Here is a 72,089-nt window from a genome sequence, read left to right as displayed (position 1 = left end):
ATAATGTAATTCAGTTTATAATGTTTTATGCTTTGGCCACTCACAAGTTTCATATTTTAAAACAGACGCGATAACGCATTTTAAAGATCCTGTTACTCAATTATTTATGGTTTTATTTTATAAATATAATGCTCAAATGAAGTTTTATCAATATTGTAAGTTCCATAAAGATATTACCTAATTTACATTTCATGTTAATAAAGGGAGGTAATTAAAAATTTATTTTCTATAAAGTCTAAGTCAAATTCTTCAATAAGAAATGAATGCATATATTTTAATGATTACATTAATTATTCGTAGAACGTATTTCACATATTCTTCGATGTTTGAAAATTGTTTTAGAAGCATAATTATATACGTATATAAAATTTCACTTAAGTGTGGTAACAACCTTATTTACAACAAACAGGATTTTTAAGCAATGCTCTTGTAGTACATTTTAATCCCAGACTGTTTGCGTTACATTTTACTACATATAGTTACGTACGCCTGATAAATATCAAGAAAAATTGATCCCTCAGAAGCATTAAAACAGTAAAAATGTCATGAACATTACAGACTTGGTTTGATTGAGTCTGTATATGAAGCATTATGAAAAAGTGCAACATCCCTCACGCTTCCTAGCACGGGCTTGAGCGGTACTAAATGTACGGGGCATTTTTTACGGCTGCCATTTTCAACACTTAAAAGTCCAAACATCAAACGTCGAAAAATGCAAGGAAAATTAGACAATGTCGTTTAGGAAGCTGCAAAAAACATAATCATCATTTAAATGCAGTAACGGGTTAAATCCTTATAAAAAAAATAATACGAGTTAACCTGTTTCTGCACTGCACTATAATGACGTATATATATTTATATATATTTTTACTCTATCTTAAAGAAATCTTAATAACTTTCCCTTAATGCTATGCAGATGTTCACTTTGTCTCGCTCTTTGAATCGAAAGTGATTGACCTTTGCTACTAGAATTGAGCCAAACAAGCCGTACAGTATGACCAAGCTATATATTGTTTGCAGCTCAATATCTCTAGTTTGATTTTGAAATCCCTTAAACTTTGAATTGACTGTTCCTAATTCAAAGCTGTATTAATCTACTTTACAAGTTTGGCAGGTTAACCTTGCTTAAGCAATACCGCCAGATTATAGAAATTTAAGACATAGAAATAAATTCAAAACATCACCATAGTAATGCACAATTAAATTATAAAAACAACCGTTTCTGCCATATCCTTGAATGCGAATATGATATACACATTTTATCCTATATAACAAACTTTCTTTCCTTTACTTACTTTAATTATCCAATGAGCGGTCGGTGTCTGAAGATAAAAGATATTCCTTCGAATTCAGCGTCAAAATGTTGTTACAAGACCTGATAACAGCTATAAATACAACACTATGACGTTTATCACTAATAGTTCATTATACAGTTATTTCATTTTCCTCTTCTTCTTTTTAATCACATTTGAAGTTTAAATAAGTGTGAAAAGCTGTCTAGCTAAAATATATATTACAGGAACGGATGGCTTAAGAAATAATCCACACGTAAATAATACCTGACAGTATTTTTTCACCAATTTTTTTATTTAAAAGAAATAAATCTAATGACAAACTTCAGACTACATCAGTGTGTTCTTATTTAAACATATCTCTATTGGGATAAAGTAAAGTTTAAGAAATTGTCTCGCTGAGAAAATCTTGATTGGAAATCTTGATTGATTTATTGGAAGCAAGATCTATAGAGGGGTGTTCTTACTTGTCGCCTGCTTGTTTGTTTACCCAGCTTCGATATACTATATCCGGAGCTACGTCGATAAAACGTAATAACTTCCGAAGGTTGTTTAAATATAACCTTTACGAGATAAAAATATAACCAGTTATTTTCAGCAGTTTGTTTTTGTTTGTTTTTGTGTTTGTTTGTTTTTCGTTTGTTTTTGTTGTTGTTTTTTTTTTCCAAGAAAAAAAAACTCAGCGGATGATGGGTTTTTCCCCCAAATAGGTGATTAGTTACTGCAATTCCCCTTTCCAATCGCAACTTTTCGTCCCTTTCCGTCAGTCTTCGGATAAAGAATAATAGCCGAGTATGATCTGATTATTCCTTTTTTGATGTTACACTAAATTGACTACACACATGATGTTATAATGTTGTAACAAATCAAGAACATGATAATTATCTTTTTTCAATGATTACATTAATTGTCATGACATAAGCTCATTCGGGAAATCCGCGGAACGGTGTTCCGAATGTTCCCGGTTCAAGGGTCAGCAAAGCATGGACTAATTTTTATCCTGTGACACTATTCCTGTTATAGGTCTCATATTTTTAACATTACCTAATTGTTGTTTATTGTATATTGTAATGCAAAAGTTCGTTATCTTCCCGCCATTCTTATAGTTGAAATCATTATTCAAAAGTCCCTATAATAGATAAACCTCACGGGATAATTGGCAATCGCTGACAGGGAATAATTTATCTATTTATTTATTAGTTAGTTAGTTAGTTAGTTAGTTAGTTAGTTAGTTAGTTAGTTAGTTAGTTAGTTAGTTAGTTAGCTAGTTAGTTAGTTAGTTAGTTAGTTAGTTAGTTAGTTAGTTAGTTAGTTAGTTAGTTAGTTAGTTAGTTAGTTAGTTAGTTAGTTAGTTAGTTAGTTAGTTAGTTAGTTAGTTAGTTAGTTAGTTAGTTAGTTAGTTAGTTAGTTAGTTAGTTAGTTAGTTAGTTAGTTAGTTAGTTAGTTAGTTAGTTAGTTAGTTAGTTAGTTAGTTAGTTAGTTAGTTAGTTAGTTAGTTTAGTTAGTTAGTTAGTTAGTTAGTTAGTTAGTTAGTTAGTTAGTTAGTTAGTTAGTTAGCTAGTTAGTTATTTTATTTCATATTAATTTAATTTTACTCGACTCGACTCCACTCTACTTTATTATGTTTTCTATCTATATATTAATTTTAGTACATATATTTATTGTGAATCACAAGTCAGTTGTTATGTTATATGAGAAAGGCAATATTTTCCTTTATGATAATGAAATTCTTTAGTCATATCGAGTTAAAGCGCACATCTGGAGCACCGAAAATTCACATATATTTTTTACCGATGCTCAATTTTGAGATCCATATGATGTTCCACCTTGTGAAAATGACAATGTTCGTGGTTGATGTAGATGGCTGTATTGATAAGCGGTCCATCATTGTGCGAGTTGTTCCCAAAATGTTGACATTTCAATGTGTGAGTAATATGATCTGTAAGTCATGTTCTCTATGTGGTGATCCGTGGCACAGTCACTGTGTGTTCAGTGTGTGAGTAATACCGGAAAAAGCCCTGTTCCGTTAAATAGAACTTAAGTTCAAATATTTACAATCAATTCTTGTTGCTCATGATTGGTTGGAGACAAGTCATTTAAATCTAGTTTCACTAGTTATAAATAGTTCTGTTGGCGGAAATTAGGTGAAAAATGTTAAAGCAGCATACCTCCAGACTCATGCTAATTTTCATGATCATTTTGAAAATGATCTTTAAATTAAAGGTAAATTATTTTCAAGTGAAAAAAGAAAGTAATTAACTTTTGCAAACAACACGTAATTTACCAAATAAACGTCAAAATAGGCAATGCGTTTGTGACACAAAATAGTTTTATTTTTATCAAAATCTTAGTAAATTCTATCTAATTAAATTATAATACTTTAGAATCCTTTTTTTTTCATGAAGATTTAAAAAAGTTTTACTGCCTAGTTTAATCCTTAAAACGAGATAAAGCTTTTTTTTCATTAATGTGCCGACTCTGATTCCCAAACAAAATTTATCCCTTTTTCAGTCGCAAACCACACAGTAAAAAGCCCGATAGGGGGCATTTTGCAGGTGCGCGATGACGAAATATCTTACTATTGTAAAGTTTTGCATTAATTGGTCGTACCATCATGATATAATGGGCTGTGCAAGTTGTTCAGTTGTTATACAGTTAACATAAAATAAGAGACATATTACAACTTAATACTTACATAAAATGATCATTGTCTCCAGCTGAAAGTTTTCATCAAAGAGTGCACTGTGTAATCAGTAAGTTAGGATGTCCTCGAGCATGATAAAGTTTGGCATAACGTAAAGTTTTATAATAAAAAATAAAAAAATGAAACAAATAGTCGTAGGCTTTTCGCATGTTTAGAGTTAAAAGTCAATATTGGTAAAGTGTAAAAAGCTACTTGGTGGTAGTATGTTATTCCTTATTCCCAACTAATTAACAGGTGGTAATTGGTAATTTAATCGACTGTCACCAGCATGAAATGTTAGAGCACAGCACACATTTTTAAACACATTTGTCGTAGTATGAAGACGCACATAGTGCATCGGTGATATTTAAACTATAACGAGCACAATGTAATCACATTAATAAAAGTATTTAACTCTATCTATTACGTATTTAAACCAAATACTGTTAATGACATTCCATCCTGTAAGAAACGATAAATTTAAAAACATGTCTCATTTGATTTGATTTTCTTTTTGGGGGGTGGGGGACGGTTATGTCGCACAAAACGGTTACGTCGCACAAAAACAGTGTAGGTCATTATGGCGACTCTCCAGCTTTACTGGTGGAGAAACAACTCATGTGCCCCTTTTTGCAAATTTTTTTCTGGCACAAACGGGCATGTGAGTATAATGAGTGACGTTTCGTAGGCTGTCTTGATGGTATCGTACATACACGTTCCAAACACACTCATTTCTGACCATTACATCAAATTAAAGTGTAATTCTGTCATTCTATAAATGTTATATAGAGGATATTTGTTTGTTTGTGTGTAAGATGAAATTTTATTTCATCGAGTGGGCTTTAAAAACAGTATTCTCACGAGTGGCGTAGCCACGAGTGAGAATACTGTTTTTAAAGTTCACGAGATGAAATAAAATTACATCTTACACAACAAACAGACAAATTTTCTTTTTATTTTATGCTTTAAAACAAGTTAAAACGAAATTTCCATAATTTTAACGTTAATATTAAAATCTGTTTCCCCCATTGAGAGCCCCATTTAGAGGGAATTTCTCATTAAAAACAAGAAGTCTTGAGCTGAAAAATAAGTCCGCCAATAAAGGTTAAATGACGGTGATATTTATTCATTTTATTAAAAAAATATGAATGATCGCTTGTTTTAATAATAAAAACAAACACTTCTTGTAGGAGAAAAAGTCCAACCATCCATCCATATTTCTGTTACTTACTGCGAATTTATATTAGACCTGGCTTTGTAAAATGTGAGCGGCAGCCATTTTTTAAAGTTGTGTATTTCAGGAAGGAAAATAATTGTGTAAGGTTCAGAAGGATATAATTTGGATTTGTTAGACTTACACCTTTTTAAAAGAAAGAAAAATTATTTGAGGATTGTAATAGACAAAAAATAAGTGTTGACAGAAGTAAAAACATTCAGAAAAGGAGCTAGGAAAATGGAAAACTTGGAAGCTTGCTAAGGCATTGTAAGGAACGCTGGGTTGTTTTACTTATTTTACGAGTGATGGCTGTCAATGCTTTTCAATTTTTCATAAAGCATACGGCAGTTATTGCTCGTAGGATACTTTAATATGCCTAAATGTCATCAAGAGCAGTTTAGCATGGGGAAGGAATGAATTTTTCAGACTGTAAAAACGAAACAAAAAAAATTAGAGACGAAATTTTGTGATTGGAATTTGAAGGAATAGAAGTAAGTTTTCTCTCTTTATTTCTTTTGACATTTAAGTTATTTATCTATTTCAGCTTTGCTGTTTTTTTTAACAGCCTGATATTGTCAGAATTGTCAGTAAAAATAAAATTGAGGTACCACATGGGGAAAATCGTAAAAAAGTAGTTTCGTCATTGAAAAAATTGAAATTATATTTTGATAATTTTCACTGTGAAATTATCAAATATAATTTTCACGGATAAATCAGTAATCCACTGAAAAGCATAAAATAATAAATGTTTATGATTCTATAACAAACTTGTTAAGAATTAAATGAATGATATGGTTATCAAAGTGCTGAAGGCATTGGAAAAAAAACCCGTATAAACTAACGATTGTAAGTAACACATTTTCACTCCAACTTCACAGGTAAATGAATTCTATATGTCAGTTTTTACTACTTAATATCATTATGCCTTTGCTTTTTTGGGACTTCTGCTTTTGAAAATAATCTAAAAGAGTAAAATAAACCCCCGTTTATGGATAAATAATTCAATAAGTAGCATGGTGACCCCCGATTTCTCTTTCATAAATTTGCTTTATCAAATTCTGTTCTATACAAATATTAAGAACATTCTGTCTGCTATGGTGGCTGATTTGTGTCATTCATGTTTTCGCTCCGCAACCCCGCCGTTTTATTTCTTTGATCTCGCTCCGCGCCCCCGCGGGGCGAGGTTTTATCTATTAAACTTCGCCCCGCACCCTCGCTAATGAGCGTGAAAATCAAGACGCAACACCCACACGACCAAACAACACAGGGCCACAGCTAAGTTATCAATAAAACTTTTACTTTCAGACTTTCAAGTGGCAAATAACAAAACAAAACAGAAACAAAACAAAAACATAAAAAAGAGAGAAAGAAGAGAAAAAAGTATGGTTTTAAATGAAAAGTAAAGATTTAAGAGCTATCAAGCAGGAAAAGTAGGGTTCTCTTCCTAACTTATTTATGCAGTCAAATGCACCCGATCAGTATTTATCCATTGCATTTTTTAAACCAGTTACTCGTGTCTTAACATTTTGAAGTTTTTTATAAAATCAAAATATTTACAAAACTATTAACAATGAGGAAGCCATGATAAAACAGGCTCACCGTGTATATCCAGTAACGCCAGAATGCGAAATTAACGTACGATTCGTGAAATAAGTAGCGCAGAATTGTGCAATAAATGGCGGCTGTCTGACAGGATTTCCAACGCGGTTAGGAAACTGGCCAACATATTTTTTTTTTTAACCGAACTGAAAAAAATCAATAGCTGCATACGGCTGCATACGGCTGCAAAGACATTACTCTTTATCCCTCATCAAGATTATTTCCACAAAATTGTTTACTTTTCAAGATCATTCGTGAAAATGATGACTTGACTACCGTTTTGAGCGATATTTTGGCTTTTTTCGACTCTTATAAGTACAATAATGCATATTATACCTTATAACTTTACGATTTTAGGTAGGCAAGTGACATTAACTAAACTTCTGGTGATATAAAAATTTGAAATAAGCTGATATAATGGGATGCAAGTCGTTTTTATGAGGTAACGTCGATGTGCGTGAATAGTGCTTCGCGGTAACGCCGGAAAATGTGTTTTTTTTTTCATATATATTACTGAACGAACTGTTACACAGGTTTAACGCCATTAATCGGCACTTTTCAAATATTTTTTTGTGGGGGAAACTTAAATTCATTTTATATAGAATTTTTTTTAGTTTGATTGCTTAGAAAAAAAGACACAACCTCGAATCATTCCCTGAAACAACAGAGCTATAAGCTTTGTAATATAAGTCTTTGTTGAAGCGAGTACGAAGCAGTGCATGAACAAAGTTTTACTCAAAGAAACAACGGGGTAGAAACAGGGTAGCAATTTCTCAATATCTATTGAGATGGTAGTTATGAAAATGGGATTTGTTAAATTATAAAATTTGTCATTGTTCTTACTCTTTATTAATTATTTGACATTGAAGAAGTCCACTTTTAGACAGGCCTTCATGGCATGGATGGATAAAATCTTCCACACACACATCTCTAGTAGCTCTCTATATACATGTACATTGAGTTAAGAAACCAAAATATATTCAACCTAGTATCTTAAGTCTATCTGACCTTTTACCTGGTAAATTTATGAAATGGATTTGCTCAGCTGTGAACTTGGAACAGTTCATTCAAAGTCTGAGAGATTGATATTAGATATTTAATGTATTTGTACAAATGAAGTACCTGAGCGAGCAAATGGTCACTCTGTATGGATGTGACCTGGCTCTGTACTGGTGGCCTCTTTTAGGGTAATCTTCTTCTTCTCGTTCACCGCTACAATCTCGGACCGGCTACATCGATGAAGGTTGCAGTCTTCTGCAGTTTCTCCATTGCGCCGTGTAGTTTCGTTTGCATTCCGGTCTCCACTGGCCACACCGCTCTTCTCTGTTGTTCCAGGAGAGGACATCGTTGTAGGAGATGTTCAGCTGTTTGGTTGTCACGTCCACAGGATCACTTGGGAGAGGCAGCTAGTTTTATTTTGTACATATGTGCGTTCAGCCTGTTATGACCTGTGCGGAGCCTAAAAATAGTTACTTGCTCCTTCCTGTCCAGGTAGTGGTAGTCATCCTTGTTTGACTGGCACCTCATTGCTGTTTTGATTGTTTTGGTCTTCTTCTTGTAGCTGATGTGGTTCATGTGCTGATCACCTTCCGCTCCTAGCTTTGCCAGTTTATCAGCCTTTTCATTTCCAGGGATGCCGCAATGTGCGGGGATCCACTGACGTGCTATTTGTCTTGTTTGTGACATGCGAGATAGCACTTCTGATAGTTCAGGCAGCTGATGGTGTTCCAGGGCCTGTAGTACCGACAGAGCATCAGTTAATATGACGATCTGTTGGCAGTCCTCTTGAGACTCTTCAATCACTTTCAGAGCTGTCATGATGGCTTCATACTCTGCCTTATAGTTGGTACAGTATTTCCCCGTTGCTACACTAACTGTGTCACTTCTACCATCGGTATGTTGGACGTAGATGAAAGCTCCCCCATCTTTGATAGCTGCTGTAGCTGAGCCATCTGTATAGATATGGGCCCATGACTCTTTGGGGTACTCATCAGCTATCATTGCGAGATTGAATGCTTTTTTGGTGACATCATCTTTGGTACTTGAATGGAGTAGTGGCACAGTCATATTAATATGGGTGTTGGACAGTTCTTGAATCCATAGGGTTGGCAGGTCCGATTTATCAAGTGGTATAATAGATGGACCAAGTTTTTCAGCATAAGTTCTAGTCAGTTTCTTGGCCTCGTGTACAAAGCTATCTCTGCGCAGACGATTCTTTGTCAGCCCTTGTAACTTTTGTGTCATTCGGTGTTCTGGCAGGAACTCATATTTGCTGGCTTGTACAAGTGTTTTGGCATCTCTTCTATGACTGAGTGGTGGCATTGTGGTAAGGTTCTTCATAGCCTTGATTGGAGTGGATTCTATTGCTCCTGTTTTTACACGTAATAATTGGTTTTGGACCTTGTCGAGCACATTCTAGTCTGTCTTTGACGTAGTTATCCAAGCTGAGGATCCATATTCTAGATGGGGCCTAATTATGCCTTGGTATACTGTCTTAATTACGCCCTCATTTGCTCATTTACTATGCTAGATATCTTAAACATACGTTTCTTCAAGCTGGATAGGTGGTAGTATGTTATTCCTTATTCCCAACTAATTAACAGGTGGTAATTGGTAATTTAATCGACTGTCACCAGCATGAAATGTTAGAGCACAGCACACATTTTTAAACACATTTGTCGTAGTATGAAGACGCACATAGTGCATCGGTGATATTTAAACTATAACGAGCACAATGTAATCACATTAATAAAAGTATTTAACTCTATCTATTACGTATTTAAACCAAATACTGTTAATGACATTCCATCCTCTAAGAAACGATAAATTTAAAAACATGTCTCATTTGATTTGATTTTCTTTTTGGGGGGTATGGGACGGTTACGTCGTACAAAACGGTTACGTCGCACAAAAACAGTGTAGGTCATTATGGCGACTCTCCAGCTTTACTGGTGGAGAAACAACTCATGTGCCCCTCTTTGCAAATTTTTTTCTGGCACAAACGGGCATCTGAGTATAATGAGTGACGTTTCGTAGGCTGTCTTGATGGTATCGTACATACACGTTCCAAACACACTCATTTCTGAACATTACATCAAATTAAAGTGTAATTCTGTCATTCTATAAATGTTATTAAATGTTTATGATTCTATTACAAACTTGTTAAGAATTAAATGAATGATATGGTTATCAAAGTGCTGAAGGCATTGGAAAAAAACCCGTATAAACTAACGATTGTAAGTAACACATTTTCACTCCAACTTCACAGGTAAATGAATTCTATATGTCAGTTTTTACTACTTAATATCATTATGCCTTTGCTTTTTTGGGACTTCTGCTTTCGAAAATAATCTAAAAGAGTAAAAAAAAACCCGTTTATGGATAAATAATTCAATAAGTAGCATGGTGACCCCCGATTTCTCTTTCATAAATTTGCTTTATCAAATTCTGTTCTATACAAATATTAAGAACATTCTGTCTGCTATGGTGGCTGATTTGTGTCATTCATGTTTTCGCTCCGCAACCCCGCCGTTTTATTTCTTTGATCTCGCTCCGCGCCCCCGCGGGGCGAGGTTTTATCTATTAAACTTCGCCCCGCACCCTCGCTAATGAGCGTGAAAAACAAGACGCAACACCCACACGACCAAACAACACAGGGCCACAGCTAAGTTATCAATAAAACTTTTACTTTCAGACTTTCAAGTGGCAAATAACAAAACAAAACAGAAACAAAACAAAAACATAAAAAAGAGAGAAAGAAGAGAAAAAAAGTATGGTTTTAAATGAAAAGTAAAGATTTAAGAGCTATCAAGCAGGAAAAGTAGGGTTCTCTTCCTTACTTATTTATGCAGTCAAATGCACCCGATCAGTATTTATCCATTGCCTTTTTTAAACCAGTTACTCGTGTCTTAACATTTTGAAGTTTTTTATAAAATCAAAATATTTACAAAACTATTAACAATGAGGAAGCCATGATAAAACAGGCTCACCGTGTATATCCAGTAACGCCAGAATGCGAAATTAACGTACGATTCGTGAAATAAGTAGCGCAGAATTGTGCAATAAATGGCGGCTATCTGACAGGATTTCCAACGCGGTTAGGAAACTGGCCAACATATTTTTTATTTAACCGAACTGAAAAAAATCAATAGCTGCATACGGCTGCATACGGCTGCAAAGACATTACTCTTTATCCCTCATCAAGATTATTTCCACAAAATTGTTTACTTTTCAAGATCATTCGTGAAAATGATGACTTGACTACCGTTTTGAGCGATATTTTGGCTTTTTTCGACTCTTATAAGTACAATAATGCATATTATACCTTATAATTTTACGATTTTAGGTAGGCAAGTGACATTAACTAAACTTCTGGTGATATAAAAATTTGAAATAAGCTGATATAATGGGATGCAAGTCGTTTTTATGAGGTAACGTCGATGTGCGTGAATAGTGCTTCGCGGTAACGCCGGAAAATGTGTTTTTTTTTTCATATATATTACTGAACTGTTACACAGGTTTAACGCCATTAATCGGCACTTTTCAAATATATTTTTGTGGGGGAAACTTAAATTCATTTTATATAGAATTTATTTTAGTTTGATTGCTTAGAAAAAAAGACACAACCTCGAATCATTCCCTGAAACAACAGAGCTATAAGCTTTGTAATATAAGTCTTTGTTGAAGCGAGTACGAAGCAGTGCATGAACAAAGTTTTACTCAAAGAAACAACGGGGTAGAAACAGGGTAGCAATTTCTCAATATCTATTGAGATGGTAGTTATGAAAATGGGATTTGTTAAATTATAAAATTTGTCATTGTTCTTACTCTTTATTAATTATTTGACATTGAAGAAGTCCACTTTTAGACAGGCCTTCATGGCATGGATAGATAAAATCTTCCACACACACATCTCTAGTAGCTCTCTATATACATGTACATTGAGTTAAGAAACCAAAATATATTCAACCTATCTTAAGTCTATCTGACCTTTTACCTGGTAAATTTATGAAATGGATTTGCTCAGCTGTGAACTTGGAACAGTTCATTCAAAGTCTGAGAGATTGATATTAGATATTTAATGTATTTGTACATCCACCAGTAAAGCTGTAATGTGGGACGTAAAAAGTTAAAACCTACCATAAAAAGGTTTTTAGTATATTTATAGATAAGATTAAAATGTTACGCTGGCGAAGTTAATTGATAATTAATTTATAATTTCAGTGCCTTGTATAATCATCACTAAAATATTTTTGCCTTTTATTGCTGTACTTTTGTATGTTTTTACATATATTTGTTAACCTTTAAATATATTTATACTGTTTGAAAATAAAGGTACTACATTTTTTAATAGAATATTTAGTTTTATATTTTTACTTATGTTATAACAAATAAATAAAATACCAGCAAAACATATGTTTAATAGACAGAAAAATGACAATTGTACATGTTATTACCATCATCTTTCATAACAAAAACAACAACAACATCAACAACAACAATTTATTTAATGATTCGACCAGTTGCAGATCACCCTCACACATTAGTAACTGACATACATGTATAAATGAAAGAAGAAGTATGGAAATATAAACAAGAGAGCCATGATGGCCATAAAATCGCTCATCTGAACTCTCCATGACAAAGTACAAGTAATATTGTAAACTATAAAAAACAACATATATATATAATTTAAATGTTAAACTGATATCACAATGTTCATATTTGTATCTGAAAAAGTGCATGTGTAAACAAATTTGACTGGTTGCTACTGCTAAGAGAAAACAAAAGTTCCAAAATATGTGAACATATCAGGAACGGGCGGGCCAATTTTTATCCCAGGGTTTTATTTAATATGTAAGCTCTAGCTTTTTTGTAAAAGAAGATTTTTTAAGTTTTTACAATATACATATAAGGAAAATCAATAACCCCATTGTGCAGGGCCAATTATGATCCAAGGGCTTTTATTTGAATAAACGGATTGTGATCACAAACGCATACCTTGTCACTTTGTGACATGCGAGCTGAAAAGGAAATAAAGAAAACACACACACACTCACACGTACGCACGCGCAATAAAACTTCATCATACTCCCGTTTTAAGCCATTTGTAAAGAAACGTCTATAAAAGTTGAAAACTCCCTACTCCCCTATGTACTTGCTATATAGAGACCTATCACAAATTGATGGGCTTCTAAACTCCATTCAATTATTGATCATTTAGGTCTTACAAGTATTCGCTATGACTGTAATTCAAATTATTTAAGTTTGTTTAAAAATAGGATCCGGGGCCAGTTTTTTTTTTAATTTGATGATTATTTTATTTAAATAAGCAATGAGGCTACAAGAAAATCTTTTACTAGACTTTATTCGCATAATTTGGAAATTGAAAAAGGAAGATTTAATGGGATGGATAGACAGAAAAGATTATGTAAATTATGTCTTCAAATGTTATTGAATCTGAGTACCATTTTTTCTATGTTGTAATAAATATGATGATTTAAGAAAACAATACTTAGGAAATATCATATGGCCAAATGTTCATAAGCTTAAGTAGCTTATGTCAACAAAAAGTAAATTTACACTTTTTAAAATAGCGAAATATATAGATGAGTCAATGAAATGTCGAAACAATTATTTGGAACTTCTCACAGGCTCTTAACGAGTAATTAAATCCTTATCTCTGAAGTATAAAATTGTTGCTTATTAACTTGTTATTATCTATACATTTGTTTGATTGTATCAGTTTAAAAATGTAAACATGTTTATAGTTATATTGATGTTAAATGTCATTGCCATATAGTGAATGTCGGCCAAAGACAATGCTCATTGTCGATTTGTCAATAAACTTGAAATTTGGAAAAAAAATCAATTGTTTCTCCTTATCTTCATTACAGATTTCTTGAGCGAGTAATGACCCCAGCAATTTGTCCAAGTTATGCCCTTATTTGTCTCTAAACCATTGGTGTGTGGGTACAATCCATTTAGATTACTATGATAACAATCTGTGTACCACCAAGCTCCGCTAAACTGCACTGCACAATTCCTCGCCGCGTTGGTCATTATCACTGTCTTTTGTTGTGAATTGACTATTGTTATGAAACGACATGGAATCGCCACACGAACCGCCATATCCTCCAACCGACAATCTGTATTTATCACTCTCATGATTAATTCTGAAGGTGGAATACTCAGCATAAGCAGAAACTGGATCAACATTGTCAATTTCAAACGTTTCCAAGCATACCTGGAGTGAACTGTTGTTTATCGTCAAATAGTATATATGTTCAAGTCCGAGCCAATACTCGCTACTCCTGTTCCCAAATCCATTCTTGTAGTCTTCCCAGTTTCTGTAGAAATCTTCTGATCCGTCTTGTCGGCGTTGTATAACCGTCCATCCACCATTGGTCATATCACACCACACATCAGTAGCAGTACTTCCAGTTGGTTTTATCACGTACACACCGTCCTCGGTATAGCCTTGTCGATAAAACGCAAGACAGTCAACTGGCTCGGGTTGCTTGTGAATTCTTTCTACTTTTTGACTGCCTTCCTGTAAAACATGATAATAAACGCTTCCTTCAAAATTAAACATTTTGCTGATTTTTTATCTCTATAAATCACGATTTGTGTCAAACACATGTCAATTGATCATTATCAAAATAAAAATGTATATTATATATATTATGAGATTATAAGAAACCATTAGATATCTTAAACGTAAAATACAAATATATGTAATATCTTAAGCTATGAAAGATGAGCTACTCCGAATTGGCCGAGTCTTTGATATAGATGACATTAGGCGATTTAGTTTATAATACATTTTGTATATACATTTGTATTTTTATAATTAATGATTAATAAGAATTGTTTATAAACATTCTTTTTCAAAAAGTAATAAAATTGACAGGCACAAACCTTTAAGACAAGTTTAGAAAAACAAATACTAGATAATTAACACAAAAATATAAAAGAAATAATTACTTTTATTATGCTTACTTTAATACACGTTTTTGACACCTTCTCCTTTCTTATTCCCCGGATAATAGTTGCGTCAGCATCATCATGTTTGTCCATGTTGTAAGAATCATCAGAACTACAATAACATGTAGAATTATTTTCAACGAAGTACGACGATGGCATTTCAAGACTTTGACATTGATAAATGCATGACACCAATGATTTACCATGAAGTACAATTAATGTCGCATCTGTTTGTGGGATATAAGACAGTCTATCTAATTTAGATTCAAATTTAGTACATTCCTTTTCCAAAATTTGTGCGTTTGAAAAACAAAAATAAATCGCAAGAAAAATAAAAATGAAATATCTGTTAAGAAATGCAGCAACCATTTTTTCGCACGAAATTAATTACTTTTCAATTTTATCCTACCCAATTGACAGCAAATTGCAAACTGAACCCGCTTAAACAATTTCGAAACAACAAAACATGCATGCAAAGAAGAATTATGAATAATTTGCAGCGCTATTGAAATGGAAAGAACATAAAAGAATAATATTATGTCGGCTATGTTGATAATCTATCAAAAGATCAATTTACCTGTATTTAATAGGATTAGTTCTACAAAACCACATTTACAACAAAATATATGTAGAAAAAGCTGTCTTGGTTATCAACAGATGTAAGACAAATTTTTGCATGTAAGTGAGATTAGATTAGGAATCAATTTTTCTATTTTTTCTCCTAAATATTATCTTTTTTATCATCAATATACCAAATATAAAATAAGGAAACAGAACGAACCTTTATCCGAGAGTGATAGTTAGAACATATATAACAAGTTAAATGTTGATGCTGCACATCAAAGACGCCGCTAAATGATGTGAACAGTCACAGGTAATGTACAAAATCAAGCACTAACCAATTTTTTCTCCATGTTCTTGGTATGTGTCTGCAATTCTGAAATGTTTGTCTGTTGCGCTGGTCGAAGCAAACTAAAGTGGATAATAACAAAAGAAATTGAAATGATTGGTATACTTAAAATTTATTCAAGACACTATGTACCGAGAATATGTCCATTTAGATATCCGTGCGAATTGCATAATGTTCAAATGATTTTGAGAATTTTACAAATAGCGAAAATATATATAATCAATTCTTTGTTACGTATTGCTTACTTATTTATAAAAGATTAAACTGCTTGAATTAACAAAAGATTGCATATTCGCCGAGAATCTAGGCATAGGACCACTAAATGTAATAAAAAATCTAGGCAAAAGAGAAGAATCGTCGGGCACAGAATCCATCAAAATAACATATTGTAAAAATCTGTGATACGTTTTTAAATGAACGTACTTTTTTCACTCACGTTTTTAAATGAACGTACTTTTTTCACTCAGTTAATCTAATTAACTTAAATGTTAATTATTTTCATGAATAACATGTAGCGCACGTTTTGCCTGTTTTGCAAAAAAAAATATTTCCGGTGCGTCCGTAGCGCCAAAATAATCTCCGTTGCGTATTTTAGTGATACCTTTTGTTCCCTGCCCGAATTTGGTTCCCGTCATTAGACTATAGTGTGGAGCTAAGGGTTGAGGTAGAACTGCCTCTCTGATAGTGGGCAAGGTTTAGGCTTTGTAACTTGTAATTTAATAATTCGTCAAGTTATATTGATCATAGTTGTCCTGGTTCCCTCCCCCCATCCCCGTCAACGAAGACTAAATGCTAGCATATTGAATTTGTCGACAATTTAATGCGGAGACGAACTTCAACAGAGACGAAGCAAATGAAGTGACTGACACTGCTTCAGTCGTCACCACTCTCAACGGTTAAGTTTAAGAACGATCGACTATAGACTGGCTCATTGGCACGTTATTTATTACTTAGATAAAATTAGATAATTATAAAAAGAATATGATATTCCAACTTAACACTATCACTTCAGTTAAACGTTTATTTTAATCCCTTAAAGCTCCGTTACATGTTGTACATCAGAAAAGCTATTTGTATCAAAGGTGCTAGTGTCATTGATTTGACCTAAAATGTGTTTAACCTTGTTATTTATGCAATAAAATATCAATATACTAAAAAAAAAAATTTTATAATAATATAACAGTGAAATTTTTTTTTACATTTTACATTTTTTTTTTTTTTTTAGCATTTTGATATTTTATTGCATTAATAACAAGGTTAAACACATTTTAGGTCAAATCAATGACACTAACACCTTTGATTTGTATTAGAAAATTTGAAATCAATGTGATTTTGTTAAAACAAAAAAAAATGCACAAAATCAAGTCTTAAATTTGCCCCATTGCTTTACGGACAAATGCATATCTACATGTACAAGACGGCGCGTTCACGCGCCGTCTAATGAGTCACACATAATATATTGTTCTGGAGAGTATACATACTATAGATGTACAAGTAAAATGGTTTCCTGCGGGGAACATTTTTAATGATATAAAGATATTTCATTTAACTATTTTCAACATTGTTTGGGGTGGGGGGTAAATAAACGTTTGTATCAGGAATATAGTTGACAATAATCGATCAATATAGAAGAATGTCTTATGAAACTGGTAACCGTTAAAGACCTGAGACCGGAGAAGGTCGAACATAAAACAATTATTTCTTTTTAAGAAAATGATTAAATACCATTTTCTGAATAATTCCGAGCAAAAAAAATAATAAAATAACACACAAGTTTACGCAGAAAATATCTCTATTTAGTATGGCAGATGCCACTACGAATATTTTAATTTTGTAGATTTTCAGTATAAACAATTTATTGTTTGTAAAATTTGAGATAGATGTTAAAGAAACATTGATAATTTTCAAACACATTATTCAAGTTTTTTTCCACCTTAAACGGTAAAATAATTATAGAAAATTAAAAATATCACGGAATAGTTTTTTGTTGATAATTAGGTGTAATTCGGACTCATTCCCTAGAGGTAAATCCGTAACGTACCGGCAAACGGTATTTAGCTAGTTTTTCGAAAAGGTCAATTAACCAATCATGTACGGTTTACAGATCACATGCTCCTCCATGTACCGAAAACAGGTCACGTGCTCCTCCATGTCTCAAAAGTTAAACGCGGAACAATCGAAGTAGCCATGGTTAAAGACGTTTTTTAGTGGTGTTAGACCTATGTATGCTTTCCGGTGAGAAAAACGTGGTTGTAAAAGATAAATTAGGAAACTCGAGCAACTCTTTTGACACTAATATAGATCCTCACGTCCATATCTTGTTTTTATAAGAAAGGCTCATATATTATAAGAGTTTATGTCATTGGCTGACAAAAAAAAAATTATATTTAGTAAATGATACTTAGGATGGGAACTAGTTATGCATATACCTTACAATCTTTATCATAATGGGAAAGTGATATGAATTAGGTGATAAATCTTAAATAATATTATTTTCTGAATTTTTACATTTGATGTAGCAAACAAAACAACTTTTAATGCTCGGTTAAGGTAGTACACCTCTTATGAGCACTATAAGGAACTGTAAAAAATAAACAAAATTTACCGTGTGGTTTATGAGTTATTGACATTTTTCTGAACTAAAACTGTGCCATTAAAAGAGAATTTTTTCAGAAATGAGGAAACTCTAAAGAATCTATTATATCATCATTATGAAATATGATTTTATATTGCTCATTGTTAAGAAACAGATAATGAATGACATTCAGGTAACAAAATTAAACAAGCAAAACGATTGTTTCTTAACGAAATGTTTTTTAATATGTATAAAAATGTTACCCTACCCCACCCACTTTAAACACTTATTTGACCATTTCCCTATGTAAAAAGCTTTATTTAAAATATCCTTAAAAATTTCCTCAATGATCGAGGGGCTGTTTTCAAAGTTTGCCTAAATTTTCTTAAATGTATATTGGTTGGTCTTGCAAAATATAATATACTTTTACCGTGTAATTTTTATTTTATTAGTCTTTGAAAATATCTGGTATCATAAAATTATTTGCAATTAAATTTGGCATTATTTAGCAAATTAATACCTACAATAATTATATAATTAAGATTGAAAACCTTTTTCTTCCATTAGGGATCTTAGTGATTCATAAAAAATGTTAAAAAGAAAAAAAAAGTTGCCCCTTCTTGGTTTGAACCCAAGCCCCTCAGTTTCAATACAATTGACAGTGATTCTAGCCTATTTGAATACTCTTCAAAGTGGAGATAGTGCATTGGAGGTGTAGTACCTTAAGTATCATATTGACTTCATGAAAAACACCTTTTCTACGCTAGATTGTTTACAATTGTTTTGTTTGTTTCTAGGACAATCTGTCACCTTAGTGCAGTAACGGGTTAAGTTCTTGCACTAAGATGACGAATCAATCTAAAATTAATATGCATCATTGAAACAATTAATTTTTACAATGCTGTCAAAATGGAAATTTTGAGCGTGTTCCTGTCATAAATATTTATTATTTGAATAGCTTATAAATAATGGAGCGCTTTGATTGTTTTAACAATTTTGTGAAAATAGGAATCAATTGATTGAAATGATCCTAAATACAATAAACAATGAGGCATATGATTTGTTAACATGTTGTTTATTCTTATTTATCATGCCATTAACACGGTTACAGTGCACTTCACTTATAATCCTTTATTTGAATTCTTTATGTTGATGAGTTTATAATAAGCCTAACAGGGAGATCTTGACAAAAAATAATCGGCCGAAGTAAAACTTGCATATGTTACTTCTAAGATTTCGATACTAATGGAAATGTAAGCACAGCAATGACATAATAAGTTCTTGGAGCTTAGAAAAAAAAAACGTTTTGTAAACATAGATTTTTATATTATATTACTGAAATTGATGTTTCTTCAAGTAAGACAACCTCCATTTTACAGTATTGCAGTGTTCCTATTACTTGTTTTTACGTTTGACTATGCATATGCAATATTAACAGTATAATTAAAATAATCACGTATGACATATTTGAATAGAAATAAAAGGATAATGGATAGTATGAAATCAACAAATGTTTTATCGTTAATTTAATGCAAAAAGCTAAAATTAAAAATAACATTAAGAAGAGCTATGTTATTTGAGATAAGTTGTTGTTAGAGCCATTTTACAGCTATTTTACAAACAGCTTTCAAATTTTAGGAGAGCCGAAATACCGTTTTGCTAAATCTTGGATAATCTGGTATATTATCCTATTTTGTTATTACATCAAGATAATCTTTATTGGTATCAAAACAATTTTATATCAGTAAATGCCAAATCCCAAATGATCAACTATAGAGTTCATTCTTTTTGCTTAATATACACCGGTTATACTGTCACATTGATATTTGTACCTTGTGATATAGATCTATAGGTATATCATAATATTCATTGTTTTTATCATTTTAAGCAAAAATATAACGGATCGTTCTTAACTAGCATAATTTAGTATCTGTTTCTATTATTTTGTCATTTTTATTTTTTTCATTGAATTATGCTTGTATTTCGCTTCCTGTCTTTGAAATCATACAAATATGATATTTGAAAGTGAAAAGTAGAAAGAAGTATTAAATTAAATGAATTCAGTATGCTTGCTTTACATTCTCATCTTAATAGTATTCTGCTTTGATAACACACGTGTACATCAGCTTAAAAGAATTAAAAATACAAAAATAAAATACAAACATGTACATTATATAGAACTTACTTCACTAGCAAAATATATGTTTCAATTACATACATAAAATGTCATACTATTTTGACACTTATTTCGGAAATAAAGGCAGTTTCTTTTGTGTTTGTGTGTGTGTTTTTTTATTTATTTCAGACGCAGAAAAAGGTGTTCTTTTAAATGTAAAGCATGTTAACGTATATCTATGGAATATATACATGTATTGTATATTTTAGATTTTAATATTGTGCTTATATTATCGTTAAATACTTTATCACACCATATTAAGTAATTCAATATATTTACAGGAATCGGAAATTCTGTTGCGTTTATTTGCCGGCGTTATGGCAAATCGTATAGAAGACGATCAGCTACATGTCGTCACGAGCAGGTACACAAGGGGAAGGTACACCATAGATGCTGTGGGACATGGTTCTTAAGTTTCGGCAAAGTGCAAAGACATTGGTTTTAAAATTGCATATTATACATGAAGTACATAGCTGTCTGATATTTCTACATACGGCTTGAGGCTTGATCGAGTGTCTAAGATGGAAAGAACACAAAGAAATGGTTACATGTAAATAAAGAAAAACAATTAGATAATCCTGGAGCAATATATTGCCCTATTATTTGCTATTAGCAGCGATATACAATGTACTCTTTGTGTTGAGAAATGAACGCATTATATATGTTCCTATAAATAGGTACAATTAAAGTACAAAATTTCTTATGAGAAACCCGGTTATAATAGCTCCAACACCGTTAAATGCAACATGGAAGCTATATTTACATCAATAAAGTGATAGTATTTCTAAATTCTAATTTGTTTCAGTTGTTTCAGAGCAAATAACATTTGATTTCTCTGTGGCCTGAAGTGAATAAGATCATTATTCGCTGAAGAGCGAAGATCATATCTATCATTTAATAGAAAAAAACTAGTAGTTCAGATATATATTTTGGTGCCAGATTATGTTCGCTTTTAAAAACCAATAAGCCATGTGGTATTTCAAAAGTAAGCAGATTAATTTTGGGGGTTTTTATGTATCCGATTTGCAGTTTTGTCCCTTTATAGTATTGCAGTAGTATTGACCAAGCTAGATACAAGTTGATATTCTCGTTATTGAGGAAAAAAAAACACCAAAAAGGTCTTAAGTCTCCCCGTACATTTAATCAATGATGTTATATTTTCGATCCTTGAAGATCGTTCAGCACGACATTATTGTTGTGTATACATGTTATGTGGTACTTTTAGTTTCTCTTATTTTGGCCATTTTCAAGTTGGGTGGTTCCAGTATTCCTACTTGAATACTGTATAATCACCCTTAGGATATGTTGCCTGCTTTTTAAATTTGTCTTTTGACGTCTTATCTGTGATATGCAGGTTTCATAACCTCAGATCCCCTTTCAAAATTCCATTTTATTTAGTTCCGCCCATTGTTTTGTCGTTAAGGGCAAAAATGTTCTTTTACTTGGCGACCATACGCCGCTTTACATGGAATGGCACAACTTTGTCACATTGAATGTTCCATGATAACTGCCGTGTGAACACATCTGCGGATGTTTCTAAATTCAAAATTTCACCATTTTCGTGTTAAATGTTGAATTCTGCTCAAGCCGGTGCTAGGGGGCGTGGACGGTAGTTTGCACTTTCCAGTACCGTCCATGAACAGGCTCAATCAAACCGAGCCTGCAACATTTTCAATTTTGTTGTGTTGGACTTTCTTTAGGGATTCTGTTTTTATCTATTTTTTAAGACTTTTTTTGGTGTTTTTTTCTCAATAACGAGAATATCAACTAGTATCTTGAGTCTTCTAGCTGCGTACATGTCAATGTTAATAGAATCTTATTAGAATAATAACAATGATTTCGTTACATTTTCGTTTTAAATCTTGACGATAGTATAATTTAACTTGTTTCATCGGCATTGTCACAGTATACATGTGTGCATACATAAATGTGATTATATGACATATTTATATAGTCTAAATTAGAACATTAATACATAATACCAAAATTAAATAATAATCTTTCTTTTGCCCATTCTTAATATAACTATATATTTTTGTGAAAAAATATTGCGGTGATGCATTACCTTTCTATCTACAAAAGAAGTAAAAACTTTTAAAGAAGTTTGCAGGCAACGAACGTACACACATGTAATTAAAACTAAAAATATGGACATAAAGATAAGCAATTACAAGTCAAGTCAAGTCAAGTCAAAAAACATTTTATTCTCTCATTCCATGTACAAACATGACATAATGGAGTAATAAACATGAATAAAGTATAATGAGGCTCAAATAACAGTTAATTAACATACTAGCGAAAAATATAATATAATTGTGCTTCCAGTTTTTAGGTACGTGGAGAGCCAAAATTGTTGTGTATATATATTACTAAAACATATTAAATAATAAAGAAAGCTAGTATTACATTCAAAGGTATTTTTTCATTTTTTCTCGTCACACGCGCACGCACACACACACACACGCACGCGCGCGCGCGCGCACACACACACACACACACACATCACATATATATGTATACTTTCTATTTCAACAATGTGTAGTTTCAAGTCATGCTGTGTATTGGTATTTTCTGAGAGGGACTGTTTTCATTATACCACTCTCCTGCTGATAAGAGGGCCTCATGGTAAATAACAAAGAACAGTCAATTTTGCAGATTATAAGTATGCATTGAAATTCCCTGGTTTTCTCAAAATGCATGTTAGACATAAGGCGTTGGCACTCAGGCTAGTTAGTTACATAGATAGATGGCCATAATTTTTGTAAAATAAAGAAAAAATATACAAAAAATACAACAAAAAAACATAATGGCATAAATGCATATAAGATATTATTGTCTCTAAAGCAGAATTTTCTATATTTATCCATTTATCCACATTTCTTGCCATTCTGCATAAAAATATATAACTTAAGAGGCAATTCCTCATGTTCAAGATTGAAAGAGAATATTAATTCATTGATTTTAAAACAATCCATATACTGTGGTGTTATGTTTTTCAACCATGAAATGCTTGCATACTTTTAAAGATATAAATAATTAAAAATTTTCCATGAAATATATAAAATTGATAACTTTATTCAAGATTTCTATATTAAAAATTTAATGTATAAAGGGAATGCTTTCATACAAGAGGAAAATCTCAAGTCATGCTGTGTATTGGTATTTTTCTGAGAGCGACTGTTTTCATTATACTGGTCTCCTGCTGCTAAGAGGGCCTCAAGGTAAATAACAAAAATGCATATGTATGCAATATTATTTAAAAATTTGTGTTTTTTCTTCCAAAATACATGTAAGACATAGATAAATGACTATAATTTTTGTATAATCAAATGTAAAAAATAATCATAAACGCATGTTAGATATTATTGTCATTATTGTCTTTGAAGTGGAATTTTCTAATCTTATCATAAAAACTGGTTTAAAATCAATATCAGTGTTAACTATTCTAGAAAGACCTCATATCAATATTTATCCACATTTCTTGCAATTCTGCATTAAAATTTGCAGCATCTTTTAGTTTCTGAACTGGGAAATGTTGTTTTTTTTATTTATTTTATTTAATTTTTTTCTATTATAGATTTGACAAATTTGCCATGTCAGTTTTAACGCATTAAGAAGATACTATATTTTAAAGAAAATGTTTAAATACATGATTATAAAAACTTTTGCAACTTACTTTTCACTTTAACGCAGATCTTTTTTTCTTTTTTTTTTAATAAAACAGTTACAGAAGATTAAAGTGTCAAAAGTCATGCTGTGTATTGGTGTTTTAATATGGTACCCTGCTGATAAGAGAGTCCCTCAGGGTAAGTAACAAAAGGCAGATGATAAATATGAATATAAATATAAAAGGCAATGTAAATTCTGTATTCTCTGGATGTTGGTGAAAATAAATTTCAATACAAGTAGTACAAAAAAAAAAAGTAAACTGAAATATTTTTGCGTTTTATATTAATAAACTTATAAAAATAATCATATTGCATAATTATGTGAAAAAAGAAAATTGGTTGGTGTCATCTCAAAAATGGAATTGAAAGATTTTCTAATATCCATGTCAGTTAAAGTATACTAGTGTCCCACAGGTACATATCAATACTTAATTCACACATATCAATACTTAATCAACATTTCATACATACCACCATTATATATAAATATTTATTTTCAGAATAATATATATCTTTTTATATTAATCTTAGGTAATTCTCAGTTTGAGAAAGTATAAGAGAGATTATAAATTAGATAAAAATTGACAAAATTTAGGCCAGTTATAAACATATTAATTCTTTAATGTATTAAAGGCTGTTAATGCTTTAAATCATTACCTAAAAAAAAAAAAATAAAAAATAAAAAAAAATGACTGAATTTTGTTTAATTAGCATTTCAATGTTTCATATTTAATTACCATATTATAATAGAATAGAATCATATCAAATATCAATTAATTTTGTTTATTTATGCACTTATCAACATTTAAGTTATAATTATTTATATTTACTTATTCTAACAATTGAGTATTAAAGTACAAAATCAGTAAAATTAATGACTTTGAAAAATTATTGTTCTAATATTTTACGCCATATTTTACAAAATCCAATATTCACAACTTCAAATTTATTATGAAAAACTATTATACAGATGTCTGTATTTATCAATCTTTTTGTAAAAGTCAAATTGCTATTCATTGAAATATTCATTGAAATAAAAGGTAACTGCTTAATATACAGTATATAATAGGACTTGTGCACTTTTGTGGACTGTACTTTTTATTAACTCTGTCAGATACTTATATACAAATAAATATAACTCTGTGACCCTGCACACAATACTAATTATAATGTTTTGTTTGTTGTTGTTGTTGTTGTTTTTTTGTTTTTTTTTTAAATAAAAGCCCCTCAGTCACGCTAGGGGAGGTAACCACAACTTCTTTTTCGACCACAGCGTTGATGTCAGCAGAGTGCATATATTATACCGATCCGCTATAAACATGTTCGGCTTCCGGTAATCAATATCATCGCATTTTCATGAAAACTGACAAGTGTATACAGACATTTACACTTTTTGAAATGATTTATAACGTGTGAAGTTATTTTTATGTATACAAATTACTTTTGACTTCCTAGGGCAGCAGAAATAATGCGACTAATCTCTTAAAAATCTACGATCGTACCCCACCCACCAGATTTTGCATGGTATCGAATGTAAACAAATATTTTCAAAGACGAAAATTGGATTTAAATTGTGTTATATAGTTAGAATTGTGTGAATAGTTAATAGAATACTTTTTTGACATTTTATCATGTTAGAATATAGAATTTATCTTATTATTTGATCCAAAGTTGATCTACATGAAATCTCAAAATTAGCATACCAAACAAGGATCTCTACAAACTGTCAAGAATGGAGAAATCACGAGGAAAGCGTGCCTTGAGGATTAAGATAATAAGTATGGGTAATGCTGAAGTTGGAAAGGTATGAATTAATGTAAATTCTCACACTAAAATACCATCAAGCTTAATCATAATTAATAATGTCAAATTTAATGAATGTTACTTTAATGCAAAGCAAATTTACATGTACAGGCCGGAAAGTCAGATAAAAACAATTTTTTCATTTTTTTACATTTTTCGTTTTAAATGTGTCATTCAGTATCACTTATTTGATATGAAAACTAATCGTAAAGATTGATCATTCATGAGGGCATTCCTTGCATAAAATTAGGGTATTACTATTTTAAGTATTCATATAAATAGCGACCAATCAGGCTAGGGGTATTCCTTACGTCACGCTCTTATTGCATGCGCATGGCAATTAACTAATTATAGAACGGCATAGAAACTGGATTAAAAGTAATGTTAGTTCAACTAATGAATATTAATTAAGCAGTAACATGGTCAGCTGTTTTCTATGTGATAATTTTAATTTGCTTTTGGGGTACATGTTTGTTTTGGTTTCTGACACAGATTAATTAAATTCTTAGCTCTTGCAATAAATAATTTACAATAGAAGCTGGGACTCTGTTATAAATTAACCGACAAATAAATATTTGTCATCGGCTAAGGTGCATTTGACCTATTATTTAAATTTATCAATAAGCAAGAAAAACATTTTATTTTTCCATTTTAGCTATGCAATTTATATAACAGTTGTTAAATATTGAAAGAGACCAATATGAAATAATAAAAAAACAACAAGAACTGATCCATGACCCAATTAATTTATGATTGTCAACATGCGAAAGTACCTGATTGAAAAAAAGTTAAATGATGCTTTGATTAATCTGTATTTTATTGATCTGCTTAAATTTAATATTTGAAATTCTATACCAGCCTACCTTGATACTTATTTTAGAGATAAAAATTAACTTAACTTAAATTAATTATAGCGTACAATGAAAATCCGTGGTATACCGTGGTTTTTAGGAAAAAACCGTGGTATACCATGGTATTTTCTTTCTGGCGGTACCCAACTCTGTATAACCCACTATTTATCATTGAGTGTGCATTAAAACTTATGTCACCCACCAAGAATTGATACTGAAAACTTCACTGGTATAAAATTATATATTTTTTTTTGCATTTAATTTGAATTTCTTTTAAACATACATGTGTAGACTATTTCCAGTGCCTCTCCACTGTCTCTAAAACAAACATGCATGCAAAAACTTTATTACCTTGACCCCAAAAAATATTGTAAATACCCTCAAATGGATGATATATCTGTCAGCAAAAATGGGGTGCTGAAACTTCTTGCCAACCTAAAGATAGATAAAGCTGCAGGCCCAGACCTTGTTCGGCCGGTTGTCCTCAAAGAACTGAGGAATGAAATCACAGATATCATCACAATCCTATTCCAAAATTCTTTATCTTCTGGTACAATTCCCTCTGACTGGACCAAAGCCTATGTTTGCCCTATTTACAAAAAAGGTGACAGCACAGATCCAGCCAACTATCGACCGATTTCATTAACATGTATCCTTTGCAAAACGCTCGAACACATTGTCGCCTCACATCTCTCTTCACACTTCAGTAATCACAACATTCTCTTTGACCTTCAACATGGCTTTAGGGAGAAACGCTCATGTGAAACACAGCTTATTGAACTAACAGACTCCCTTGTCAACAACATCTCAGCAGGGAAACAAACAGATCTTATTCTCCTTGACTTTAGCAAAGCCTTTGATAAAGTAAATCATCGTAAACTTCTCCTTACCCTTCAAGAAAACGGTGTCTCCACACAAATTCTCAATTGGACACGTTCCTTCCTGATAGGTCAGAGCCAAACTATTGTACTGGAAGATGAACACTCTACAGAAGTCCCTGTAAACTCTGGTGTCCCCCAAGGCTCCGTCCTCGGCCCACTCTGCTTCCTGATCTACATTAATAAACTTCCATCTTCTGTCTCCAAGTCCCAAATTCGCCTCTTTGCTGATGACACTGTGGTTTACATTACTATAAACTCATCTTCAGACTCACAATCCCTCCAGGAGGATCTTGATAAGATGCAAATATGGGAAAGGGAGTGGGACATGGAATTCAACCCCTCAAAATGCCAAGTCCTTCACATCACTAAAAACAAAAAAGTCATCAACAACAAGTACTTCCTTCATGGCCAAGCTTTAACATCAGTTCCTAGCTCAAAATACCTTGGCCTTGACTTGTCCACAGACCTGAACTACAACACACATATCTCAAGAATTACATCAAATGCAAACAAAACCCTAGGATTCATAAAACGAAATATCAATACAAAAAATGAAAAAGTAAAACAACTAGCTTATAAATCCCTAGTAAGACCCCAGTTAGAATACGCATCAACTGTTTGGAGCCCCTACACACAATCAAACATCCAAAAAATAGAAATAGTCCAAAGACGAGCGATACGCTGGGTAAAACAGGATTACTCCCCTCTGTCGTCAGTTACAGCCATGCAGAAAGATCTTGGCTGGCGTTCTCTCGAGCATCGCAGACTAGACTTTAGACTTATTATGTTTTTTAAAATTTACCATAACCTAGTAGCCATTAGCCTTCCCACCTACATTAAAACTCCATCTAGGCTTACTAGACATATGCATCCCCTCTCTCTTAGGAAAATACAGGTTACATCAGACTACCATAAGTTCTCCTTCTTCCCCCACTGTATCACACTTTGGAACCAGCTCCCAAGGAACATTGTCACCCTGCCTGATCTAGATCAATACAAACAGGCAGTGGTTAAGATACAGTATTAGTTGACTTGTTGTGTTTTTACTTTTAAATCTTTCTTTCACCCTTACTAACAAAAATATTTTAACAATGACTAGAAGTTTTCAATGTCTCTCACTGTCCTGATCATGTTCATTTTCAGGTTTTTACTTTCTCTCACACCTTTTACTAACACACCGACGCGCACAATTTCCTGCCTATAACACTCGCGAGAGGGGTTGGCAGTACTCAGAGATAGATAGATAGTCTGGAAGCCAAAGCATTTAAAATCCCTGTAATACTTGTGTTTTAAACAACTAGTATACTCATAAAATTTAAGTAAACATGTATTTCATCAAGTCTTGCAACAAATCCTGTATATGGTAATATGAAATTAGGCAAAGCCTATGAACAGAGAAGTCTTTAAAAAAATCGTTCATTACTCGGAATACTCGACAATCCGAAAAGTTGCAATTCGTTGCTATAGGAATACCCCGCCTACTGCCCATTATCATTGAGTTTCATTTAAAATGGCGGCTCCCGACTAGAACTGACACGGAAAATTTCATTGATAGGTATAGAATTCTGTAATATTCTTTAATTGGTGTTTTATTTGATTTTCTTTTACATATACACGTGTAGTCTATAATCCGGCAAGCCTAAGACTGGGCTCGCTTTGCGGTCCCGCCTTTGCCTTCCCCGCATAACCAATGGGCATACCTCATTATTTTCTTGTTATAATTATTGTATAAAATATAAAACTAATAATGTGTTGGTGTATTTATTTTACAGAGTTGTATTATTAAGCGTTATTGTGAGAAGAGATTTGTACACAAGTACCTGGCCACCATAGGAATAGATTATGGTGTTTCTAAGTAAGTAAAAATTATTTCGGCTTTTTTAAAACATCATATCATGACTTCTGATAGTCTGATTTGAAAAAGCGAATTACCTTTCCTGTCCTTTTGTGTTAATCCAGTCAAAGATTTATTTCAATGCCATTAATTCTAACTTTACTTTTAAGCAAGCATAATTATATTATTTCAGGGTGACAATCAAGGATAGAGAAGTGAAAGTAAACATATTTGATATGGCAGGTCATCCTATATTTTATGAGGTATGTTTATCTGTAATAGAGGTATATTTTTCTGGGTGAAATTTTAGGTCTTAATTATCATGATTTAATTAAAACATGCAGTCTATAAAATATATATGTAACACCCTGTTGTTTGGATACTATCTGTATCTTATTGGTTGCATTTAATTACTGTATATTTGATACCATATGTGTATTACATTACAATTAGTTTGTGATAATTTTATTATGACCAACTTACTAAGCAATTTGTATCCAAAACTTCTCTGTTTCATGAGATGTTTCGTTTTGCTTAAGTACAATTGTTGTGGTCCTAATATTTGTTTTACATGTCTATTTGTAACACTTTACTACAGGTAAACGTAATACTGTAGTTCCTATCACTAATCAGTGATTTTTCTAACTTAATTAGGAAGAGGCCTAATCTTCTTGATTTTGAGAAGAAAATAAGGCTAAAGAAGCTTGTTTGGGAAGTAAAATAGCTGGTGTAAGTCAAACTGCATGCTTTTAAAGATTTTGATTGGAAAGAGGCCTTTTATATGTCTCTGTGATATAACGAGAAAAATCGCTGACCTATAATAAATTATACAATTATAACTTATATTATTCTGATTTAATTTTGATACTAGGTACGTAATGAGTTTTATAAAGATACCCAAGGTGCTATAGTTGTGTTTGATGTGAGTGACAGAAGCAGTTTTGAGTCGTTAGATCATTGGTTATTAGAGATGCAGACGGAGATGGGAAATCAGACCGAACATGATAATGTTGTTATATGTGTATGTGCTAACAAGGTAAATAATCATTCTGTTACATTTCAAGCTGCATGCCTTCAAATGAACCAAAATAGTTCAAGAAAATCAAACTTGCAAAAAACATACTAAGATTTTAAGAAAAGTAAAAACATTCAAGATTCAAGTAATAATTTACATATTATGTGTGATTAATGACTGATTTTGCAGTATTCTACTGTGCATGTTTCTACTGTGTGACTAATGCAGTACAATGTAAGTCCTATTTTTGCATATTTGACATCTTTAAAGTTATTTTTCGGGATTTTACACATGTAAATGTCATTTGCAATACTGTGTTATTTATCTTCTTTGTTCACTCTACAATATTTTACTTTTACATTTTCAAAATTTTCATGAAATTAGCCTGGAGGCATGCTGCTTTAAGGTGTATATAGGTATATATCTAAATTATTGTTTGAATTTTAAATTAGAATACTTACAATGCCTGTATAAAAGAAATATGATACTAAATTGTTTGAAAATCACATGCAAGAAATCATTGCTAAATTGATAATATCCTGCTAAAAGTTTCAGATAAATATTTTGTTCCGAAACTTTTTATGTACAATATTCATGTGTTTTAAATAACTGAGACATTCTATGTTACAACATTTTTGAGAATTGATCATTATATTATGGAAACGATATACTTTTTAAATTTGATTAATTTAAAAAAAATTATTTCATAGGATATAGATCTGTACCCATTATTTGTTTGTTTGTTTGATTAGGTTTTACCTCACATTGACACAGTTAAGGTCATATGGCGACATTCCAGCTTTACTGGTGGAGGAAGACCTCAGGTGCCCTTCTGTGCATTTATTTCAGGCACGAACGGGCACCTGAGTAGAACCAACAACGTTCTGTAAGCTAGCTGGATAGCTTCTCTACATGAAAGAATCCAAAGTCCCTGTCGGGATTGGAACCCACAGCAGTTAGGGGCAAGTGGTTTGAAGTCAATGATCATAACCACTTGACCATGGATGCCCCTGTTTACCATTTAAGTTGAAACTTATTGTCAGTGGACCTTAAATAATATGAGAAATAAAGTACACATCTTCTGAACTCCTAGCATTATAGGGACCTCCCAATCAGCCCTTGTCTTTTGAATATTTGTTTATGGGATGACTAATATAATACCTAAAATGCTCTGAAGCTCTCAGAAGTGTGAACTACTTTAAATAGTAAATACATGTAGCTGTGTTAAATGACTGTTGTCATATAACATTTAAGGTAGTCTTACTGTAATGCTTTCCCGTAAAAACATTTCAAACACCGGCCAATATGGTAATTAATCGTTCTTTTCCAAAACATTATTGTTTACAATTTTCAGTATTCAGTAATTCTCAACAATTTATAACCTTAAAGGGGCAACATTCGCTGCCGCGGCAGCGAGTATTTGTGGGTGTGACTAATCAGTGATGTAAAACTGTCTGTTATAAATCCTGAACTATAAATAGCATGCAGTGTTAACCTGCAGAGAGAATGTAAACAAATACAGCTGATTTTACACAGGAGAGGTTTAATGGATCAACATTATCAAGTCATCTTGTCCAGATATTATTTTTGAAGTCAGTTGTTTTTCTTTTTTTCACTGGAATGCTGTATATGTCCTTTATCAAGTAAGACAATTATATCAAAATCCAAAAGATGTGCCTTATACATGGGGCATTTCTTTTAGGAACAACCTGCTAAAAATGTTCTAGACAGGAATTTAAAATATTTTTAAACTGTTTAATATGTAAAATTTTTATGCATATGCAACATTTAGTTTGATTAACATTTGTGAAATGTAATTTTTGACTACAAGATATTTACAACAAAATATAGTGTAAATGAAATATACTTGGAAGTTACTTTAACTGTTTTCATGAAGTTTAAACCATTCAAATACAAGTTAAATCAGTACTTTGAAAATTAAAAAAAAAATCATAGATTAATGGATTATTGTAAATTTGTTGGATTTGATAAAGCAAGTCAGTAAAAGTTATTGTTATATTCAGCATTCCAATGTGTCGTCTGCTGAAAATCTCCCTCCCTGAAATATACATCGTCTGCTACAAATCTCTCTCCCTGAAATAAACACTGCCACATGCTTTTGTTTACTACTGAAGGTTCATGACCTGTAATGATCACATGGCTCCTCCCAGGGAAATTCAAATTTCAAATTTGACAGCCAGTATTTTTTTCCAGAAACACACTTAACAAAGGTATATTTTGAATAATTTTGGTCAATCTTTATCAAAAATATCTATGCCTACAAACATGCCAAGTGTTGTTTTAATGCATTTGGTAATTAATCTTTAATCTTTGAAAAAGGGTCCCTGAAGTGAAGCATGCATAAAATTAATAGGAAACCTGCCCTAGCGCCATCTGCTGGCTTTTATAGTCCAGTTGGGCCTTTAACTTTAGTACATAGCAATAAGGGATGAGTGATTGTAAATAATCTAATACCCAAAATTTTTAAAAGAAAATAACCTTATGGAAATAACCGATTTGCTACAAAATTGGCCGATGTTAGAGAAATTTTTGGCGGGAAATCATTACAGTAAGACTACTGTTAAAATGTAATGTCTAATATTAACAGTGTGACCGGAAGAGACAGGTAGATGAACATGAGGCTAGAATCTGGGCTGATAGTAAAGGTTTTCTTTATTTTGAAACCTCGGCGCAAACAGGAGAAGGTGTGAATGAAATGTTCCAGGTAACGATTTGTATACATAAATATATCAATATATGGGATGGCTCATCCTGTATGTTCTTGTTAACTAAAGAGAAGTTTAAGAATTTACACACAAAAAACATACTTTAAGTGATTCAGAAAGTTAAAATAAATAGATTTTTTCTATGAATTGATTTTTTTTCAACATTTTACTTTGTACAATTGTTAGCTTTTGTTTTACAAAAGTAATGGCACTTAATTGATGGTGCCTTTTTAGCTCGACTATTCAATAAGAATAAGTAGGGTTATTGTAGTCACCTGAGAGCGTTGATGTCGGCGTCAGCATAACCACTTTAGTTTAAGTTTTTGTAATACCTCATATATTTTCAAAGTCCATTGACAAATGGCTTTGAAACTTTGCACACTTGTTCACCATCATGACCCCATCCTGTAAATTTTTCATCTTAGAACATTTAAGTTTGCATACCACCTGACACCTCAGATATTTTCATATTATATTGACATCTGGCTTTGAAACAACTCTCTCCAAGGCCTATAACTGTTACATGGATTTAAAGAAAAATTTTGCCCTTTTGTTAACTTAGAAAATTTAACATTATCAACGCTCTTTTACTATCAAGCACTAAGAATAATCGAGCGTTGCTATTCTACAGACAGCTCTTGTATTAAGAGCAATTGTAAATTTACAAAACTGAAACTAAAAACATATTATATTTTGTTTTGATGCAACAGGCTTTTTACAGGCCTGTCAGTAACTTATCGTTTCTTTCAAAATTGATAGAAAAGGCTGCGCTCTTCAGACTAAATAACCATGTCTATACCCATAATTTGTTACCCAAAAATCAATCAGCATACAGGCGTCATCATTCATGTGAGACTGCTTTACTCAGACTTGTCAATGATCTTCTAGATGGTATGGAGAAGCAAGAGGCCACAGCTCTAATTGCAATAGATCTAAGTGCAGCTTTCGACACCGTTGACCACAACATTCTACTCGACGTGTTGCACAGTCAGTACGGTGTCAATGGTACCGTGTTAGCTTGGGTGGACTCGTACCTGAGACCTCGTAGTTGTCGCGTCAGTGTTAATTCTACTGATTCGACTCCACGATTGCTGGAATGCAGTGTACCTCAGGGGAGCTGTCTTGGTCCGTGGCTCTATCTCACATATGCGGGAACCCTATTTGATGTGATACCACCATCCATATCTGTGTACGGCTTTGCTGATGACCACATTGCTAGTCAACGCTTTCGACCAACTTCAGTGACCAATGAACTTAACGCTATAAAGCAACTTGAAGACAGTGCTGTAATCATCAATGACTGGATGAATGCCAATAAACTCAAAATGAACACCACTAAGACAAAATTCATTATGTTTGGTAGTAAAGCCCAAGTTGGTAAATGTTCAATTAAAGAAATTGATATCGCCGGTGATAAAATTCAAAATGTCAGTGTCATTAGATACTTAGGTGCCTACTTAGACGAGGGCCTAAAATTCTCAACACATGTTAAGACCAAGTGTAGAACTTCTATGTTAAATTACTTGAGAATAAAGAGCATTCGCAAATATCTGACTCAGGACGCCACGAAAATACTAGTATTGTCGCTTGTAATCTCACATTTGGATTATTGCAACGCTATATTGTTTGGCATTTCAGAAAGAGAGTTACAGAAATTACAGCGTATCCAGAATATGTGCGCTAAACTTGTTTTGCAACGCGGAAAATATGATAGTTCCAAAGACTCTTTGTTGGAACTGCATTGGTTACCAATTAAAGCTAGGATCAATTTTAAAATACTATGTACAATGTATAACTGTTTTATGGTCAATGCTCCAGTTTATCTAACAGAACTGTTACACAAGCCTGTCATAAAAAGACCAAATCTCAGATCTGTTGATAATATGGATTATTGTTTTGCTGTCCCCTTTAACAAAAGGAAAACATTTAACGACAGAAGTTTTAGTACCGTTGGTCCAACTCTCTGGAATAAATTGCCTCTGTATATAAGACAGTCTTCGACTTTGGACATGTTCAAGAAAAATGTCAAAGCCTACTATTTTAGAGATTTTTAAGCATTGTTTTAAGATTGTGATTGGGCTGTAAACTGATAGAGATGTGGAAATGTGTTTGAAATTTTACTGAAATAACCATTAATTTTTATTTTCTTTTAAATTATTTTTTATTGTTATTTTTTATAACTATTCTTTCTTTTTTTAAAGTTTTTAATACTTTATATTTTACACGGCTGATATCTTTAACATATTTTTTTTGTAGTTCATTTGCCATGCATATGTGTTGTTTTTTTATCTATATGTACATACTTTTATTATCCTTTTGTACAACGCCATTGAATATGTATATAGAAATAGGCGTTTAATTAAATAGAACAGTTTCAGTTTCAACATCAGTAACCTAAACATTAAAGGAGTATTAAGTGCAACAAATAAAGTTGACTGTAACAGTTGCTGTTAAACCTAAGTTATATAAGCACAAGCTCTAGAAACGCAGGCCATTGATATGATAATTTTAGTAACCTGTCATCAAGACACAGTGACTGCCCTCTTTCCAATTTCCAGTCTGTATTTATTTTAAGAAATAGATAACACCCAATACACTAAGCATATATTGAAATACAACAAAAACTCAGGTTTACATTTACTGAATTTATTCCAATAGTTTGGTAATAGGATGGAATGATTTTGGCCGCAACATGTAAAAATTTCAGTCAGTGGAAGTGAAGCCTATCAGTAATTTTCCATTAATTACTAGCGACATATAGAGACGATTTTTGAAAACATTGATTTATTTGATTTTCTTGCCTACCTGATGGCTCCTGATGGTCACCATCTCCACCAAGTAATACTGGTTCCACTGGAATCTCTCTTTCCTGTTCTTGAGGATTCTCATTTAAATCTACAGCTTGTATTTTCCTTTTTCTCCCTTTACCTCTTCCAGGCATTATTAGTACAAAGATGAATTAAGATTCTTTTTATTATGATTACAATGTGTTGCTGTTCTCTTGAGAGTTTGCAGGAAAAGGAAGCTGATAGGGAATTGCATCTTGGGTAATAATGCCAGACAGATACAAGGTCGAAGTTCAAAATTACCTCCCTTGATATTTGAATTATGCCAGTACAAGTAACTTCCCTTGAATATTCTTGTAGACAGTTCAAGTTACTTCCCTTGAGTGTATTTATATACAATAACAAAATATAGGCATTCTAAAATAAACAGCAAATATTGTTTAATGCAATATTTGGATTTATTATCCATTGAGTGTTATATTGACACTTCATTACTTTATTTATCAGCGACTTTATTAAAGCCGCCTTCAGGTTTTCTAAAGGTTAAATATGATATTTATATAAATCATTTCATATAATTGTCAAGTCAAAAGAATTAAGGTGGAAAATGAAAATTGCCGACAATGAAATACGTAAATAATAAGGATACCCCTTGATACCTCAAATCTACTGGTCCGCTCTCTATACATGTATCTAAATTAGTAAAACTAAGGATTCATCTCCTGATTTTCTATTTTTGGACACGAACGTCACTGATATACTATAAATAGCTTGCGGGAAGCTGTTTATAAGAAGGTTAAACAGTGATATGATGCACTTTTGCTAGATAAAACACTGAAATACTAAGTTTGAAATAAACATAATTATTTTTCCAACAGAAAATAAAAGCTGAATGCTGCTTTTACTGTAATGTTGACTATGATTGAAATAGTTCTCCATATTTTTATTAATATTTATTTTCTTTTAAACATTCATGTTCCAATAAAAATAGGACAAACTTACTCTATATGATTTGTTTATATTGTAGGCATTATTTGAGGGTGTAGTGACGGCTGTAGAGAATGGCGGGAAGAAAGCACCATTCCAGACACAGCTTGGTTATACAAAAGATCAGATTGAGGCCATACAGAGGTTAAAAAATGCCAAGGGAGATTATGAAAGACTTGGCTTAACCAGTGGTGCATCAAAGTAAGTAGTAACAATTGCCTCCTTGCCTCCGATGTGAAAAATAAATTGAACATCTGTCTGATATGATCATATATTAATGGTTGTTTAATAAATCATCGTGACCGCCTCCATGGTCGAGGGGTTAGAGTCGATGACTTCTAACCCAGTTACCTCTCCTGCTTGAGTTTGATCCCCGGATGATGCTTTGGTAGTTTAGCACGGAGGAAGGTAGTCTAGTACTGGTTTAACTCTCCAGGAGCGATGGTTAGGAAACTACCCGCCTATATGACTGAAATACTGTTGGGAAAAGGAGTAAAATGAAACAAACAAACAAAACTAAATCATCGTAGAACATGGTGTTCAATTTTTTTTTGCGTTTTAAAAGCTTGACTTTTCAAAGAATATCGGGTTATCTCATACTCGTGTTTGAGTTGACAAAATGCTTGGTTATGGCTTTGACAACTGGAGCATTTTTATTGACATATTAGAGTGTATCATATGCCCATGCCGTTTTTTGCAACTCCGTAAAAATGGCATTGTACAGCTGTGCATATATTTTGATATTACATCATTTGCATTATACAAACATAGCGTTAAGAGGTGCTAAATGTTAGTGTTATACTATAGACGCGTCAATGAAAAAAGTTACTTTTTCACTTTAAACAGTTTTTATTTTGGGTAATTGATAAATATAATATTATATTCATGCATAAAAGTATACATCTAGATTGGTTTTTCCATGTTCGTATTAAGAAATCATTTTACTGCTAACATTGCAAGCTTTCATATAATGCAAATGGGATCACATTAAGTTCTTATTACACTAGTGTAATACAGATTTTATTATTTAATGGCTTTGTTACACTCCTGGGCTGTGGTTTATTTAATTAATTACATTTACATAAACTATATATGATGTTTTAAGTACAGTGTCATATATGTAATTAAATTGATACAATGTTTTATGTACAATGTCATTTATGTAATTGTAGAGATGAGGTCAATAAAGCCTACAGAAGACTTGCCGTATTATTACACCCGGACAAAAACGTTGCTCCTGGTAGTGAAGAAGCTTTTAAAATCCTGGTAGCTGCACGGACAGCCTTGTTGAAGAGATGTTCATGATGATCGTACTCAATAGATTACACACAATTATAGATTATAAGAATCTTACACCGTCTGCTGGTATACTGGAATATCTAGCTCGGGGGTAACTGTTTAGGGCGGTTACAAGGCTCTGCCGAGTTTCCGCTAAACAGTTACCTTAGAGCTAGATGTTCCTGTCTATACTGATGGCCAGTGTTTGATTCTTTTTCTTGCATGTCACATATCAATTATTTTCAGAAAGACAGGATTTTCTAGCACAGGTGTAAACGGTAGATAATCCTGTCTGATATACAAGAATACACTAAATTTCTATCTATGGGCATGCTTTAGATGTTTAATCTATCCTATTTTAACTCAAGCATTCACTAGAAATGTTACTGATTATTGGGGGTTGGCTGTTCATTACTTAAGCAGTTGTATCTGCAAATATAATGTATAAGTTTACAATGTCATCAGTCCATCAAATTATACAGTGCTAGGCCTAACTGTGTTTAATTTCAGTCGTTATTTATTAGGTTGTAAATACTGTATTTATCTTCAAATGGCAAAGTTAAAGTCACTATTTTTGTACATAAATAACAAGGAGATAAATCAGTATGTCAGTTTTAAGTGATTGCATAGACAAGCAATGTAGAAACCAAGATATCAGTGATTTTGTATATCAAGGATATGGTTTAAAACAAAATTATATAGTATAAAATTAAGAGATTAATTTTATTTTACCAGTAACTCCTTTATCAAGGATGTAAATATTGCCATTTTTGTTGTTTGTTTTTTTGTTAAGTAACTGCTATATGTTTAATGATAGATAAATTCAAAAGCGAAATGCTGTTTTTCAGGTGTATTTTGTAGCTTTTTGTCTACCTCATTTTTGCATTGTAATAGGTGGATGAGTCTGCCAATAGGAGGTGACAGCCTGTTCCAAGCCTTCACTGTATGCTTTTGCTTTTACAGTGATATCTTTGTGAAAGAAGTGCCACCTTCTTGGCTGTGATCTAGTACTGCTATAAATAAAGCTTTTGCTGTAATTGTGCCTTTGAGAAAATAATTCAAGCTCTTGTATCAAGCTATGTAACCTTGAATTTATCGTATGTGATTAATCCTATGTGGTTACCACTTTCCCAACTAGCCAGTACTGATGTTTGCATACTAGTTAGGCAATATAAAATAAATTCCCAGATTCTCATCCCCACCCGCCCGGCAAAAATTGCTCCGCCAGAACTATTTTTATTTAAAAAAGAAAGTCTTAAGTTTTATCGTGAGGATCGGTCAATATTAACATTCCTATAATCATCTTTAATCTCCACAATTGACTGGCTACTAAGCCCTTATGATTTCTATATAGCAAGTTACACACAAATGACCTTAAGACTTGATGTTTAAGATCAGTTGTCATATAGAATCTTTGCCTCGGCTGAAGGTCGAATGGCGTCCACGGGATTATAAATCCAATGTCTATGTTGAGCTATGTCAAGAGTTTGTTTTATATCCACTGACAGAGTTATATTAAGACTTCCTCTAATGCTTATCTGTAATGGACGGTTTTTATGTATGGCTAAAAATAGCTTTTACGGGAAATCTGAATCGTAACGAAGGTGAAACAAATACAGTAGCAAGCAAGAAATAACAAAAGTAGATCTGAACTTTAGTCAGATTGAGAGTGGTTTGAAAAACTTACGGTAACTGTATTATGACATTTTACTAACAGCAAATTACTTCAAAGTAATAAACTTTTCTGCATAAAACACTTGCGACAATAGTGGATTAAAAATTCCAGTACACATATCATCTAAGACTGTCACGGAAACTGTGTATTAGGCTTGGAATTCAAACACATAAATTTGAAGTTTGTTGGCCCAACTCTTGTCCTATTGAAAGTGAATTTCATATTTGAAAACGATAGCCGTTTTTCTGAAACTTTTAGATTTTTAGCTCATCTGTCACAAAGTGACAGGGTGAGCTTTTGTGATCGCTTTTCGTCCGTCCGTCCGTAAACTTTTACTTTAAATGACATCTCCTCATAAACCACTAAGCCAATTTCATCCAAACTTCACAGGAATGTTCCTTTGGTGGTCACCTTTAAAAATTGTTCAAAGAATTTAATTCCATGCAGAACTCTGGTTGCCATGGCAACCGAAAGAAAAAACTTTAAATATCTTCTTTTAAAAAACCCAAAGAGCTAGAGCTTAGATATATGGCATGAAGCATCTTTTAGTGAGTGTCTACCAAGTTTGTTCAAATAAAAGCCCTGGGGTCAAAATTGGCCCCGCCCCAGGGGGTCATTGATTTACCCTATATGCATATATTAAAAACTTAAAAAATCTTCTTTTAAAGAACCCAATGAGCTAGAGCTAAGATATTTCGTATGAAACATCTTCTAATGAGTGTCTACCAAGTTTGTTCAAATAAAAGCCCTGGGGTCAAAATTACCCCGCCCCGGGGGTCATTGATTTTCCCTATATGCATATAGTAAGAACTTAAAAAAAATTTCTTTTAAAGAACTCAAAGAGCTAGAGCTAAGATATTTAGCATGAAACATGTTCTAATGGGTGTCTACAAAGTTTGTTCAAATAAATGCCCTTGGGTCAAAATTGGCCCCGCCCTGGGGGTCATTGATTTTCCTTATATGTGTATAGCAAAAACTTCAAAAATCTTCTATGAAAAAACCCAAATAGCTAGAGTTTAGATATAAAGCATGAAACATCTTCTAGTGAGTGTCTACAAAGTTCAGATAAAGCCCTCAGGTCAAAATTGGCCCCGCCCCGGTGTCATTGATTTTCCTTATATGTGTATAGTAAGAACATAAAAATCTTCTTTTAAAAAACCCAATGAGCTAGAGCTTAAATATTTAGCATGAAACATCTTCTTATGGGTGTCTACCAAGTTTGTTCAAATAAAAGCCCTTGGGTTAAAATTGGCCCTGCCGGGGGGGGGGGGGGGGGCAGGTCATTGTTTTTCATTATATGTGTGTAGTAAGAACTAAACATCATGAAACATCTTCTAATGGGTGTCTTCCAAGTTTGTTCAAATAAAAGCCCTGGGGTTTAAACTGGCCCTGCTCCGGGGGCCTCCATTCAGGTGAGCGACCTCAGGGCCATCATGGCCCTCTTGTTTCTTTAAATTACGTAACATGATTATGAGTGTTACAGAAATATTATTTTTAGATATACAAAATGTATGCAATGTGTGTGTGTATGCGTAATTGGTGTATTGGGGAGTGATTATTATTTCATTTAGTTGGGAGTAATTATTATTTTATTTATTTGGGAGTAATTATTATTTTATTTAGTTGGGAGTAATTATTATTTTATTTAGTTGGGAGTAATTATTATTTTATTTTAGTAGAAATTTGTTGTGTTGCAAATTGATTGTGTTCAATTACTATAGACAATGATTCATTGTCTTACATTTGTATTTATTAGAAATATAATTAATTACATTTTTTGTTAAAGCTGCACGCCTCCAGATGAGCCAAAATATTTCAAGAAATTCAATCTTTAGACAAATGTATTAATATCTTAAGAAAAGTAAAAAGATTCAATATCTAATTAATTATTTACATGTTATGTGCGATTAATGACTGATTTTGCAGTATCAATCACTATAATTTTACTGCGTTACTAACGCAGTAAGAGGTATTTTTGTATATTTTGGCCTCTTTTTGGCAATTTGAGTGGATTGTAAGTGCCATGTGCAACGTGTAAAATACTTTATTTGTTCACTTCACAATATTTTACTTTAAAATTAATTTTCAAAATTTTCATGAAAATTAGCATGAATCTTGAGGCATGCTGCTTTAACAGTATACATGTACTGTTTGCCTTCATAACTCTTGTATCTCAATATCAGTATTCTTTGCTAGAGAAATTTAAAAAAATGATGCACACATATTATTTTCAAATTCATCTGATTTCTTTGTCTCGGCTATGGAAATAAGCTTTGTATTATTTTTGTATTGATCTTTAACCTTTTAGCTTATGGGTTATCCACAGATTTTACCCATGTATCCAGTGCAGACCAAGATCAGCCAGCTTATCTGTGCCATCCAAACGTGGTCCCTACCATTCGCTATTAAGTTAGTATTCATTTAAAAATTTTCCCCCCAAAAAATGAAAAAAAAAATAAATAAAATTTTTTTAATGATAAATGGGTTTGTCCAGATCAAAAGTCTATCTAAGAAACTTAAGGTGTAATGGATTAGTAAGAGCATGAATTATTTCAATTGCATTGTTTGAAGTTGCTGCTTTAAAGGCCCATTATGGTCTAGAAATTATTAGCTGCTTTAAAGGCCCATTATGCTCCAGGAATGCTTATTTTTATTTCTCAAAGCTTTTAATTTTTTAATGTCCTGTTATGGTTTCAAAATATTCTCACTGGCCGATTACCTGAACCTTCTTTTGTCTTTTTAGCAATTTGTACACTTAAAGCAAGTGATTTAGTATTTTGTATTGATGTCAAAATACTACTTTGTTTAAATTTTTGCTGCTTTTATGACAAATAATTCAACATTTGTTACTACTTTCTTCAGGTGAAAAGCATCTAACATGCATTCAAATAATTATTTAAACGTTATAAAACTGATGTATGCCCTTCCTAAAGAAGGAAAAAATTATTCTTGTCTGAGGGAAAATGTGCCTTGAAGTGTTTAAATTGATTGCATTAATCAATGTATAGGTGTTTTGATAAAGGTGAATTTGTAGTGCTTTCATCGGCAGCTAAACTCTTACATTGCTAAATATTTTAAATTAACTTATACATCATTCAATCTAGACAAAAATATTTATCATTTTGATTAAATTTCAAAATAAATACCGACTGATTAACAATGCAGAACAACACAGAAGAAAAGTCAGCTTTTCTTGGTCTTCACTCATCACATGGGTACAATTATTTATCGCAAGTAATTGGTTAATAAAGTCTTACGTCATATTATAAACAGTTTAAGCTGTAATAAATAAAGCTTTTGTTTGGAAGGTAAATTACAAATCTTAAAATATTCTTTATCTACATTAGTAAGGTATAGGCATTGCTTTTTTCTTTTTTGGAATTTTGTATTCTTTTTTTTTCAAATCAATATAATATATATTTAATGTTTGTAAATTTTATTATTTTTAAGATGTGTATTTAATGTTTAATTCTATTTATTTTAATGTTTTTAGCAGATTGTACCATTTTGAATCCGTCCAATTGAATCTCCATATGTGATACATTTGTATATTGCTATATTTTTATTTTGTGATTAGAATATTTTTAAATAAACATATCGCATAACATCGCTTGTTTTCCGTGTACATGTAATAAAGCTATTAGTTATTTTTTTAGATTACACAGGTATTATATAATATCTGTATGTAAAAGCACCTGTCAAAACAAGTTAATGTCATAGTGTGATAAAAAGAATTTTATGTTTGGTTTCATTTCATGTAATTGTGTTGCAAAATTTTATAAAATTCGTCCCAGAATAGCTTGTCAGAGGCTTGCTTTGTAACAATTTTTTTGAACTTGTTTGATACTGTTTAATATGGCAACTCTATGAGATCCTACATATCAAATTGATCAGTTATTACATAGTTATTGCAAGTTTGCTGTTTATGGCACAATATATTCTTGGGTATAACAAACAACATTTCAGTGACCAATAAAAGATTTAAACGTTTACTTGAACTGATAAAATTCTACATTAGGGTAAACGTTTACCCTTATGTAGAAATTTATTGTTTCAAGTAAATGTTTACCCTAATGTAGAATTTTACCAGTTCAAGTAAATGTTTACCCTAATGTTGAATTTTATGGGTTCATGTGAATGTTTACCCTTATATAGAATTTTATTAGTTCAAGTAAACGTTTACCCTAATGTACAGTTTTATCAGTTCAACCCTTACATAGAATTTTATTGGTTCAAGTAAATGTTTACCCTTATGTAGAATTTTATTGTTTCAAGTAAATGTTTACCCTAATGTAGAATTTTATTAGTTCAAATAAATGTTAACCCTAATGTAGAATTTTATCAGTTCAAGTAAACATTTACCCTAACATAGAATTTTATCAGTTCAAGTAAATGTTTACCCTAATGTAGAATTTTATCGGTTGAAGTAAACATTTACCCTAATGTAGAATTTTATTGGTTCAAGTAAATGTTGACCCTAATGTAGAATTTTATCAATTCCAGTAAACGTGTACCCTTAAGATGCTTGTTTAAGGTTTTTAGATACAGAAACTATTATTCAGTCCTAAGAAATTATGAAGTAATATTAAAAAATTGGACCTAGAGAGAAACTGATACACACATATAATTTTTAATTTCAATGATATTCAGATATTTTTTTTAATTGTTTTTTATTTATTTTGAAATGTTCATGCTTTTAGAGAAACAATAAATGATATTTTTGAAATTGATTTCGTGTTTGTTTTGAACGTAGTTATTTATAAAATAATATGTAATATAATATAAATTAGATGATGTTAATTGACCTCTTTGTATTGGTAGATATATTGTATGTGTATATTGTATGTGTATAAAAATGAACGCACTATGCAGGTCACATGTCAGTTTTAAAGATATACATGTACTGTGCTCATCCTTGAGTAAAATATATTAATCATACAAATGTATTGAAATCTATGAATTTCTAAGTGAATATGTCTAATTTGAATAAAAGAATGAATAAACTATGTTTGGGAAGCTGTGTTCCCTATTACAGGTAAAGTCAAGTTGGTCTTAACTTAAAGGTCAGTGGGCACCATATGCACATGCAATTTTTAGCTCGACTATACAAAGTATATGGAGAGCTGTCCAACTCGCTCGGGCGTCCATGTCCAGATTTCAGATTAATGTTTTGGTGCAGTAGAAAAAAAATATTTTCACAATAATTCGTCATTTCTTAAGGTATCAACTTTTAAACATGTGTTCCTTATCATCAACGACATCTTACGTGACAAGGTTCATAACTCTGGCACCAATATTTTCAGATTTATCTCCCTGGAACTTAGAATTTTCCTTAAAAATATTATTTTTTACTGTTATTTATTTCCTAAGTAATGAACTTCATACTTCAAATATATTTACCTTTTTATCAACCACATCTTTTGTGACAAGGTTAACTCTAGCACCAATATTTTCAGATTTATCTCCTCTTGAAATTAGAAATATTATTTCTGTTACTTACTTATTTCTTAAGGGATCAACTTCATACTTCAAATATATGTACCTTATCATTAACCACATGTTATGTGACAAGGTTCATAACTCTAGCACCAATATTGCAAGAATTATCTCCCCATTATCTTCGATTTATTTTACTTGAAAATGTTATATTTTATTACAACTTTTTAAGTTTTAAAGGTATCTACCTCAAACTTCAAATACTTATTCCTTATCACCAATTACATCTTATGTGACAGGGTTCATAACTCTTGAAGCAATATTATCAGATTTATCTCTCTTTGAACTTCTTAAAGAAAAGTTATAACTTCTTTACTTTTTAAGGTATCTACTTCAAACTTCAAATAAATATTTTTTATCATTACACACATGTTGTGTGACAAGGTTCATAACTCTAGCGTGACTATTTCCAGAATTATCCCCCTTGAACTTGGAATTTATGTTAACAAATGTTATTTTTTTTACTATAACTTGATACATAATTATACATAATTGATTTTTCTTTTATAGTTTTGTCTTCCTTACTGCGTCCAGTATTTTATTAGTTGAGCTTCGCAATCTCCTGTTACAGCTCTTGTTAATGTTTGATTTTGAAGGAAAGCACCACTGGATAGTTATCCAGCTAGCTTACGGAAGTATGTGGTTCTACTCAGGTGCCCGTTTTTGTCTGAAATTAAGTACAGAAGGGCACGCGAGGTCTTCGCTGGAAAGTCGCCATATGACCTATACTGTTTTGTGCGACGTAACCTCCACTCACTGCACAAAAAGAAATCTTTCTATCCATAACAAATGACTTGATTTGCATAGAATGTATTTGAAACACTCCAAAACTGCCGCTTAAATTGCAGCTAAAGCCGTGCTGGACCTAATCCGATCTTGTGCTACATTAGAAATATGTATGTGGCTCCGTTGGGCTCAAACCCACAGTAAGAGACTGAACTCTTAACCACTAAAATCATTAAGCAGTTATTCTCATCGAAGTAAATAACTTTAAGAGAAAATGATATATTGATTCCTTAGCTTTGAATTTGCTTAGACTGCCACCAATGTTGCGATCAAGAATTAAAAGAAGACTGTTAGTTTTACCAAGTTCAGGTTTGCAAAATGGTTCTAATTCAAAACAGGAAACCTGTTAGTCATGCAAGAAAAAAAAAGAAGCCTGGTTTGACTTTAAGGCTCGATTCGGGCTTCGAAATCTTAACTGTCTTGCACAACTAGTAAGTTCATAAGGAAGATAGCTAGCTTAGGAATATAGCTATACATTTAATTAAACGCAAAGAATTGATTGCATTTATACTGTATTCTCGTACAGTGGCACTGCTGTTCATTTTCATTAAGTCGAAAATTTTAATGACTAGTAGAAATTATTAATAATAATAAGGTTTAAATATTTAATTTTACATGATTATCATGAAAGCTTGAATCATAATTTAACTACTCCCGAATGTGCCCTTTCTGGAAACAGACTGTCATTGCATTAAAAGAGCTTAGCTAGAACTAACCACAATTGGTGTTACTCGAGGAAATATGAGTGTCTTCAGTGAGGCTCAAACGCGTAACATCTTTATACGAATGAAGTCATCTTAATTTTAACCACTGAAATCACAAGGCAGCCTTTTCTCATCGAAGTGAACTGACATGGACATGTAAGTACCTGATATGATTTAATAGTTTGAATGAAGGTAACGAAAAACTTCTCGATTGTACGTTTTGATAGCACTCTCCTGCCAACCAAATGAATTATGAATGGTAAGAAAATAGTCAATGACAACCATGTCTGGTTGCTTTTAAAATGAGACAATGGAATATTCTATCCTCCATTCCTTATCACCCCCAATATTGTTATCTTTTTCATTGCCTCTTTATTGCCCCATTGCAATTTTCCATTGCCCCAATGCTATTTCTTTTATATCCCCATTGCATTCTCTTTATAACCCCTTTACAATCTGTTCAAATAACCAACTACAATCTGTTCATTAAATCACAATTGTAATTTCTATAAACACCTGTTCAATCTTTTCAATAAACAAATTGCAATCTGTTCTTTATTATTCCCATTTTAATATTTTAATTTTCCTCACTGCAAGCTCTTCTTTATTTCCCCCAATATCTTTATTGCCCCACTGCAATGTCTTTAATATCCCATTTTTATGGTACATGTACTTCAATCTCTTCATTGTCCCCATTGTAATCTTTCCATTGCCTGCCTCAACTGCAACCCCTTCATTGTCGTCATCTAATTCTGTTCATTTCCACAATTTTAATTTCTTTATTGCCCTATTTCAATATTTTCATTGTCGTCACTGCAATCTCTTCATTGCCCCGTTGCAATCTCTTCATTGCCCCCACGCAACTACCTTTTTTGGTCCCCATTGCAATCCCCAAAATAATATCTTTATTACTCATTGTTATTTCTTTAGGGGCTCCTATTGCATCTTTTTAAGCAGTGCTTTAGACTATGCCGGTGACAGGGTCGTTAGATATGGGAGATAACCAATTCTTCGAATAAGATTAATTTCCCTTGATTTTAAAAAGATTTTTTTTCTCACTAGGCCGGATTAATAAAACGCATTTGTTTCCTGTCTTCTAATCAATGTGCAAACACTTGTGCGCTCGGGAAATTTCTAAATGACATTTTCAGGCATATATTTTTATTGCCTGTATTAATTTACTTAAACATGGCTTCTGAAGCAATTTTACAAAATCAATAATTGGCCAATTTGCTTTCATGACTTGATCAGGGAATGAATACTTATCTATATGTCCAGGAAATATTTTGTGTGACATAGTCTTAATCAAAACATACTTGCAAAGAGTCAAAAACAAGTTTCATGTTCAGAAAACTGTATCACTGTTGATAGGCGCACAATAACCAAACCGTCTTTTTTAATCGGGCCTTAAAGAAACGAAAATTCATTTCAAAAAGAGGGAGAGTAATCTTACTTAAAAATTTGATAGTCAGTTAACTGCCTTTGATAATCGAACCTAATAACTAGCTTGTGGTCCAAGCATTAGATGCTCGCTTAGGATGTGAGAGGTCCCGGGTTCGAATCCAGGTCCAGATTTGAAAATATCTTTTTTTTTTCAATTATTCATATAAAACCAATTTTACTAAGATGTGCAAAGAAAAGGTACTCGATTGTGTTTAAAAGATGAAAAATAAAGATTGTACATATATACTGATGTCAGTTTGAAACTCTGGCTTAGAAACATATTAATATGTATTATACTATTATAATTAGCCGTTTTAACAATAATATGTATGAGCCGCGTCACGACAAAACCAACGTAATGCGTTTGCGACCAGCATGGATCCAGACCAGCCTGCGCATCCGCGCAGTCTGATCAGGATCCATGCTGTTCGCTTACAAACCCTATAACAAGTAGAGAAACTGATAGCGAACAGCATGGATCCTGATCAGACTGTGCGGATGCGCAGGCTGGTCTGGATCAATGCTGGTCGCAAACCCATTACTTTGGTTTTGTCATAGCGCGGCTCATATTTTTTACAACTTATCTATTTAGTTTTTGAAGATGTTTTTGATTTTAGTTTTTCTAGATACCCTTAAGTACACATGGACAGACGAGCCATAAATGATTCTGTAAAAAAAAGAAGGGGGGACTGTTTTACTCGCAACCTTTGCATTAATATAAAAATAATTAAAGCATATCTTTCTTTTAGGTTTATCACTGTCAGTTTAAGTAGGTTATGAGTTTATATATTTAAGTACTTAATATAAAGCATTCAAATCAACGATGAATTAACCGTGCGACGTATGTTAAGTAACGGGCGACTTTTTAAGAATCAACAAAAATTTAAAGAAAGAGAAATTGGTCAGTTCAGAAAAGTTCACTGTTTCTGAAAGTGTTAAAAATGCATAATCAACGACAAGGTTTACTATATTTTACCTACGAAATATCAGTACATCATATGGAATCATACGTCATTCTGCAATAGTGATGTAGCGAACATGTTGATTAAATTCTACACCAAAACTTTTCATGCACATTATTATTATTTATTTGGGAAAAAAATGATGAAAACATATGGATTTCAAATATAAAATACCAATAGTATAGGTGGTATTCAGATTACACGGGTGCATTCTAGAGGGGTTAGAGTCGATGACTTCTAATCCAGTTACCTCTCTGGCGTGGGTTCGATCCCTTGGAGATGCTTTGGTAGATTAGCGCGGAGGAAGGTAGTCTAGTACTGGTGAACGACTGCCCGCCTATACGACTGAAATACTGTTGGGAAAAGGCGTAAAATGAAACAAACAAACAAAATCTAGACTCGGCAATCTCCGTCAATTCTTGAAGTCGTCCGATGTGTTCCGATTCGACTATGCTGGTGACAATGTCGATATATAAGGGAGATAACTTATTTATCACTTAATAAAGTAAGATTAATTTCCCTTGATTTTAAAAAGATTTTTTTCTCACTAGGCCGGATTGATAAAACGCATTTGTTTACTGTCTCCTAGTCAATGTGAAAACACTTGTGCGCCCGGGGAATTTCTAAATGACATTTTTCAGGCATATATTTTTATTGTTTGTCTTAATTTACTTAAAACTCGCCTCTGAAGCAATTAAATAAGCTGTATATGTTTATTTTCGTTACAAAATCAATTATTGGCCAATTTGCTTTCATGACTTGATCAAGGAATGCATACTTATCTATCTGTCCAGGAAATACTTTGTTTGACATAATCCTAATCGCAATATACTTGCAAAGAGTCAAATATAAGGTTTATGTACTGAAAATTGTATCACTGTTGATAGGCGTACAATAACCAAACAGACTTTTTTAATCGGACCTTATAGAAACAGAAATTCATTTCAAAAAGAGGGAGAGTAATCTTACTTATATAGTTTGATAGTCAGTTAACTCCCTTAGATAAAAAAAATGTTTTTTCCTTAGATGCTCGCTTCGGGTGTAAGATGTCCGGAGTTCGTATCCCGGTCCAGGCATTTGAAAATCTTTTTTGTGTCTTTTTTTTACATTTTTTTATCAATTTTACTCTTAAACTCATTATATACATATACAACTTTTTTTTAAAGATATTTTTTTATTTTTAAATTCTTAAATTCTTAAGAACTAATTCAGTAGATCGTACTTCTATTTTTTCCATATCAGTGTTACACTTATCTGTTTCATAGTTTCATGGACACATTTAACTTGCTATTTAATTAATATTAGGAATTTAATATCAAAGCCTTAACTGAGTGGGGCTCTCACATTAAGCCTGGTACTGGAAGCTGTAAAAGATTTCCGCCATACTTAAGTTATTTAAGGTGTTTGGATTAAAAAATCATGTATTATTTTTACTGGTGGCACGATGATGAAAAAGTGATGATTACACGATGACAAAAACGTGATGGAACGATGATGAAATCCCGAGGATGATATTGGACGATAGTGCTCCGCGATAGTGGTATGGGACGATGGTGAAATAGCGATATAATATAGCATTTCCGTCATTGTGCCATTGCTGTTGCACAATCGAGCCGTCTGCCACTACGATTTCACCATCGTGGTATCGCGATTTTACCATTGCACTTTATGTGGTATCGCGATTTTACCATTGCACTTTTATGTGGTATCGCGATTTTACCATTGCACTATTATGACTTTATACCATAAAGCCATCGGATTTATAACGTAATTACCGAAATTATGTCATATTGTTTATAACATTGAACTAACGCCTTTTCACCATCGAACCATCATCGTCTTTTCACCATCGTACCCACATCGTCTTTTCACCATCGTACCATCATCGCCTTTTCACTATCGTACCATCATCGCCTTTTCACAATCGTACCATCATCGCCTTTTCATCATCGTATCATCATCGCCTTTTCACCATCGTACCATTATTGCCTATTCACCATCGTACCATTATCGCCTTTTCACCATCGTACCGACATTGCCTTTTCACCATCGTACCATTATCGCCTTTTCATCATCGTACCATTATCGCCTTTTCATCATCGTACTGTCATCGCCTTTTTCACACCATCGTACCCATCATCGCCTTTTCATCATCGAAACCTTTAAATTCCCCCTTTTTCCCATCGAACCATTACGCCTTTTCCCATCTTTACCCACTTGGACTTTTCACCATGGTACCTTTTCTTTTCCCCTTTTTCATCATGGGTACCATAATCCCCTTTTTTCACCATCTTTACCTTTTTATCGCCTTTTTCATCATCGTACCATTATCGCCTTTTCATCATCGTACTGTCATCGCTTTTTCACCATCGTACCATCATCAAAGATTAAGTTTATAACGAATTAACTGTCATATTTTTGGAGTCCATGACCGCGACTTGTATATTTTAATGTGAGGAAGTTATCAAGCTACTTTAAGGAAGATCAGTGGTTCTATCTCATGTTCCCGTTCGTGCCTGAAAAAAAAATGCACGGAGGGAACCTGCGATCCTCCTCCATTAAAAAAATTTGGAAAACTGCCATATGACTGTGTTGGTGCGACGTAAACCGGAATAAAAGGATCCCTAACATCATTGATATAAAAAGAATTGCAAGAATTGAATGTCCATTATGATTTTAATCAGAACATTTACATTTTATTAGAATAGAACGATTACAATCAAGACATTTCTTGAGTATGTACCTGCTTAATTACTGATATCACAATTACAGTAATATATACAAGAATCATATTTTCGCAAATATTTCCGCACACAAAAAGTCTGCATTTGACATTCGCAAACTTTTTGGTGATGCAGAAATATCCACTTATACAGTATATCTGGCAAGTTGACTCCCCTTCCTCTAAACCAGTGGTAAACACACTTGCCTCTATACTGGTGACAAGCTGACTTGCCATGATCTATACTGGTGGCAAGCTGATTTGCCATGATCTATACTGGTGGCAAGCTGACTTGCCTTGCTCTATACTGGTGGCAAGCTGACTTGCCATGATCTATACTGGTGGCAAGCTGACTTGCCTTGCTCTATACTGGTGGCAAGCTGACTTGCCATGATCTATACTGGTGGCAAGCTGACTTGCCATGATCTATACTGGTGACAAGCTGACTTGTCTTGCTCTATACTGGTGGCAATCTGACTTGCCTTGCTCTATACTGGTGGCAAGCTGACTTACCATGATCTATACTGGTGGCAAGCTGACTTGCCTTTCTCTATACTGGTGACAAGCTGACTTGTCTTGCTCTATACTGGTGGCAAGCTAACTTGTCTTGCTCTATACTGTTGGCGAGCTGACTTGTCTTCTTCTATACTGGTGGCAAGCTGACTTGCCTTACTCTATACTGGCGGCAAGCTGATTTGCCTTTTCTATACTGGTGATAAGCTGACTTGCAATGCTTTATACTGGTGTTAAGGTGATTTTCCTTGCTCTGGACTGGTGACAAGCTGACTTGCCTTGCTCTATATTGGTGGCAAGCTGATTTGTCTTGCTCTATACAGTTCGGCAAGTTGACTTGCTTACTCTATACTGGTGGCAATTTGACTTGCCTTGCTCTATACTGGTGGCAAGCTGACTTGCCTTGTTCTATACTGGTGGCAAGCTGACTTGGACTTGCCTTACTCTATACTGGTGGCAAGCTGACTTGCCTTACTTTATATTTGTGGCAAGCGGCTTTGCCTTTCTCTATACTGGTAGCAAGCTGACATGCCTCGCTCTATACTGGTGGCAAGTTGACTTACCTTTCTCTATCCTGGTGGCAGGCTGACTTGTCTTATACTGGTGGCAAGCTGACTTGCCTTGTTCTATTACTGTGGCAAGGTGACTTGTCTTGCTCTATACTGGTGGCAAGCTGACTTGTCTTACTCTATATTGGTGGCAAGGTGACTTGCCTTGTTCCATACTGGTGGCAAGCTGACTTGACTTACTCTATACTGGTGGCAAGCTGACTTGTCTTACTCTATATTGGTGGCAAGGTGACTTGCCTTGTTCCATACTGGTGGCAAGCTGACTTGCCTTGTTCTATACTGGTGGCAAGGTGACTTGTTTTGCTCTATACTGGTGGCAAGCTGACTCGTCTTACTCTATATTGGTGGCAAGGTGACTTGCCTTGTTCCATACTGGTGGCAAGCTGACTTGACTTACTCTATACTGGTGGCAAGCTGACTTGTCTTACTCTATATTGGTGGCAAGGTGACTTGCCTTGTTGCATACTGGTGGCAAGCTGACTTGCCTTGTTCTATACTGGTGGCAAGGTGACTTGTCTTACTCTATACTGGTGGCAAGCTGACGACTTGCTTTACTTTATACTGATGATATGCTGACTTGCCTTGCTCTTTTTGATATCCAGTATTTCTAAATAACAACAAGAGGGCCATGATGGTCCTAGATGGCTCGTCCAAGATTCATTATTAGAAAATGTCACAATTCTTCAAGGCTGTGTTAAATGATAAGGTCATCTTAGATATGCTTTTTGTGACCAAATATGTGTCGATCCTTGTCATTTTTGACCAAAAGGACATAATTTATGTAACTTTTATAGAGACCCAGAAAACAATGTTTTATGCCTGAAAGAAATTGTAGTGTCGCATGTGTTTTCCTATAAAAGATTTAACAAGACTGTTCCCAAGATGGGGGCCAATTTTGACCCTAGAAGCACGATTTAAAGATTTTTTAGAGGACCACAAGGCATTGTAGCTCCACACAAGAAGACTTAAATGTGTTTTCGTATATAAATCTATATAAACTAGTGTCCGTCTGGGTGAGGACAATTTTGACCCCAGGGTACTGAATTAAAAGCGGAACACATGGTGATGCTACATACTAAATATCTAAGTCCCGAACATTGTATTTTCTAAGTTTTTTAAGCCTTGTTTATTATAAGTGGCCCCAAGGCAGTGTCATTTGTGCCTCAAAGTGCATGACTAACATGTATATTATTTTTAAAGGTGACCTGAATGGGATGCTTTATGCTGATCATTTAAATTCTAGCCACTGTAGTTTCTAAAGTGAAGTGTTTTAATTAAAAAAATCATTTATAAAGTCATCTTTTGTACATCAGACTGGAACTATTCAGAGGCCTACCTATATATTATACCTGTGAAGTTTAGTCAAAATCAGTCTTGTGTTTTAGAAGGAAATTTTGTTTTAAAGTAAGGAATGTTGTTTTTAAGAAGGAAATGTTGTTTAACAACAGCTTGCCATGACTTTATGGTCAAGTCAGCTAAAATGACAGAAGCTAAACGGCTATCAATCAAAGAAAAAAACAAAATGACCCAAAAAATATCTAATTTGATAAATCATATACAAAAATAACAACACATTGTGACAAAAGATATTGTGCATCAAAATTAATATAAAAGTATTTAATAATAATAACACAATATGACTTATGTGTACCTGATTATTTAGTGTTTCACTGTGCAATATGGCTTTTATGGCAACCTCATAGATGTACAATAATATTAACACAATGTTACTTATGTGTACCTGATTACTTAGTGTTTTATTATGCAATATGGCTTTTATTACAACCTAATAAATGTACAATAATATTAACACAATATGACTTATATGTACCTGATTATTTAGTGTTTTACTGTGCAATATGGCTTTTATTACAACCTCATAAATGTTCAATAATATTAACACAGTATTACTTATGTGTACCTGATTACTTAGTGTTTTATTGTGCAATATGGCTTCAATGGCAACCTAAAAAATGTACAATAATATTAACATAATATAACTTATGTGAACCTGTTTTTTTAGTGTTTTACTGTGCAATATGGCTTTTATTACAACCTCATAAATGGACAATAATATTAGCAAAATATTACTTATGTGTACCTGATTACTTAGTGTTTTATTATGCAATATGGCTTTTATTACAACCTAATAAATGTACAATAATATTAACACAATATGACTTATATGTACCTGATTATTTAGTGTTTTACTGTGCAATATGGCTTTTATTACAACCTCATAAATGTTCAATAATATTAACACAGTATTACTTATGTGTACCTGATTACTTAGTGTTTTATTGTGCAATATGGCTTCAATGGCAACCTAAAAAATGTACAATAATATTAACATAATATAACTTATGTGAACCTGTTTTTTTAGTGTTTTACTGTGCAATATGGCTTTTATTACAACCTCATAAATGGACAATAATATTAGCAAAATATTACTTATGTGTACCTGATTACTTAGTGTTTAATTGTGCAATATGGCTTTAATGGCAACCTCATTAATGTTCAATAATATTAGCACAATATTACTTATGTGTACCTGATTATTTAGTGTTTTACTGTGCAATATGGCTTTTATAGCAACCTCATAAATGTACAATATACAACCTAATGAAAATCAGCAATTGTCTTCAATTAATTGTTAATAAACCACAAATTCTGTTCTGTTCTGTTCCCTATCCAAAATAACCCTGACTATATTGTGCAAACATTCAAATTAATGGCATTGTTAGTTTCGAACACATAGGAACACATTACGTAGAAACAGACATTTCAATCTATTGACATAATATTTCTGGTGAAAGCTTTCAAACAGAGCAAGTTATTTTTTCACAGCAGCAAGAATTTCCTCCCAATCCATCCAGTAAGTGTCCTTGATTCTGTCCAAGTAGTCTGCCACGTTTTTAAGTTCATCACCTTTAAGTAAAACCATTTAAACACCTTTAATATTTAATGTTTTATTAAAACATAAACATAAAAATACCATATGAGCCTGCGCTGATCAGGATCCATGCTGTTCGCTATCAGTTTCTCTACTTATAATAGGGTTTGTAAGCGAACAGCATGGATCCTGATCAGACTGCACAGGCTGGTCAAACGCATTATGTTGGTTTTGTCATGGCACGGCTCATATATGTATCACTGTCATAGTACAGGTAATTTATATAATAATGATCCAGATGATGATAATTGTACCAGTTTTAATCTTAAAATGTCATTCATGTAATCCTGGAAAAAGTGATAACGTTCTGTAAATAAATTGTTAAAAATTTGCAAGATATTACACAATTTTCTCTGTTTGTAACTTTAAATGGCAAGTCTAAAATGATGACAATAAGAAATAAGATTGCATTTGTGAAAAATGCTATGCCATCGCATTAATACATCACTAAATTGATTTATGCATGAAAAACAACTTTGGGAGCCCTTCAACAGAGAAACAATCTTGGCAAATTTGGTTGAAATGGGACTAAAGGTTTCTTAGGAGAAGATTTTTAAGGTTTCTATATAATTTGTAAAAGACACATACACTGATGAATCGCTATATGCCACCGCATCGCAGATTGTGGTGGCATAAAAACAAAATGGCATGAAAACAAAATAACATAATTTTCAACAAAACTAAATTGAAGCAGTCATTATATATAATTAACTGTCAAACTGACCTATTTGAATTTGTACTGAACCAGATGCATGTAAGAGTATGATTTTGATTGAAATGCAGCATATAGCTGGATTCTAAATTCTTTAAATATCAGCTTAAAATATACAAACTTGTCAGGAGTTGACGTCCAGGACAAGACTCCGGAGTACACCAGCGGATCTGAGACAAAATACCAAAGGCTGCACAGTCTGTTTCCGTTATCTTATCGCCCATGATGTACTTCTTATCGCCTGTAAGGAAACAATATTGTCTTACTTAAACACCATACATAAATGCCCTTGAAATTCAAGTTAAACGAGCATGTTTTAAGATATAGGAATATACTTGTTGACACGGTCTGGTTAACCAACAATAAATTAAAATACAGTCATTTAACTGTATACGGAAATGTAATTTTTAAACGCAAAGAAATGTTATATTTACAAATGTAAGCCTTTAAGAACATTGACAAAATATGATAAAATGATGCTGAACAACATGACTCTACAAGTGTGAAAAGTTCTCACACTAAACATGCTTTTGTCAACAGTGCAAAGTGTATGTGTTGCATGCGTGTTGCATGGATCAGGCTTTCCACCACTAGATTAAAGCGGCCTTCAGCTTTTCTAATAGTTAGATATGTTTTTTTAAATAAATCAAAATAATTAATGTGGAAAATGAAATTTGCTGTCTTTAAAATACGTAAACAATAAGGAAACCCCTCGATACCTCTAATCTACCGGTCCGCTCTCTATATTTAAACAAGTAAAGCAGACGATTTGTTTCCCGTTTTCTATTTTTAGAAACGAACGTCACTGCCGCGTTATAAATAGCTCACAGAACGCTGTGTTGAAGATGGCTAAAAGGTGATATGATGCACTTTTCCGAGATATATTTACTAAAATACTTAGATTGAAACAACATAGTATTGTTTTTCCAACTAAAAATAAAAGATGAAGGCCGCTTTAAAGTTCAAATCTCACCTAACAAATCTGAGAACTTTTTAAGATCATTACGCATCATCTGATGTACTTCCTCGTCACTATGGCGACCAATTCCTACAGTGTAAGATGTTTTAATCATTCTAGGACGCATAGTAATTTTGAGCAAAGCTGCCACAGGACCTGGAACTTTTAGGAATTTCCGTAACATTTCATCGCCAAAAATCACCCAACGGCTGTAGACATTTAGCCTGAAAAAAATAAGGAAGTAAATAAAGCTGGACGCAAAGTTAACACAATATTATAGGCGTTTAAGAATTAAGTAGATATTCACAAGCCTTTCACTGGTTTGCAATTTTAATACTTCCATCGCATTATCTAATAAATATATAATATACTTTTTATCACGGTATTCCTAATGGGTCGTTTTGCATATTTTGAGTAAAACATGTTAAAAGTATTTTTTTTTACATTGCAACGTTTATTAAATATAAAAATAGTAATTAATATAAATACTTTTGACTTCACATAATACAGTCTAGATAATGATGATTTTCCCTTAAAATAGAGATCTATATCTTAAGTATTTATGACAATGTGACGCATGGTGGTGGTACAGTTAACCAGTACTAGTTACATTTTCTTTCGCAAGGAACTGATAACTTCTGTGTATGCTAGAGCAAAGGTGCAGTGCGAATGACCGTACAAAGGATTTCATGATCAATCACAACGAAAGTGACCTTCACCGTGCGGGAATCGAACCCAAATCGGCACGGGTGTGTGATAAATAGAGGATATTGAATGAGAAAGCTTCCACGAACCAGTACGTGTATTCTTCCAACCATTTCTGTATCGCCCATGCAACAGCCCGTTCTTGTTTGCTAAGATGACTGTTCATATCAAAGTTGAATTCCTTATTAAAGTACTCAATTATTAACTGAGAGTCACCCATTGTAATACCGTTATATTCTATCCATGGTGTTTTATTCTTCGGTCCGCCTTTGTAGTTAAAATCAAGCTGAAAATATATGTCAAGTCTACGATGAGCATATTTTCCGTAAGTATTTCAAATGAGCCGCACCAAGTCAAAACCAACATAATGCGTTTGCAGCCAGCATGGATCAAGACCAGCCTGCGCATCCGCGCAGTCTGATCAGTATCCATGCTGTTCGCCTGTTCGCTTACCCTATAACAAGTAGTAAAACTGATGCGCAGGCTAGTCTGGATCCATGCTCGTCGCAAACGTATTATGTTGGTTTTGTCATGGCGCAGCTCAAATATTGATAAGAACAATAGATACATAGATCATTTGGATATTGTTAATGAAAAAAAATGTTGTTAATGTTCTAAGTAATTTAGTATGAACAGTCAAATGATAAAAAAAATATTGTGTTCAAGAACATTTTATTATCTGCTATATAAATATCTGTAATACATGTATCTAACACTTGCCAACAATAAACATACATACAATTCTTTCATGTTTTGATGTTATATCAGATACTTAATAGTATTAACATGTTTACCATAGTATCTCGTGAGTACCACTTAAATATCTCGTACGCACAACTTAATAACGCGTGACCACGGCCAAGTATCTTTTGAGCAGCACTTAATTGTCTCGTACGCACGACTTAGTAACGCGTGAATACGGCATAGTATCTCGTGCGCACTACTAAATTATCTTGTACGCATGACTTAGTAACGCGTGACCACGGCATAGTATTTCGTGAGCAGCACTTAATTATCTCGTACGCATGACTTAGTAACGCGTGACCACGGCATAGTATCTCGTGAGCACCACTTAATTATCTCGTACGCACGACTTAGTAACGCGTGACCACGTGAGCACCAATTAATTTTCTCGTACTCACGACTTAGTATTTGGTGGCCACGACATAGTATCTCGTGCGTACAAGATAGATAAAAAAACGCTCATGTCACCTTTGTACCACCGTACGATTGATCCCAACCCTTAATATTAAGTTATCATCACAAATACAGGTATAAAAACTATATCCATATATCTTAAACAATCCCCGTTTGTTCTCAAATTCCACTTCTATACCGACGTTTTCTTTTTTTCTTCTTTCTTTTGTACACTTACATTACTGGTCAGGCATACAGTTAAGGCACAGTTGAGAAGCAAGAATATGTGTTGCCTACATTTAATTATAACTTAATATTGTCACTGTTAAAATATTTTTTTTTTGCCGTTGTTGTTTTTTAGTTAAAAAATGTCCACAAATTTCATAAAAACATACTTAGTGTGATAGTAATTCAGATATCTCCTAGATGAGAGGCAATTAATGGTTGCTCATTATCCCGTGGGTTCAAATAACTATATACCAGATTCTACATTAACCAACATATCCAACCTGGTTAAGATGTACAATGTGGTTAAGATATCCAACGTGGTTAAGATATCCAACGTGGTTAAGATATCCAACTTGGTGAAGATATCTAACGTGGTTAAGATATCCAACGTTGTTAAGATATCCAACTTGGTTAAGATATCCAACGTGGTTAAAATATCAAACTTGGTGAAGATATCCAACGTGGTTAAGATATCCAACGTGGTTAAGATATCCAACTTGGTGAATATATCCAACGTGGTTAAGATATCCAACTTGGTTAAGATATCCAACGTGGTTAAAATATCCAACTTGGTGAAGATATCCAACTTGGTTAAGATATCCAACGTGGTTAAGATATCCAACGTGGTTAAGATATCCAACTTGGTGAGGATATCCAACGTGGTTAAGATATCAAACTTGGTGAAGATATCCAACTTGGTGAAGATATCCAACGTGGTTAAGATATGCAATGTGGTTAAGATATCCAACGTGGTTAAGATACCCAACCTTGTTCTATCACTGTGTCCGTCCTGTCTCAAAATGTGCAGAGTTCAAATAAAGTTTTCTAACAACATCTGTGTACATCCAGTATAACGCAGGAATTGTGCAAAAGTAACGCAGGAATTTTGCAAGTTGTAAAATGTTAACATATTCATGGAAATAATTGTAATGCTGGTACGTCATAGCAGGCGTATGCGTTTATTTATTTCTGTTACTTTGATTTATGTAAAAATAGTTTGGTCCCTTTATTTACCCCGTTATTCGTTTTGGACATAACTTTTCACAGATTCGGCGGTACTTTTTGTTATTTTCACATTTCTGCGTTACGGTGCCGTCACACTGGACTGTGGCCATTTACGACCTTACGGCGACCACAGAAAATGTACAAATCCGCCGGCAAAGGTGACCAAATCGCGTGGAAAAGACCCCCAAAATAATTCAAATTCTAAAACAGTCGCGCTTTTATCGCGACATTTGCGATCACACTGCGTTCTTAGGGCGCGCCCGCCACTACTTATACGCGCTTATGGTGTTTTCGTCGGAGTTCCAATCGTGCTTTCACCATGCTTATGGGTTCTTTAATCTTTTAATCTTATCAAGCCTCTTCTACGTGTATAACGACTTCACAGGTATCTCAACGCCATAGGGTCTCAACCCGAGAGTCACAGTGAAGACGCATCAAATTCGCCGTTGCAAGTGTTGCCGTTTTCGCAGCGTCTTTTTCGTGTACTGCGCTTTTACTACGTTCATAGCTCTAGATGTAACGATGTTTTTCTAACGACAGTCTAACGATCAACGCGTTCCTTGACGGATCGCCGGACCTTGGCTTATGTTTTGAGTGAGACTAAAAAAAGGATTGGAGCCCCACACTAAATACCGTATTCCGGTACATACAGGACAAGCCGCTTGAATAATAAAATGCTAAAATCTTGTCTTTTTACCCAACGGAATGACTTTTAACAGGTATGATTCATCTTTCACACAAAATTAAGTACTATAATAAAGGACAAATGTAACAAGAGGGCCATGATGGCCCTGAGGTCGCTCACCTGTATATAGGCCCCCACCCCCACCCCCCCCCCCCCCAACGTTGCAGGGCCAATTTAACCCAAGGGTTTTTATTTGCACAAACTCGGTAGACACCCATAAGAAGATGTTTCATGCTAAACATCTAAGCTCTAGCTCATTGGGCTTTATTAAAAGAAGATTTTTTTAAAGTTTTTACTATACACATATAGTTAAAAACAATGACACCCCTGGGGCCGCGCCAGTTTTGACCCCAGGGCTTTTATTTGAACAAACTTTGTAGACACTTACTAGAAGATGTTTCATGCTTAATATCTAAACTCTAGCTATTTGGGTTTTTTCAAAGAAGATTTTTAAGTTTTTGCTATACACATATAAAGAAAATCCATGACCCCGGGGCGGGGCCAATTTTGACCCCAAGGCTTTTATTTGAACAAACTTTGTAGACACTTACTAGAAGATGTTTCATGCTTAATATCTAAACTCTAGCTATTTGGGTTTTTTCAAAGAAGATTTTTAAGTTTTTGCTATACACATATAAGGAAAATCAATGACCCCCTGGGGCGGTGCCAATTTTGACCCACGGGCTTTTATTTGAACAAACTTGGTAGACACCTATTAGAACATGTTTGATGCTAAATATCTTAGCCATAGCTCTTTGAGTTCTTTAAAAGAAGATTTTTTAAGTTTTTACTATATGCATATAAGGAAAATCAATGATCCCCCGGGGCAGGGCCAATTTTGACCCCAGGGCTTTTATTTGAACAAACTTGGTAGACACTTATTAGAACATGTTTCATGCTAAATATCTTAGCTTTAACTCTTTTGGTTCTTTAAAAGAAGATTTCTTAAGTTTTTACTATATGCATATAGGGAAAATCAATGACCCCCTGGGGTGGGGCCAATTTTGACCCCAGGGCTTTTATTTGAACAAACTTGGTAGACACTTATTAGAACATGTTTCATGCTAAATATCTTAGCTTTAACTCTTTTGGTTCTTTAAAAGAAGATTTTTTAAGTTTTTACTATATGCATATAGGGAAAATCAATGACCCCCCGGGGCGGGGCCAATTTTGACCCCAGGGCTTTTATTTGAACAAACTTGATAGACACTTATTAGAACATATTTCATGCTAAATATCTTAGCTTTAACTCTTTTGGTTCTTTAAAAGAAGATTTTTAAGTTTTTACTATATGCATATAGGGAAAATCAATGACCCCCCTGGGGCGGGGCCAATTTTGACCCCAGGGCTTTTATTTGAACAAACGTGGTAGACACCTATTAGAACATGTTTGATGCTAAATATCTTAACCATAGCTCTTTGAGTTCTTTAAAAGAAGATTTTTTAAGTTTTTACTATATGCATATAGGGAAAATAAATGACCCCCCGGAGCGGGGCCAATTTTGACCCAGGGCTTTTATTTGAACAAACTTGGTAGACACCCATTAGAACATGTTTCATGCTAAATATCTTAGCCATAGCTCTTTGAGTTCTTTCAAAGAAGATTTTTTAAGTTTTTACTATATGCATATAGGGAAAATCAATGACCCCCCGGGGCGGGGCCAATTTTGACCCCAGGGCTTTTATTTGAACAAACTTGGTAGACACCCATTAGAACATGTTTCATGCTAAATATCTTAGCTGTAGCTCTTTTGGTTCTTTAAAAGAAGATTTTTTTAAGTTTTTACTATATGTATATAGTGAAAATCAATGACCCCCGGGGCGGGGCCAATTTTGACCCCAGGGCTTTTATTTGAACAAACTTGGTAGACACTCACTAGAAGATGTTTCATGCCAAATATCTAAGCTCTAGCTCTTATGGTTTTTTAAAAGAAGATATTTAAAGTTTTTTTCTTTCGGTTGCCATGGCAACCAGAGTTCTGCATGGAATTAAATTCTTTGGACAATTTTTAAAGGTGACCACCAAAGGAACATTCCTGTGAAGTTTGGATGAAATTTGCTTAGTGGTTTATGAGGAGATGTCATTTAAAGTAAAAGTTTACGGACGGACGGACGGACGGCCGGACGGACGGACGACGGACGGACGCCGGACGAAAAGCGATCACAAAAGCTCACCCTGTCACTTTGTGACAGGTGAGCTAAAAATCGGCAAAAAAAAACGATATGTGTCTATTTTGTGATCATGATTTCTACAAGAGTCTAGAGGTATTGCTCCTATCCTGTATTGAGCTAAATCCGTTGTTTTAACCACGTTTAAAACAAATGCCGTGACTCGGCGATCATTGGCGATCATGGCAACCATAACACGACGTCTGGCGTTTCTACCACGGTAATACCACGCTTATGGCGACCTTAACACACTCTGGGTCCATTTTTCGTCGCCGCAGCAGCGCAGTAAGGACGCCTCTCCGGTGTGACGGCACTATTACTTGATATACACGGTCACCACGCATCCGCCTTGAAAGTAGCCATACGATCTTAGCGTGCCCCATTACCCACAATATTAACCTCAAATAGATATATCAACGAAATGAAATAACTGTTTGTCATTTACCTGGAACGGTATTTTATGTATCCGCAAATACGTTTCTAACTTCATCACAAAATGGCCCATATTCGGAATAGTTTTGGTCCGAGGAAACACATGAAGAATGACCTTGTCTTTCGGATAATCCACGCCGCATACTCTGTGAAACAAAGTAATATTAAGCATATTCAAATAGTAAATAAATTAAGCCTATCTACCATGTTTGTCTTCCTCCACCAGTAAAGCTGGAACGTCGCGATATGACCTATACTGTGTCGATGTGACGTAAAACCCAAAACAAACAAACAAACAATATTTCCCATTAGAAATAGTATAGTATTTTCCCAATCAACAGGGAATAAATCCCAATTGAAAGTTACAAATTATAAAAATATTGAATAAAAAATTCTAAAATTTGAAAATAAGGGATTCTTCACTGTTATACTGCTTAAATGTTTGAGACAAACAGTGATTCTTTGCATTTATTTAATCAGTGCAAAATTTAAGTCATGCATTTTTTCCAAATTTATACCAAAACATCGCTGAAATTCCCAATTCCATGGGTATGGGTCATGTTCCAAAAGCCTGGGTATGTTAAAATGGAAAACGACTCGTTATATTTTAAAATACATTGACTGCCTTTTTTCTATATATCAGAAAAACAAATACAAGTAAAGTAATAATATGATAATTATGTAAAGAAACGTGATCGGTTGTTACTACTTATTCTGACTGACTGACTGACTGACAGATAGACAGACAGACTCTCACATTCCTGAGTAGTGGGCATGTTCGGTTTTGTTATTCTTTTAATGTAAAATTGTTTATAGAATTCCTCTACCTGAATGAAGATTAGAAGATAAGAAGAAATAAACATGTTGCCGAACTATGCTGTACAATAATCACATAAATATAACATTGTTAAGTATGCACTGGTCTTGTTAAATGTCAGATTTTTCATGTAGATACAGTGATACGCCTGAGACGAAAAACAGGTTGTTCCCCCTTGCCAAACAACGCTTCATATATTTCTCGCTTCAAATGCTTGTCGATAAATTTTGCCTCTGCTATAGAGTCTATGACATCTCGATCTCTTGACATCTCTACCCCTCGATCCCCTAAGACAGCTCGACCCATTACACTTAGACCCCTAAGACACTTAGACCCCTTAAATTGACTGGCCATTTCGACCCCTTATTCTATAATGTTGTAGTTGAAGACGTTAACTTCGAAAAAATAATGTGCATAAAGACGTAAATATAGAAAAAAAAGGTAAATTTGTTTACAAGTTTGATTATTATAAATAATCTAATAGATATACTGAATAATAAGTGAAATCATATTAAGCCGTTATTTGTTATACACGATCATTCATCAAGTCAAGTATTTTATATAAGAAATAGAAACACACGCACTACATTTAAACAGAAACACACGCACTACATATATAACAGTTATTGCAATAGAAATTGTAAAAGTTACTTTTTATGAAATCAATATCGATCGGTCGTTTTGTAATTCACCTTTTCTAAGCAAATATTGTCATTATTCCCATTGCACTTGTTAATTTCTGTAAATGGAACTACTAATTAATATCAGGAAGTCTTAGGCTTGTTGGTTCTTTAATTACCATATTTTAATTATTTAAAAAACAGGTACGCGTGTTGTTATACATGAAATAAAAATATATATTTGAGGAAGTTAGTATGAAATTCATTATGTATCTTAGAAATCAATAAGTAAATCGTAATAAATTTAGAAAAGTAACGCAAAACTTCAGAAAATTAATGAGACTCAGGTCAATATTGCCAAAAATATTAATAAGTATTGTTAATTTAAAAAAATCCTTATCTGGCACTGAAGTCTTTGATGCATCATGCCCAAGCTTTTTATAATAACAAAACATGCATGTTTAATTGCAACAAATTTGTTAATTTGTATTATACTGTGCTCATCTTAGTTCACGGTACTTAACGCTTTGAAACAAGAAAGAAAACAGCAAATGAAACTTACGATTAAATTATCATATGTAGTAACATATAGGAATTTTCTGCTGTATGACACAAGGAAACAACAATATATTCAGTCAAAATTAGTTTAAATGGGCCAGCTAGACGGCCATTTTGTAAACAATGTCATCATTTAAATCGCGGTAAATGGTATTACACTATAGTTTTTTCATGTTTCAGTTAAAATTTCTGAATATATATGGCTCTATTTTAAACATTAAAAGTATTTTTACTTTTTAACTCAAAACTTTTTTTTTAACAAACAAAAACAACTAGAAAATGGTGAATGTTTCAGACGTATGGACTCTTTTTGCTATTTGCAGAAATTTGTAAAACGTTGTTCTGTTTAACGTATAAATCTAGAGATTTAAAATATGTTACACAAAAACTTTGTTGTTTAGGTGTATGAATAAAATATGTCAATTCTGACTAATTTTAACACTGGTCATATGAAAACATGCCATTACCGTGAAATAAGTGATGACGCGGAATTAGTGATGTTGAGTATAGGTTGTTTACGAAATAATGATCTCACTTCCCTGCATAATATTGTTTCCTATATCGATGTGTTTCTTTGTGAAAGAGTAATAATTTCACACAACAATGTCATATTTTAAGTGTTTAAAGACAAATTTGGCATAAAAAGATATTATTCTGTTTTTAATCTGTGTAGGCTTACAGTAGAGGGAGGTTTAACTGATTTTATGCTATAAATAACACGATATGATGAATATCGTAAAATTAGCTGATGAAATCAAAAATATAATGCATTATCAGTGACGTCACATTAACTTAAACTTATAATGTATTATTAGACCTAATTACGAATGTACGATAATTATCTATATGTCCGATATCTGGATCAATACAATAATAAGTTGTAGAACTGACCTTGTTCGAGAACGTTTCATTCGTTTATATAATAACAATGACGATCCGACGATGACAGCACCTGTTGCTAAATATAGTCCGTTATCTTTGACAAATTCACGTAGAGATTCCATTGTGACCGTGTGTTTGTTGTTGTTTTTTTTAATTAAATGAGTCTTGTAAACGTTTATACTACTGAGGTTAAGATTGAGCTCGTGATATGAATAAATGACAGATTACGTTATCCGGACGAATACTCCGGGTTTTTTTCCTGTAAAAGTTAAATATCCGGTAACTCATTTATTTTAAGGTTTTATATCATAAATATAATGCTCAGAATGAAAATTTCTCAATATTGTAAGTTCCAAAATGCATAATTTATAAAGATATTACCAAATTTACATTACATGTTAATAAAAGGAGGTATAGTTAGATATTTATTTTCTGTTAAGTCTAAGAAGAAATGAATGCATATATTAATGATTGCATATAATGTGGGCAAATATTTACAGTTCTTTAACATATTCTTCGGTGTTTGAAAATTGTTTAAGAAGCATAATTATATGCATATATAAAATTTCACTTAAACTGAAAATTTCCTTCAAATTATAAATGAGCCGCGTCACGACAAAACCAACATAGTGGGTTTGCGACCAGTATGGATCCTTATCAGACTGCGCGGAGTCAGGATCCATGCTATTCGCTATCAGTTTCTCTACTTGTTATAGGGCTTGTAAGCGAACAGCATGGATCCTGATCAGACTGCCTCGATGCACAGGCTGGTCTGGATCCATGCTGGTCGCAAACCACATTATGTTGGTTTTGTCGTGACGCGGCCTGAAAATGTCTGTTGTTGCCGCTGCTGTACATTACTTTATGACATCGATTTTCTTGTTATTATAGAAGCAGATATATGAAGGTCAGGTCCATATTGCCTTGATTTATATTATTTAAAATTCAACAATATAATTATCTGCCATAAAATGATCACTCCATGTCCACGTGAGTATATGTACTTGTTTATAATATTTTGCCATGGTTTTATATAAATATACAATGTAACGTTGCATGTACACATTCGAATGCGTATGAACCTTAATATTTAGAACGGGAGCTTTAAAAATAAAGTACATGTTTTAATTGATTAAGGGAAATAATTATTCAATACATGCTAACAAAACTATATCATTGATTATCTGATTTATAAACATCAGTCATAAAAAATGTGTAACGAATAATTTACAAATGATGCTATCAATTGATACAAGAAAAACAAACTATTTTCCTCTTCAAGAAACACGCAATTTCCCGCTTCCCTGAGATTAAAACTTTCTATTTCATAAGTAACACATTAAAATAAAGTAAACCTTTAGCCTATCGGTACCATAAGTGATCAGGCTTTGCCACAAGCATAAAACCAGGCACGTCCTTGTTGTCTGGTCAGGCTCTATACTGTTGACAGCTCAATTTTTGTATTTTAATATGGAAATCCCATGACTTTCAAGTATACTAATATATACAGTCTCGAGTCGAAAAGTTTTATATAATATTGTTGTTTCACTGCTTCTGAGGGATCACTCATTTTATCAGATTGTTGTTATACTTTTTGTTTATAAAATATATTAGTACCAAAGGTGAAAGTACCAATGACACCTAAGACGTCTTATCTTAATCATTAATTTGGTCCTTAGTTTGGTTCAGTTGTGAATGTAATTTTTATTGTTATTAATTAATTCTATTCTAAATGAATTTGTTTATTTTGCAAATAATATTTCATTATTACAAACTTTAGAATATTATTGCAGCCCAATATGATCAAGTATATTTCATATTAAACATGAAAATCAGATCAGGGTCGTGATTTTTAATGACGTCATAGTAAGACTCTACCATAGCACTAGTCTATCGGCAAATGAATCTAGCAATGGCCAATATTTTTATTGGTACCATCGATATGCCGATGGTAAATAAATCTACAAATGGATACCAATATATTTACTACCGTCTGTCCGTAAAATTTTCCATGGCATTTTTTTTGTTGCCAATGTATTTACCTTGAATTCTGTCTGCAAATTTATCTAACCATGACAAATTATGTCCGTAAACATTGGTACCATGGTATGACTATGATAAGTAAACCTACATATGGTATGATTTTTCATAATTGGTACCATTAGGAATATTCTGAACGCACCAAATGTGTTACAAATACATGTACATGTACATAAAAAGAATCTTTACTTCGAGTACAATAAACTGTAGATTTTATCTGGATTATTTTGAGCTTGGAAAATGAAAACCAGGTTGAATATCCAAGGCTACCTTAATTCTTTGGATAGATTTTTGTGCTCAACGCAAAGTAAAATGAGATATTGCCAATCTTTGAACATGGTGATGCAAGGGACACAACTTGTATAGTCTTGTATTGCATGTCCTCTAGAGTTATTTGCGTGAATCTATAATAAAGTTAGTTACCCACCTAAAAGATTCATGTTGTTAGAATGGTTAAATTTGCTGGAAAAATAAACCCATGGATAATATTTTAGTTATTTAGTTATATGTTCATTTAACATTTAATTATAAACTTGACACATAAAACATAAAATTAATATATATATATTGTTTAAAACTGCAAAAGGTTTTAAACATTTATCGAAATTTAATCCATTAGATACAGTTTCAACTGTAATAGTGGTCAGGTTCAATGAGAATCAATTAATGGTCCACACGGGGGACCAAACAATCACAAAATTCGTAGAGGAGTATATTCTCAGGGCTCAGTAGATTTATATAAGTGTCGCTATATAAAGATATTGGACTAAACAACAACAACAACAACTAATTTATACTATTTCAATCAATTATTTTATTATTGTGAGAAGTCCCTAACATAAATTTATTAAAGAAGCATACCCGTGGTCCCCAATTAAAAGATTAAAAAACTATTTTCTTCAAGGACACATTCAGATGGTACGGAAAAAAGTTACATTGGTCCATATTACATTATCTATAGTTAATTGATATAATTGTTGAAACCTTTACAAGCTTTTTAAACACTTTAATTATTCTATAAAATAATTTATTATGATTGAAATATCAATTGGTAGATCACACATAAAACAACTCTTAGCAGTAACTGAATAAAATACAGTGTTGTAGAAATGTGTGTCGAATAATTGACTCCATTCCAGACAAGAAAAATGGGCGATAACATATAAATAATCAAATTATTATGTTGCACTTCAAATTATCAAAGTTTATAAACACATATATCTTGCATTATCTCTGCATTGATGTAAAACCAGAAAAATCAAGTTTGTTCCACCATCAAATGAGGAATTATTTTAAGTATACATTATGCCGTTAAAAATAAAGTGTATTATATATTAGGAAATATTGTCCATTATATGATCACGGTATCCTATGTATTCAACTTGTTTGAGTTTCACATTATTTCCTTAGTTTTAAGACTATAATTGTGTCTGACCACCCTGCTTCTATCAGAGCTTTATTTTTCCTATCAAATGTTAATGTACGAGAACGTCCACCTGTCAAGTTAGATAGGTTTGTTATGACCTGAAGTATAGTTCTACCATCTTCACTTATTTTTATAATATTCCAATTCATATCATTTACATAAACAAAACCTTCATCATCTACACAAACTCCACATTTGAAATTTATGTCTTCATTGTTTAATGTAAACAAATGGTTTCCATTGTTGTCAATGGTAACAAGCTCATTTAGACCTGGTAGGTATAACTTACTTCCATCATTACTCACAGTAATCGGTGATGTATTGTTAAAAATGTAATAATTAAAAAGAAATGATTCGTTTCTAGATATTAAATAAATCATCTGCTGCTTTATACCATCTGTACTATAACTATAAACAGAACCATAACAGTCTCTTACATACATCTGATCGCCATGACAAACCAGACCAAGACACTCATGATCTGTATCAATGGATTTAAGCAGAGTCATACTATGTGTAGTATCAACAAACTGAAGTTTCTTCCACGACAGTGATACAACAGCTACATTATCCCTGACATAACAAACATCATATGGTATATGAGAAAGATCACACACACACCTTACATTATACATATTATCAAGTTTCTTCAACTTTTTATTATTGTAATCCGCAAGCAGAATTTCTCCTGAAGGTATGATACAACTTCCTGTAATGAAACAACCCTCAATATCATCATTGGTCCTGATGTTAATCTCACGTTTCTCTTCGACTGACCATAAACCTGACGACATTGACCTCGATCTCTTTACACTCAAATCATCTGTCTCAGTCTGTATTACCCTGAAATAGAACTCAAGATTATGGTCATAGAAACGATACAACTTTTTCTGTTAATTGAAAACAAAATGTGATAAAATGTGAACGGTAAAATATTCAAATATTGATCGGCTATATTTTTTTTATTTAAACCAGATTTTAGGTTTTCACCAGAAATGTTTTTATCAATTATTGTAGATTTATAAAAGATATACTGTATGGCTATAAAAATGATATAATTTTATCCGTTATTTGTAAGAAAATGAGATCAAACATGAAAAGTAAAAAATTCAAATATTGACCGCTAATATATATTTTTTTTATTTAAAACATGTTTTCACAAGAAATGTTTTAATTATTTATTTTAGATTTATTAAGGATGATAGTGATATAACGAGCAAATATTTAATGATTTAATGATACAACTGCACTAAGTTGTAATATAATAATGATAATTAAAACTGATGGTTTTATCAGTAAAAGTAGAAAAGAAAAAAAAATAAATAAGAAAAATCGTTTAATTCAATCATAGTCTAAAATTAGTTTAAATCAGTTCAATTCATGCGTAAATACAAGGTACTCATTTAGATCTAGTCAAATTCACCTATTTAGATTTTCCATCAGAACAACCGCAATAAAAACATAATAATACTTATTCTAACATGCTAATATAAAAGAGAATTGATAGAAATAAGCTGGGTATATTGAGCGTAGAATTTATTTTTCCGACGCTATAAGGTTAATTCGTCATAATTGACGTCATATGACATGTACACATCAATTCTCTAAGCTGTGCATGTATATAAA

General features: G+C 33.0%; 5 protein-coding genes across 6 annotated transcripts in view; 1 reads left to right on the top strand and 4 right to left on the bottom strand.

Moving 5' to 3' along the window:
* Positions 1 to 13,814: 13,814 nt before the first annotated feature.
* Positions 13,815 to 14,869, bottom strand: LOC132744812 (angiopoietin-related protein 1-like). The gene is made up of 2 exons (XM_060733592.1): positions 14,792 to 14,869; positions 13,815 to 14,342 (listed from the first exon to the last, which is right to left on the bottom strand). The coding sequence occupies exons 1-2, from the start codon at positions 14,867 to 14,869 to the stop codon at positions 13,815 to 13,817; spliced, it is 606 nt and encodes a 201-aa protein (XP_060589575.1).
* Positions 14,870 to 25,391: 10,522 nt separating this feature from the next.
* Positions 25,392 to 39,993, top strand: LOC132744817 (dnaJ homolog subfamily C member 27-like). Its single transcript, XM_060733598.1, has 7 exons — positions 25,392 to 25,909; positions 29,413 to 29,495; positions 29,668 to 29,737; positions 30,346 to 30,510; positions 33,098 to 33,214; positions 37,029 to 37,189; positions 38,161 to 39,993. Exons 1-7 carry the CDS (start codon positions 25,838 to 25,840, stop codon positions 38,291 to 38,293), a joined length of 801 nt encoding a protein of 266 aa, XP_060589581.1. The 5' UTR covers positions 25,392 to 25,837; the 3' UTR covers positions 38,294 to 39,993.
* Positions 39,994 to 54,659: 14,666 nt separating this feature from the next.
* LOC132744816 (failed axon connections homolog) lies at positions 54,660 to 67,212 on the bottom strand. Its single transcript, XM_060733597.1, has 6 exons — positions 67,007 to 67,212; positions 64,134 to 64,266; positions 58,554 to 58,750; positions 57,775 to 57,983; positions 56,923 to 57,042; positions 54,660 to 56,064 (listed from the first exon to the last, which is right to left on the bottom strand). The coding sequence occupies exons 1-6, from the start codon at positions 67,117 to 67,119 to the stop codon at positions 55,970 to 55,972; spliced, it is 867 nt and encodes a 288-aa protein (XP_060589580.1). The 5' UTR covers positions 67,120 to 67,212; the 3' UTR covers positions 54,660 to 55,969.
* A 2,658-nt stretch (positions 67,213 to 69,870) lies between these two features.
* Positions 69,871 to 72,089, bottom strand: part of LOC132744815 (uncharacterized) — a 12,169-nt gene continuing 9,950 nt past the window's right edge. For both annotated transcript variants that reach the window (XM_060733595.1, XM_060733594.1), the window contains exon 10: positions 69,871 to 71,306. The gene's annotated coding sequence lies outside the window, so the exon portion shown is untranslated. The remainder of the gene's footprint in view (positions 71,307 to 72,089) is intronic.
* The window catches only part of LOC132744818 (uncharacterized), a 1,765-nt gene continuing 111 nt past the window's right edge, over positions 70,436 to 72,089 (bottom strand). The window contains exon 2 of the mRNA XM_060733599.1: positions 70,436 to 71,306. Coding sequence (XP_060589582.1) covers positions 70,436 to 71,306 — 871 coding nt within the window. The remainder of the gene's footprint in view (positions 71,307 to 72,089) is intronic.

The sequence above is a fragment of the Ruditapes philippinarum genome, unplaced genomic scaffold (genome assembly GCF_026571515.1).
Source record: "Ruditapes philippinarum isolate M1 unplaced genomic scaffold, ASM2657151v2 ctg5909_1_1_1_1, whole genome shotgun sequence".
Classification (NCBI taxonomy): Eukaryota; Metazoa; Mollusca; class Bivalvia; order Venerida; family Veneridae; genus Ruditapes; species Ruditapes philippinarum.
The sequence above is the reverse complement of the archived record's forward strand: the minus strand, read 5'-3'. Positions and strand labels throughout refer to the sequence as shown.

Excerpts from the sequence above, each read along its gene's own strand:
- LOC132744817 (XM_060733598.1), top strand. The coding sequence starts at position 25,838 with ATGGAGAAATCACGAGGAAAGCGTGCCTTGAGGATTAAGATAATAAGT. Across the intron at positions 29,496-29,667 it reads ATAGATTATGGTGTTTCTAA|GGTGACAATCAAGGATAGAG; the intron begins GTAAGTAAAAAT and ends ATATTATTTCAG. Across the intron at positions 29,738-30,345 it reads GTCATCCTATATTTTATGAG|GTACGTAATGAGTTTTATAA; the intron begins GTATGTTTATCT and ends TTTTGATACTAG.
- LOC132744816 (XM_060733597.1), bottom strand. The coding sequence starts at position 67,119 with ATGGAATCTCTACGTGAATTTGTCAAAGATAACGGACTATATTTAGCA. Across the intron at positions 57,984-58,553 it reads TTGGAAGAATACACGTACTG|GCTAAATGTCTACAGCCGTT; the intron begins GTTCGTGGAAGC and ends TATTTTTTTCAG. Across the intron at positions 56,065-56,922 it reads TGGACGTCAACTCCTGACAA|GTGATGAACTTAAAAACGTG; the intron begins GTTTGTATATTT and ends TTTTACTTAAAG.
- LOC132744812 (XM_060733592.1), bottom strand. The coding sequence starts at position 14,869 with ATGGACAAACATGATGATGCTGACGCAACTATTATCCGGGGAATAAGA. Across the intron at positions 14,343-14,791 it reads TGTCAAAAACGTGTATTAAA|GAAGGCAGTCAAAAAGTAGA; the intron begins GTAAGCATAATA and ends CATGTTTTACAG.